General features: G+C 30.9%; 1 protein-coding gene across 1 annotated transcript; it reads left to right on the forward strand.

Moving 5' to 3' along the window:
* Nucleotides 1-14,275: 14,275 nt before the first annotated feature.
* On the forward strand, nt 14,276-54,957 carry ci (cubitus interruptus). The gene is made up of 6 exons (XM_065514659.1): nt 14,276-15,332; nt 47,857-48,245; nt 48,476-49,176; nt 49,239-49,766; nt 49,833-49,997; nt 50,066-54,957. The coding sequence occupies exons 1-6, from the start codon at nt 15,295-15,297 to the stop codon at nt 52,727-52,729; spliced, it is 4,485 nt and encodes a 1,494-aa protein (XP_065370731.1). The 5' UTR covers nt 14,276-15,294; the 3' UTR covers nt 52,730-54,957.
* The last annotated feature ends 17,132 nt before the right edge of the window (nt 54,958-72,089 follow it).

The following is a 72,089-nucleotide window of genomic DNA, read 5'->3' on the forward strand; positions in this document are numbered from 1 at the left end:
AAAAGTCAATATTTTTATTTAATATTTTTGAGAAGTTTCATTCAAATTCTTTAATAAATACCTTAACATTCGCTATGTTTTAATGAAAAATGCGCCCAGTGGTGAAAGGTTTAACGTTTCACGATTTCAATAAAATCTTCACCATATGTTTCCTATTTTTTAGAATTAGGCGACAGTATAAATAATAGTATATTGTGCAAATAATTAACCACAATTATGTTTTCCCCAAATCCTTGAAGTTCTAATTACAGTTATGACACAATTATGGGAGCTATTTACTAATTATTTTTGGCTTTTATTTTCTCATATAACCTTAATCACATTCTTAGGAGCATTATAGAACAGGTTTTTAAAAATTTTGGTCTATTTTTCTCGATACTCAATACCAAAATGCAATTGCACAAAATTTTCAGAGTTGTATTCGCCATAATAATCATATTATATGTTAGAATAGAGATCTATCTATTCAAAGGTAGATGGCGAAATATTGCTTGTACATATTCAAGTCCTTATGTTTTTGACATCTAAGAATATCTAGCTATATCCGTCAAATTTTCTGAAAATATTTTCTGTTGTTTGTTATAGGAAATGGTCAAAGTGAAAACGGTCTAAACGACTAACAAACAAATATTTCTTAGCAATGCTTAAATTATGTGGCCAAGAAAGGTGAAATAGTTAAGGTTACGTTAGTTTAAATTCATTTATCACAGACATTTACTAGTAAAATATTGGCTATAGAGGCAAAAAATCACAGAAAACAAGTGTACTTCCGACTTGGGCAATCGAATATAATTAAAGAAATATTAACACTTGAGAAATTTAATTTTAAAATGTTAAAAACTCCACATTTAATGGTGACAATAATCGATATTTCTTACTACATTTCATTCGAACAAGAGAAAAAAAACAAATAATTTGGACACCCTAACGATGTGTCTTGCATCTTCACTAAACGAACCACCAAACCAACTGAACTAAGTTCTATAACAAATAAACGACTTGATTAAAACACGATCGTTGGTGGAAAAGAGAAAGAAGTTTAGAAAAAGACAGAATTTCAACCACATCGAACACAAACGAGTATAAGTAATATAATAACAAGTTAGAGAACAATATTCGGCAGTCCCGAATCTTAAATACCCTCCACCTAAATATATTGAGAATTACAGAAATTTAAGTTAGTTGTACAGAAATTTCGATAGTCATAAAATATTGTAAAGGCATTTCTATGTACACCAATACCCCGGTTTGCGTCATTTCGAAATTGTGTCTTTTTAATATGTCTGTGATTTCGAAGTTTCATCGATTTTGTTTCAGTTTCCGACTCATGGCTTATTGTTATTATGGACCGATGTTGGTACGACGATTTTATCAAAGTGATTTTTCGAAGTGGACTAAATATGGTCAAATGTGGACCGATGCAAACAAAATTTCGTTTCGTAATTTCTTCTTTCAAAGAACTTATGTCTGCTGAATTTTGTATGATCTTCCCCCGAGGTCCTATCGTTCCAATATCTGTCAGACAAACGGATATAGCAAGATCTTCTTAGAATTGTATAAGAACCCTCACTATATACATATATACTTTTTGGTTCTACGATCAATATTTCGATATGTTACAAACGAAATGACAAACACAATATACCTCCCATATTTTTGGTAGTGGCTATAAAAAGGAAATAATAACAACAAAACAAAGTTGTTTGAGGGCTTAGTTTGATGTCTTAATAAACAAATGATACAACAATTTTGTTTATTAATAGAGATGTAAAACCAACAAATAAATAAAAACAAAAACCAAAACTTATTATGACTTAATGATGACAGTGCTTGGTCAGATTATTGCGTTTAGCAAGAATTTTACGGAATCATAATTTTTCTATATGTGAATATGGCCTTAAAATATCACTGCGTATCTCTTTCAAGTGACATTTGCTTTACGTATTATATTTTTTTACGTTTTAACCTTTTCAAAACGTTGGTTTATTTCCTTTTAAATAAACCGGATACTTTTGATTGCAAATAAAATTAAAAATTGTAACAACTCTTTATTTATTTAAAATGTACAACAACAGAATTAAATAGTCACTCAGTGTTTTTTATACACGTTTATAAAGAAATACAGACATACTTTATAATGCACACGAATTCACTTGAAAATACAGCACACTTTAAGGCACCCAGTTGATGTTTATTCGAAAAGCATCTCTGATAAACTCACTAACGACTGCAACCTCTTCCACTATTTATAACACTGCCATCTGCACTCTAGATTGTTCTTTAACTGTCAAAGCTCGTATATTCGAAGCCTAGAGCTTTCGAATACACACGCCATCTCTGGTGAACTTTCTACAATGTTATTTTTATTTATTTATTTAATTTAGTCTATGGATATTATCCTTACAGACTGAGTATTAAATCATAAAATTTTTTCTTAATTTAAAGATTTTTAGTTATTTAAATGGATAATAATATTTCGTTTAATAACATCAACATTTAATGTGAAATCTATAAAGTTGAACATTTCGTTAAAATTACAACATAATTTCCTAAACGGATCTGCCATTTCGTAATTTGTTCGGAAAGTTTTATCATAAAGTGGTTTATTAAATCGTAATGAGCGTTGAGGAACATTTAATGATATCTTACTTAAAAGAAAATCGGATAAAACATTTCCAATCAAAACTCGAATATTCGAATTCGAATATACGAGTCGCAGCAAACATTCAGCGTTGCCATACTTACGATCAATGATCAACTTCAAGCTTTTATTTAATGTTAATAATGCCCACAGATATGTTACAGTTTGAGAGGCACTGCTTTCAAATAGCATTATGCAACTTTAAATCAGCCGTTAAAATCGTTATATTTGAATAACGATTCGTAATAATATTTACTTATTCGCCTATTTTACAGTAATATATTTGAATATATTTTAGTCGTCATATGAAGTCAAATTTCTGATATTTTTTTTTAAATATAAATATACTAGCTGACCAGGTGCGCTTCGCCACCCCAATTAGAAGAAGGAAATAGTAATATTAAGCCACCCTTTGTGAATCTAATTGTAAATGTCTAATTTCATATTTCTGGATCCATTATTATAGAAAATGCTAAAGAAAGTTACCACTAAAGTCACCTTTTGTGAATTTGAATTCATTCAGAATCATAATTTTTAATTTTTAATTATTATAAAATATTCAAAAAGTACCATTGCAATAAAGAAATAGTACCACTGATTATCACTTTTGACCCGACAAGTTTGAATTTAAAATATTTATAGCATTTCCTATATTATCAACTAATTTTGTTTCTAGAACACTTAATATTTAATAAATTATCACAAAGCCGAAAAAAACCGAAACCGATCGGTTTTAAATTTTTTAAAACCGAAACCGCGGTTTTGAAATTTTTCGGTTGGAAACTCTAGGTCCATTATTATAGAAAAATCAAAAAAGTTCCCAAGAGAATAAAGAAAAAGTACCAAAAAGTACACCCCTAGAATTCTCAATCACTTAGGACCATATACAAGGTTGACAAAACAAGGGAAACTTTTCCAAATATTTCATTAGTGGCCTAAAAACTGAAATAATTTTTTAAAAAATTTTAACATTTTTGTAGTATTTTATTTGTATTCTTTTATTAACTTGATTTAACAAAAAACAAAGGACATAATTAATTAAATTCTAAAAATGAGAAAACAAAATTAAAAGATTTCTTTATTACGGCATTGACAAAACGATGGAAACTTTGGTATTATTTTAACAAATATGGTCTAAACTTTGCAATAACTCATTATTTTGTTGGGTATCCCTTATTTTTTATAACTGCTGCAGATCGACGATGCATTGAACCAATTAAAGAGTCAATGGTCTCCTTTGAAATATTTTGCCATTCCCTTATAACCGCCTCCGATAAATATTCCTTCCTGGTGTAATTTCGGTTCCTTATTTAACTATCTACAATTTCCCATAGATTTTCTATGGGATTGAGATCTGGCGATTGGGCAGGCCACTTCAAAACACGTACCTCGTTGGATTGTAAACACTCGGTTACAACTCTAGAGGTGTCTTTCGGGTCGTTGTCGTGTTGGAATCTCCAAACTAGGCGTATGGATACATAACATCGTTTAATATGGTTCTGTATCCTATAGCTGTCATGGTATCTTTTATAATATGAATTGGGCCCATACCTTGCCCTGAAAAAACATCCCCATACCATAATATTGCCACCGCCAAACTTTACAGTCTTATTAGTGTACTTTGGATCTAATCTTTTTCCCTTTGGTCGTCTTACAAATGTTCTGCCATCACTGCCTCTTAAATTGTATTTGGATTCGTCGGAAAAGTGGACAGTATTCCATTTCTGTATCGACCAGTTTAAATGATCCCTGGCAAATTGTAGACGAGCAGAACGGTTCTTTTTAGAAATGAGTGGTTTTTTCACAGGACGATAGCAACCAAGACCAGCCTCATTTGCCCTGCGACTAACTGTTCGGGTACTTATTTCTAATTTTAGGCTATTAACAACCTCTCGAGGAGTTATTTTTGTGAATTTCTTGAACTCTCTCGCTATTAAATTATCTTGTCTAGGAGTAGTCTTACGAGGTCTTCCACCTAAATGTTGAGTTTTTACAGAACCGGTCTCGCGAAATTTCTTTATAATTTTTTAAACTGCTGATTTATTTATTGAATATTTGTCACAGATACTTTTTTGTTTTAAACCAGCTTTAAAATCGTTAATTATTTTATTTTTTAAGTCTTCACAAATCTTATCTTTAGCCATTTTCGTTAACTTTGAAAAAAAACAGTTATGCGAAAAACTTAGAAAAAGAAATTATGAAAAATTACCAGAATTTAAAAATGAAACTGTAAACAGGATGCTTTTTACATCGTTCTTTTAAATATTATTTTCGTTTTACACTTCTTTCTTGCAGAAGTTTAAAAGTTTCCATTGTTTTGTCAGTAGCGAAATAGTGAATATTTTTAATTTTGTTCCCTTTTTCAGAATATAATTAACTAGCTGACCCGGTGCGCTTCGCCACCCCAATTAGAAGAAAGAAATAGTACTATCAAGTCTCACTTTGTGAATCTAATTGTAAATGTCTAATTTCATATTTCTGGGTCCATTATTATAGAAAATGCAAAATGTGTTCCTAATTTTTAAGTTTATTATTATCTAAATATATATAAGAGTAACGTTACTAGGGTATTCAATTAATCGGGTTTCTGGTTTAATCGGTTAATCGAGCAAATAATTAATCGGGGTATAGATTTAATCAGTTAATAATCGGTTAATTTTAAATTATTCGATTAACCGAATAATTTGTATTTCAATTTTAAAGTGAAAATAAAACCACGAATTTTCTGTACTTATGTAAGTATTTCATTAATAAAATGAACAAAAACATAAAAAATAAACGAAACATAATTCAACCAAAAAGTAATAAAACTCTCTCGCTGATTGTAGATGTTGGAAAAACGTAAGTAAGGCATGATAAAGATTTTTATAGTTTTTTTTAAGCATATAAAATCATCCATTATACCAATGAGGTCCTTTTTGGATTTTTTTAGATTTTAAATACTTTTAATAATTTCTATAAGTTCTGATAAAAACTCATTTCAGTAGTGTTTCCAGTTTCGTTTCTTATCATGTTCTCATTCGACAAATACATGTCGATGGCTTAATATAGAAAGGTCGTATCTCGGTTTTTTCTAAATCGGGGTTTTTACAAATTCTATTAGACGAAACGTAAAGTAACTATATTAAGCCATCGATGTAAATTAAATATGTCAGTTGTTATACTCACTGAACATTTTTCTTGGATGTTCTAAAAAATATGTAATGTTGTATTTGAATTAAAATGGAAAAATAAATACAAAAAAAAAATATGTTAAAGTGCAAAAAAAAAGAAATTTCGGTTAATCGGTTAATCGACACAAATTAATCGGTTTATTTGTTATTCGAAAATCGGTAATTTTGAATTATTCAAACAGTTAACCGACCAAAATTAATCGGTTAACCGTTAATCGGTTTTTTTTTGAATACCCTAAACGTTACTGACTGACTGACTGATTCATCATCGCACAGCCCAAACGGCTGAAGCTAGAATCACGAAATTTTAACTGTGGGTTGCTCCCTCCCCAAAACGATCCGATAAGAAGGGATTTTGGGAAATTCGAACGTTTAGGGGGTAAAAAAGGGTAAAAACAGGTAAATTCGGTAACCTTATATCTTCAAAAGTAATAAAGATACAAAAAAACTTAAAATTGCATGTTACTCCATTCAAAAAATAAGCTGACAGGTAATTCGTACTTTTTTCGAAATTCGAACCTTTTAGGGGAGAAAACGGGTAAATACTGTATTTTGGTACTTTTTTGGCACCCTATGTATCATTTAAACCAATAAACATAAAAACAAATTTTAAATTGTATTCTTTACTTATCAAAAAATAAAAAATATAAATTTGGTACCTTTTGGAAATTCGAACCCTTAAGGGATACAAATTGTGTTTATTTTTGGTACTTTTTCATAAAATATGTTTTTCTATAATTTGACGTAAACATACGCATATTTTATTATGAGCTCCCACCACGTTACAGAAATTTATTTGAATAAAATTTTACCACCACAATGGGGATAAAAAAGGTACCAAAAAGGGGATAAAATCGGGAAAATATATTTTATTTGAAATTATTAAGCCAAATTTTTTTAACGTTGGTTCCTGGATTCATACAAAAATTAACTAACAGGTTGTTATTTGGAACTCGAGTACAAAGGTGTATATTGGGCCAAATCCGGGTAAACAGTTTGGTACTTTTTTTAAAACATATTTATTCTTGGGCACATTAACACAGATTTTAATATTTTGAGACATGCCTGTAGCATAAACAATTTTGGCAAAATGGAATATATTTAAATTTCAAACTTGAGGGGTGTTCAAGGAAGAAAAGGGAAATTGGTACTTTTCTCCTAATGGTACTTTTTTAACAATTTAAAATATTTCAGTTATCGACATTAAAGTTAGCTGATATGTATCTGAGTGAAGTTATTATTAAGAATAGGGGAAAATATTTAGGTACCAAAATGTGACAACTGAACTATAGGTACTTTTTTATTCATCTAATGATACTTTTTCAATTTTATATGACAATGGACTTAGAAACATGAAATTAAGCATATATGGTCCTAAGTGAGTGAGAATTCTAAGGGGGGACTTTTTGGTACTTTTTCTTTATTCGAATGGTACTTTTTGAAATTTCTTCACCAATGAACATAGAAACATGAAGTAAAGCTTACATGGGCCCGAGTGAGTGGGAATCCACAAGTTGCTACTTTTTGGTACTTTTTCTATATTCTAATGGTACTTTTTGAATTTTCTGTAATAATGGACATAAAAATATGACATTAAGCGTATATGGTCCTATGTAAGTGAAAATTCAAGCGGATACTTCATGGTACTTTTTCTTTATTATAATGGTACTTTTTTAATTTTAAGCATACAAGGTCCTAAGTGAGTGAGAATTAATGTGTTAATGTGCCCAAGAATAAATATGTTTTAAAAAAAGTACCAAACTGTTTACCCGGATTTGGCCCAATACACCTTTGTACTCGAGTTCCAAATAACAACCTGTTAGTTAATTTTTGTATGAATCCAGGAACCAATGTTAAAAAAATTATCAAAATTGTTATAATAAATTTCCGGTAATGTTCGAAGCAGAACCAAGAATCCCAAAACTGCCGAAAGATTTTATGAAGTTAGTTCCAAATTCATTATTATGGGCTCTAAAAAAAATCATAAAGGTTGGTCTATTTTTCAACAATTTTTACGAATTCGTAAATTTTAAAATTCGAACTGAAATACAACTGCACAGTGGGGCTTTACTTTCAAAATATTAAACAGTTTCATAGAAAATTCTTGAAAAATCATATAAATTATGGAATATCACAATATACACCGATGGAAAACCCCCTTTAAATTATATAGTTTTTGGAAAAATTCAAATATTTTCAAAAAACTATTATATATACATCAAAATGAATGTATGTACATATGTTTGTTTATTTGTTCTGAGTTACGCTAGTTTAAAGTCAGGGTGCTCCCCAACTAAAGCAAAATACTTTTGGCTATGATTTTTTTTAAAAAGGACAAAGGACACATCTGTATGAAAAATCTGATAAAGTCGAAAAAAAATGTTATCACACAATTTAATTGAATTTTATTTGCATACTAGCTAAAACCCGGTGTGCTTCGCTACCCTTATAGTAATGATTTACAATATATTTAGTCTATCTAAAATTTATATCATATTTTCTAACCTTAATGTGAATTGTAATAAAATAGAAACGTTTAGAATCAAAAATATTTGTATTTAATGTTTAGTATATAAAATTTTGTATTAATTATTTAGTGTTCCAATGCCTTAGGATATACAATATTTTTCGATTCTCCCTCTGGTTCATAGACCTATATGTCTTTGGGTTTTCCTACTCGCGAACATGCAACTGAAAACTGTTCATGTGACAAACATGGATTTTCTAGACTTAGTCCGCAAACTTGCAAAGACTGACCTTGAGCTTTATCAATTGACATTGCAAATGCTAAGCAAATAGGAAACTGCAATCGATTAAAATCAATGGCATTTCCGAAGTTATAATCAGAATACGTGAATGTAATGTCTACAGTGAATCATGGTGGTGGTTCGGTCATGGTGTGGGGATGTATGACAGCCAATGGTGTAGGAAATTTGGTTTTCATAGAAAACACTATCAATCAAACAGTTTACCTCAACATTTTAAATGATAAATTGGCATAGAGAGTCGAAAATTTGGGCTTGGATCGAACTCGGGTCTGTCAGCAAGACAACGATCCCAAGCATACTGCCAAAATAGTAAAGGAATGACTGCTTTACCATACTCTAAAACAGTTGGAACATCCTCCCCAGTCACCATATCGAGCATTTGTGGGAGCATCTGGACCGTAAAATAAGAAATAGGGAAATTACCAGCAAGGATTCTCTCAAATCGGTAATAATGGATTAATGTCAAAAAATTTCCCCCAAGTTACTAAAAATCTAGTGGAATCGATGCCTCGAAGACTGCAAACTGTAATAAAATCAAATGGCAATCAAACTAAATCCTAATTTTTATTAAAATAACATTATTTTAAAACAGAGGTAATGTACAATTACTTTTGACGCTAGAAATATGAAGATTTTTTGTTGTATATTTTTTGTTGTTGTTAGAATTTTGTAATGGCATCACGTGAGAACGGCTGGATTTTTGTTTTATTCGATTCGAAATTTTCTGGAGATGGTTTGTATAAAAAAACCATAAAGCTCCCTAAAGTATGCAGCACAAATTTAGATATTTTATTTGCAAATAAGAACAGGCAGGTGTATGTGGGTTGGAGAGACTTGAGGAACTAACATTAGTAAATGCCACCGGGCGAAGCGGTCAACTAGTTTATAATAAAATGAGAAAGAAAGAACTGTATTAAATAAGAAATATAAAATGTTTAATAAAATTATAAAATATATTAGGAAAATAAAGTTGTAAATATAATATTTTAAGGTGTACAGTTTCTTTTGACGCTCACAGTATATATTTCTGTATTTATCGTGCCTGATGTCACAAATAATTGTCTTGTTTTGCCACATCTGCAAATTTTTAGGGAATTTTCAAATCTTGAACCGGAAATTGTGAAAAGTGTGACAGTACATAAGTTTCATCACCCATCGAACAACAGGTGTATTTTTTATAAAATTGTACCTCAATTTTTTTGCACTTTATTTGCTTCTACGTTCTTAACGCTTTGCTTTCTGAACTTTATACGACTTAAACCTAGCATTAGCTTTGGCTCTGCGAACAAAAGAATCAGAGCATTTAATTTTATGAGCTGCTTTTTTAATAGAATTGTTCAGTGCTCATCGAAAGAGTTGATCGACTTCTTTTGCTTTACCAATATGAGTTACACCTTTTTTTGTACGTAATTATCGTTGTAATGAGATATAAATGACAAAATTTGATTAAAAAATTTTAAAGTTATTACAAATTCGACAGACCATTAACGGGTTTCAGGCCACTTGAACATAAAATTTAGGAAAAAAATTAAGATATTTCGAGAAAAATTAAAATAAAAGCTCATTTTTACTTAAAATATGTCCATATTTACTTGTATATGAGTTTTTGTCTACGTAGGATACCGTTAACCTATTCGCAGGTATGTCCAAAAAAAATAATTTTTTTTAACGGCTGTTTCAAAACTCCATTTTCAAATTTTTAAAAATTTTGTTAAACACATTTCAGATTTTTTCGATCATCACATTGGGGTTTATTGAGATCAAAATAGGGAATAAAAATATGAAAAAATTATGTCAATACCTCTTACAGTTTTTCCGTACCGTCTCCGTTATTTATGGACCGATTTTGCTGATTTTAAATAGCAAACTTCTCGAAAGCATGTCTGACAGAACTATTGAAGATTTGGATCCCGAAGATATCTGGGGTCTTCAGAAAATTGATTTCAACAGACAGACAGACAGACAGACAGACAGACAGACAGACAGACAGACAGACAGACAGACAGACAGACGGACATGGCTTAATCGACTCCGCTATCTATAAGGATCCAGAATATATATACTTTATAGGATCGGAAATGAAAAATGTAGAAATTACAAACGGAATGACAAACTTATATATACCCTTCTCACGAAGGTGAAGGGTATAAAAATAATCAGCTGTTTCATCGCAGTCACCTTTCTAAGTGTGCCCTGCCTTCACCTTTGTGAGAAGGTTTGTCATTCCGTTTGTAATTTCTACAATTTTTCTTTTCCGACCCTATAAAGTATATATATTCTGGATCCTTATAGATAGCGGAGTCGATTAAGCCATGTCCGTATGTCTGTCTGTTGAAATCAATTTTCTGAAGACCCCAGATATCTTCGGGATCCAAATCTCCAATAATTCTGCCAGACATGCTTTCGAGAAGTTTCCTATTTAAAATCAGCAAAATCGGACCACAAATGGCTGAGATATGAGGAAAAAACCAGGACAACCTCGATTTTTGACCTATCGGCCCACAAATGGCTGAGATATGAGGAAAAAACCAGGACAACTTCGATTTTTGACCTATATCTGGATTACTAAGTCATTAATATAGGCAATATGGATATATAATGATAGATATTTCAAAGACCTTTGGAACGATGTATATAAGACCATAAATAGAAAGTTGGACCTACAATGGGTCAAAATATTTTTTAAATTGAAAAAACAAAAAAAAAAATTTCAAATTTAAAAAAAAAAATTGAAAAAAAAAATTTTTAATAAAAAAAATTGGAAATTTTTTTTTTTACTAAAAATGACAAAAAAACAACTGCAAAAAAAATAATAAATTTTGTTTATCTAAAAATATTGTTACGTTTTAACCTTTTTAAAACGCTGGTTTAATTCCTTTAAATAAACCGGATACTTTTAATTGCAAATAAAAGCCGTTTAGTAGTTTGAAAATTGTAACAACTCTTTATTTATTCAAAACTAGCTGAACCCGGTCCGCGTTGCTGGCCTTTAGAAAACATCTGTTTTATATTGCATATCGATCTCGATTTTAATATACAGTGTCGGACAAAGTCGGTGAATCAACCTTCAATGTTAATACATGTATGTAGTGGCATTTCGGCTGGTTCCAATGAATTCAAAAATTCATTATGGAAATTTCTTATTCATGCACCTAATATGCAAGAGTAAACCAAATTGTTTATTACAGACCGAAAATTAAAATCTGACATTACACTGTTACCCAAAAGGCTTTTCTGAAGACACCGTGAAAATATCATCAATATCGGTCTACACGGAACGTACATACACACATCCATTTTTATGAAATATAGGATAACGAATATCAAAAATCTGTCTTTACAGTGATAAAATTTGATAATGCCACGCTCCTCCTCCCACAGACTGAAAATGAAAAATCTGACTATACAATGTTACCCGCTGGGCAATTCTGAAGATTCCCTGAAAATTTCATCAAAATCGGTCGAGCCGTTTTATATATATAGATGGCATTAGCGGTATAATGTAAAAATTTTATAATGCCACGCCCCTCCGCCCACAGACCGAAAATCAAAAATCTGACCGTACAGTGTTACCCGCTAGACTATTCTGAAGATTCCCTTCATCAAAATCGGTGGAGCCGTTTTTGAGTTCATTCGGAACATACATACAGTGGTGGCCACCAATTTAAGACAAATACTTGAATTTTTTTCATCAACTGAATTTTAAGTGCGATAGAGCCAAAATAAAAGGACCTCTGGTATGAAATTTATTATTAATGTTTCTAGTTTCTGAAAAATGTTTGGAAAAATCGGTAAAACATATATGGACAAAGATATGTGGAAATACGTTGACCCACCTCAGCGAACATCCGCTGTTAATAACATGATATGACCGAAACTAATGGAACTAAAACTACGAAATTTGGTCCGAATATTTTATAATAAAAAAAATATAATGATATAAATGTGAGCAAATATGTTTATTTAAAAAAAAAATTGTTGGTCAAGTTGTAGAAAAATTGTATGTGTTCGTGGTGAATATGTATGAATTGACACAATCGAATAAAACACACTTGTGTGTTAAAACAGTCCTCATGCATACATATTTGTGGAAATATTTGAAAAAATAATTGACAATTACGTGGAATTTAGCAAACAATTTTTGTCTTAAATTCCTGGCCACCACTGTACATACCCACATACAACAACAGAATTAAATAGTCACTCAATGTTTTTTATACACGTTTATAAATTCGCATAAATACAGACACACTTTATCATGTACACGAATTCACTTGAAAAACACAGCACACTTTGATGTTTATTCGAATAGCGTCTCTGATAAACTAACTGCTATTATAGCACTGCTATTTGAAAGCATTATGCTACTTTTAAATCAGCCGTTAAAATCGTTATATTTGAATTCAAGTACAATTTCGTAACAATATTTAAAATTTGTATTTTGAAGTATATACATATTGTGAAGGGTATATACGATATATAAAAATATAGCTCTTTTACTTGTTTTGTTTTACAATTAGTTTCAGACTAAAAAATGTATGATGTTTTGAATTTTTAACTTTAAGAATACCGTTATTTCGCCAAAGCGAAGTGATCGAGAAAAACTAAAAGTATTTCCGTACTATATATGGACTCCAACAAAACAGAATTGCTACATGAGAATCCCTACATAATCTACATAATATTTTGACGTTCGAGAAAAAACCCCTAGTAATGACTATAAATTAAAATTTTGGTTTTTAAAACGGCATTAAAAATTGGAAAATATACATTTTTCTTTGGGAAAAAAAAATAATTTTTTAGACAAATTTTGAAATTTTTGGTTTTTAAAACTGCATTAAAAATTGGAAAATGCATATACGCTCTTTTTACACATATAGAAAACGAAGTTCCAAATAAAACAAGTGATTAAAATCTGTCCACAACTTTTAAGTTTATTCACAAAATATAAGATACATATGTAACTCATTGTAATTAGCTACATCGTACAGTGTTCTTTAGTACTGCAATAGTCGGCAATGCAGTGCCGTTTTTACAAAACGGCAAGATTCTGTAAATTTTCTGTTTGTTGTCGATTTTGAATCCATAAATTTGACTAGCGTAAAAGATAAGATATATATATGTTATATATCAGCGTATAGGAAATTGTGTCTTCTTTTCAAAAATGTATACAATTTTTAAGAATTAGAAAATTTATAGAAGACTTTTTGTAAAAATATGGGAAAAAATGTTAAAATGTTATTAGGGGATATTTGCTTTATCTTTTGTTTATATAATCATAAGTTGTGGACAGATTTTAATTATTTAGAACTGGTTTTGTTTGGAACTTTATTTTCTATACGATTTAGATTTTTCGTGCCGTTTTAAAAAACAAAAATTTTGAAATTTTGCTAAAAAATAACTTTTTGTTTGCCAAAAAAAAATTATATTTCTAAAATTACTGCAAAGATTAAACACTTGTTAAGCAGTTCTTAAATGTAATTTTATTTTTTCATATTATTCAAGAAACTTTAAAATTTCATATTCCATCCCTGAATGAGGAGGGATATATGGGATTCGGCTTTGTCGGTTTTAGCACTTGGATTTATTTTACTACAGCTTATATTTTTGTTCATTCGTTAAAGGGAATATGCACACTGTGCGGTGGTTGTTCCATTAAATTTAATTGAGAGATTGAACGGTTTGAAGAAACGGTTGGTTGAAAGGTTCGATGGTGTGTGTCTGTGCAAATGCTCAATGTTTGATCAACAAACTAAACGGTTTGACGTTGCTATTGATCAGACACTAGATGACTGAGCGACAGTCGTACTGACCGACTAGCTAGCTTACTGTTTAGTGAGTGTGTGGGTTCTGTGTGTGCATTGTATGGCAATGTGTGTACACATGTATCTACAAACATTCCTACTACATCCATCCATCCATATTTATGTTGTTTGTTCTCTGCTGCTCTAGCTACTTTAAGCAAACCATTGCAAGTTGTTTGCTCTTATGCATCCTTGATTAAATCTTTAGTACGGAAATAACTTACTTACTAAACACACGCGTTCATTGCTCGTTACACACTCTCAGCTGAAAGAAAAAAAAAAAAGATTTAAGAAAAAAACAAATTTATAGAAAATGCCGTGGCGTGTAGCAGCAGACATAGAGATCAAAAAAGTTACAAGTTGAAAACAAAATCTTTTATGAATCAATTATTTTTGAGTGTCGACAGTCATGTTTGTTTAAATTTAAGATAGAATCACAATTAAATTAAATACAAAGATACATACAAATAATTATAAAATTATCAAATACAATAAAATACCTAGAGATAACTAAATAAAATGTAATATGTATACACAAGTTTCAATACTGCGGTACCGTGTAACCAAATCATGTTTAATTTTTATAATTCCAAAACACAAAGCCGCCGGTTAGTCAACGTCAAGCATTTACAAAATACATAACGATCAACAGTTAAAGAGTGTCATATAATTTAACATACATATTTCTTATACAAAGGATCAACAAAAATAAGCAATTATTAAACAAATAATACAGAAATAAATAAAAAAAAAATTGAAAATTACAATTAAACAAAATTTAAATTAAACTTAAACAAAGTTCAACAAAACAAAAGAAAACATCTAAAATATTTTCATGTATAATTGTTTGTGATATTAACAATTTCGCTTCTGCAATTGAGGAATATAATTTTAAGCAAATACCAGACATGGATGCCTACGCTTTACCACCATACTTTCCGTTAGCGTAAGTAATAATACTTATAATTACATATATAAATCTGAAAATTTGTATCTTTAATTTGGTCAAAAAACAACTAGCGAAAAGCCCTAAACAAAAACAACTTCGTCAGAGGCTTTCAATTGTTGTGGACTGACAAATCTAACGATCACTTTATAATTGTTCTGGCCAAGGTCTGGGCTCTGTGTTTAAGCGACGGGGGTTTTTGCGAAATAAGCTTTTCATCAGAGTTATACGAAACAGCCAGGATGAGGGAAAAATGGGCAATTCCATATCATAGTACGTGACATTTGTACGTCTATAGAGTGGAATAGATTTTGCAAAAATAAGAGTATCTGAAAAATAATTTGGTCTTTATGTTCCATTCAGAGGGTACTATATTTTAAAATAATAAAAAGTTCTTTCGTAACATTTTTGTCCAAAATATCGAGCGATATACGTGACATAAAACGGAAGTCATTTTGAGGTACATGTAGAAATATGCGAAAATATTCGAATCATGAGAGGCGTTATGTTTTCTTTTAATTGCTTAAACTAAACGAAATATTTGCAATCCATAATAAATAAAATTTAATATCGTACGTGACATACCGTACGTGAAAGATTTTTCTCTTATAATAAAACAATATATATTCAGTAAATATATGTACATATGTATACAAAAACTAAAAAAATTAATAGAAAATATACATTCGGTTTCAATAAACAATTTGACAATAGAAAAAAATCAATCAGAGTCAAATTCATTTCATACTACAAGCTAATTGGGAGACTAGTTTTCGCCGCAATTTTAGCCTAAAACATTAAAAAATTAAATGTAATCAGTTTAAACTATTATTTTTGTTTTTAAAATGTTGTAATATGATCTAAATACTTTCACATAGTAACATTTTATTATTTTCTTCTATTCAAATCATCTTGAAAAAAAGTTTCAAGGATTTTTGTTATTTCAGTCGTGGTAGCGATTCTCGTGGAATTGCCCATATGTTGATGATCTCAGAAGATCTTTGTAATTTTTGCTTCTCAAAAATAATAATACACTAATTTGTTATCATATATTTGCCGTTTCACTGCAAAAAATGTCAAACAAAAATAAAATCATTAAAATATTTGTCTCTTTATCACATTAAAATTATTACATTAATAAATCGGTGGATGAAACCTATTCAAGATTTATTCCAAGATCTTGAACATTGAATCTATTATTATATGTACAAAAAATTATAGAGTGTTGAAATTTGCCCAATATATTTCGCATTCTCCCCTTGCGTTCATTATGGATACATTGAAATACAGCGCATAAAACTTAATTTGGACCACTCTAATGTTCAGGCAATACTTACCAGTATTTGCCCTTCTATAAGTTAGTTGCTGGTTGTGCCTTATTGTTTTTATTGTTGTTGAATAACAAAATAATAAATATTTGTGTAATTTTCCCCACCTTCGTTAATATTCAAACTTCGTAGTTACAAACAAAAATTACAAACGTTTTGATTGTTTTCTTGGAACAGCAATAATATAAATAGCTATAGCTTGGTTTAAATTAACATGAACAATTAAAAAATGCACTTTTTTTATTTAATTTTGAAATTATGGAATATAAGTTAGCAAATTTAAATTCAAATATATATAAATCTAGCAAAAATGTTTGTATTATATTGAACATGTCTTTGTCAATTACCATTTCACAAAAAAGTTATAGAATTCAATGAATTGATTATTGTTTTTCAATATTATTTTTTCTCGGTAAAATTTCTTAAAACATTTCCTTTTTATTTTATTCAGACTTCAACATTTAGTTTATAAAAAAATTAACTATTAAAGCTGAAATTTAACATAAGCTGGTTATAAATGAGACAACTTTTTTTTCAAAATTTAATATATTTTTGTTTTTGACAAAATTGTGTCGAAAGCCCCATAAAATCTTTAAGATTAAAATTAGTTGTTTGTGTATTTATAACGAAAATTTGGTTATTTTTTTCCCTGATGTGAAGATTTATATTTATTTTTCATTTTGGTTAATTTTTTCAAAACAAGTTCATATATTTGTTGAAAAATGTATATCAAAATTATGCTCACCAAATTAACTAATAGAAGCCCATAAATCAAAGTTTATATAGTTATTGGAATTAGTTTTTACTTAATGTATATTTTATATTATTAGTGCTCACCTGTTTTATACCTTTAAAGTTGGGACTCAAATAAAAAATATTTTAACAATTTATTTTAACACTGACTGTCCGTCCGCCTTATTCCTATGCTTAACTTTTAAGATAGTTTATAGGGAATGTGTCTCTAAAAATATCTCATCCCACCTCGTCTATTTTATTACATTTTTGGATTCAAAGACCACAATTAATGAATAACAAATAATAATTTAAAGAATAATCGAATAAAACGAATGTACATATTTGCTTTAATTTATAAACAAAACAATTTATAATTTTTAATCTTTACATTATTATGAAAATTAGTTCTTTGTGGTAAAATATATGTATTGTGAAAAACGCCACCAAATAGTTTTGTCCAACTGGATTTGAATTTGGAGCCACAGTGACAGACTAATGGCGGTGTACTTAGGTGAAAATCGTGTCATATGTTAAAACTTTATTTACATGCGGTAATTATATTTCAATTTCAAACAATTTCGATTTAGTTTTCAAATCGTTTAGTAATAATTATTTTATAAAAATTATAAAATGTTTTCTTTTATTTCGGCCGACTTTTCACAATATATTTTACGATAAAGAACTAATTTCCATAATGTAAAGGTTACAAATTATTAATATTTACATTTAGATATTCGATTGTTCTTTATAAGATTACTAGTTGACCGCCCCGGCTTCGCCCGGTAGCATTTACTAGGGTATTCAATCGATTAACCGTTAATCGGTTAACCGATCAATTTTGGACGGTTAACTGTTCGAATAATTTAAAATTGCCGATTTTCAAATAACAAATAAACCGATTAATTTGTGTCTATTAACCAATTAACCGAAATTCCTTTTTTTTGCACTATAACATATTTTTTTGTATTTATTTTTCCATTTCAATTCAAATACAAATTAAAATTATACATATACTTTTTCGAACATCCAAGAAAAATGTTTAGTGAGAATAACAACTGACATATTTAATTTATATGTATTTGAAACTTTATTTGCATTTACATGTAAAGAACTTAACGAAACTAAATGAAACTATCAAAATTATTCAATATCTAAAACAATCCAAAAAGGACACCAATGGTATACGAAACATTTTATATGCTTAGAAAAAACTAAAAAAAAACGGAGATATTGGATATTCTTTATCATGCTTTCGATTTCTCCAACATCTACAATCAGCGAGAGAGTTTTTTCCAAGTCAAGTTTTATTAAATCTAAAGAAAAAAATCATTTTAAATATTATTTCAGAAAATCTCACTATAATCCTAAAAAAAAACTCAAATGTTTATACAAAAGGATCTCAAATACCATATTTGCTATTATTTTTTGCTTGAATTGTTGTTTTTATGTTTTTGTACACAGAATTCGTGGTTGTATTTTCAATTTAAATTTAAAATAGACATTATTCGGTTAATCGAATAATTCTAAATTAACCGATTATTAACCGAATAAATCTAAACCCCGATTAATTATTTGCTCGGTTAACCGATTAAACCAGTAACCCGATTACTTTTATTAGCATTTACTAATGTTCTTATTTATTTGCAAATAAAATATCTAAATTTGTACTGCATACTTTGACTAGACTCAAACAAACAAATTTCGGAGTTTTTCCCGGAATTTTTTAATTTTTTTTCTTTACAAACCATCTCTGAAAATTTCGAATCGAATAAAAAAAAAATTCTTCGAATAACTTTTGTAAGAAATTGTTCGATTATTCGAATGGATGTAATTGCAGAATGACTACTATACACCGTCTGCATTACTTGGAAGTAGTCAAATAATAACTTATTGTATGGAGAAAAATAAAGTGTCGTTATTCCCAACTGAAATAAAAGTTTATTTTGCTTGAGGAGAACATTTCTCAACATGTTTGTCCTGCGCGTCAGTATTTGTTGAGCTGGATCAGAGGATAAAAGAGGATAAATTTCTTTCATATTTCTCGCAAAGTAAACATGTGAAATATAGGTATCATTTGAAAGTCCTTTGCGAGGCGCTTTTAACAATGTGCCTGAATTTTAAGTTTTTTAAATTTTGATATGGAATTATTTAAAATAATTAGTTTAAATTAATAGTCCATAAACCTTATATAAATTCGACGAAACGGGATTTTTCAGGTTTTCGAAATTGAAGCTTGCATTTTTCGAAACCGATCTATACATCCAAGACAATATCCAAATAATCGTAATTTCATAAGCTTTCATAACAAATTATAATTATAATTGGGTTATAAAACAAACATTTTAATTTAACTAAAACTAGAGTCTTGAATAAAAGGTTGAAAAATATTTAAATATTTTTATGTAAGAATTTTAAAAACTTACAATTTTTGCAATCAATTATAAAAGTTCGAATATATAAAACGACAATTTCAGAAAATAATTGGGAAACCCCTTAAAAATTAACGCCATGACAAAGATTTTGATAAATGGAATAAATGTTGGGAACAACCGTAACTTTTTTTTAAGTCATACATATGTGCTTAGAACTCTATAATTGTCGATTAGTTATTTTAGTGATGTTAGAGTAATGACTTATTTAATATCCCTTTTGTAAGCGTTTGTGGTATGAACTTGTCTCCAATCACATCACCGTGACAATGTTCAAGTTGTAGTGAGTTTTTTAAATAACAGATCTATAAAAATGTCATATGAATAGATAGATTAACATCCATTTTCTCAATCTCTGGTTATTTTTATCGTGACGATTAACTGACAGTTCTCATACAAAAAAATGTTAATCAGAGGTTTATCGTTACGAAAAACGATAACCAATATTGAGAAAATGAGGGTAAATATAGCAGCTAACGCATTGTGGTAGAGAGACCTGTAAATTAAATACATATTGCAATAATTAAGCTTTTTGTAGTTCAGATGATAAACCGTCTTCACTTTTCGTATGAAAAACTTCCGCCCATTTACTGAATGTTAGTGAGTTTGCACTAAATTTATAAGCTCGTTCCTTTTGGCTGCAAAATTTACACGCAGAACAAAAAAAAAAACGTAAATGTTTTTTTAATGTGAGGTTTTGTTGGCTGGTTGTTTGGTAGTCAAAAAACATATTTATGTACATATGTATTTAAGTAAATAAATACATGTAGAAATGTTTACAATTAAGTACAAACTACATACATACATTCCAAAAATAACACATTGTACATTAGACTGGACCAAAACGACAAAATCACGGACTCGACAAGGCAAAAATTATTCCAATTCCCAACATAAATATTAACTTCTAACAAATCCCAAATCCCCTTTACCGAATCTTAAATACTCTCCACCTGCATATACATATTTGGTCAATTCACAAGGTCTCTTATCAGTCATATTGCCATAATGTCCTAATATATCACGGCTCGGCAGCTCGGCTTAATCGACTCTTAGACATTCGACGCAGGTCTCTGCTGGTTGGTTACGATAACACAATAAAGATAGCATACAGAGTAGTATTATTTTAGGACATTTGTTGCTTGAAAAGCAATAAAAACCATTGTGAACTATTAGGACATTATGACAATAAGACAGGATAAGATACCTTGTGAATTCACCAATTATTTAGGTTTATATATATGTGAGCTATAACCAATTATAGGCCGATCATCATATAATTAGGTATAGCGATTTTGGTATATATGGGGATTATTTATGACGAATTTCAACTTAATAGCGATATTTATAAGATATTTATGCTAATTTAAGTGATTTTCGGAAGTGAACTTTATAGACCATAGAACCATATTTCGGGGAGAAATTTGTATAAGGGCTAGGAGAAATCATGAACCGATTCTTATAATTTTCACCAGAGTTAGTCCTTTTATTATATAAATAACGTGTGGAAAGTAGTGTTATTATCTGCAATATATTTACACAAATAACCAAAAATATGTGAAAATTGTCAATATTTTTAGGTTGTCTCACATTTTGGTTTATAGCTCTGGTTCTACTGAACGGATTTTGCTGATTTTCAATACCAAACTGCTTAGGACAACAATAAACATATTTTCTGCAAGTCTACCAATTTTGTTTGTGTATTTTGGACGCGAGCGTGTTTTACACAGGCACACAGACGGACAGACAGACGGACATGGCTCAATCGACTTAGAATTTCATAAGGATCAAGAAAATATATACTTTGTTGGGCCTCGGATGAATATTTCTCAATGTTACACACGGAATGACAAACTTATATATATCCTCATTCAACACTTGTGGTGGTGGAGGGTATAATGAAATGAAATGGATACATACAATTTCTAAAGGATTTTGAATATTTGGTTCGACTTTCATATCTATTAGCTCTAGAAGTTAGTAATGTACATACATATATATTTTTCAGAATGTGGAAAATTGAAAAAATCGTCGTGAATAAGTCTGGTATTAGGCCTTTTCGGAAATGCATTACTGCGCTGCATTTGAAAGGCCCATTTATAAATAAAGAAGTGGCCACTTAAAATCGGTACGCACTGTAGTAATCATAACAAAGCCCCTGTTATCAAAATGGAAAAAGATTTACATACGTTCTTAACAACAAATATACCGTTATTCTACAATGAATTGCAAGTCATTATGTTTAGTTTTAAAAAGTGTAGACACAATGGAAAAAGAAGCTAGAGAAAAAATTGTGCACAAATATCTAGAAAATCCTAAATTGTCGGGTTATAAGCAGGGACCGAAACGGTTATAAGGGATATCAAAAAAGTTATTTTATGACTTTAAAAATCCATCTAAAACAGTTATTTTTCAAAGTAAAAATAAAAGTTTGCATGAAACCCTCAAAAAAGGAGCCGTCATAAAAGAAAAACTCATTTGAGGACTTTTATTTTTTCCGTCAGAAAAAAAAATCCTTTTTATGTATGTAAATTGACACCTAAAGCTTGCTGCTGGTCAGATTATTATAATTTGTAAAGCCCCTTGCATTGCAATTGAATAATTTTTCATTTTTTGATTTTTTGATTTAAAATTTTCTGGATAACCGTTATTTACGGTCCCTGGTTATAAGATAGCCAAAATCTGATTTGCAAATCAAAAATATTACGTCTGTGGCCTATAAATATAAATACGTAAAATTGGACAAAAATATTAATTTGGCAGTCAATCCGCAGCTGCGGTTTGAAGAGTCAAGCTTTTCAGACATGTTTTTAAGGAATTTTCAGAGTTATATATAAAAAGAGAGTTTGGAAAAGCGATTGCTGTCATTTATAAGATATCACACATCTGTTACAAAGTTTTAGCCAAGTTGTCATTACTCAAATACAACTATGAAGTGGTATAATGAGAATAATATTGATGTTATACCCAAACACATCAATTAAACAAATTGCCCAAATCTTCGTCCAATCGAGGTATACTGGGCAATTGTTAAACGTAAATTGAAAAAGAGTGCAGGTACAGTAAATAATCAGATTTTGATGAGAACAAAGTGGAATAAATATGCTGGAATAACGGTAGAAGTGGGAAGAAAAGTTGTGCAGCTATTAATGGGAGGCATAAGAAGAAAATTTATTCGCAATAAAAACACATAAACCTACAGTTATATTTTTTTAAAAGCTTAATAAATTACCTTTAATTTGATGTATAAAATGTTAACATACATTGTTTCATTTAAATGTTATGCTCGCTCAAATTTTTTTAATCACCCTAAATTTTAAGCTATTTTTTGATAAAATAATATATTTACTACATTTGTTTTGTATTGCTCTTTTAAATACATTGCATTTAATATAGTTTTTATGTTTTCGAAATAAAAAGGAAGATATTATTTTCAAACGCGCCTTTTTTATTGATATCAATTTGAAACATTACGACTAGTCTCGATTGAAAATGACGAAGGGTTAATGCATACTATAAGCTTTTATCCAGTTATTTTTTACTTTTCCATCTAAATTGTAAATTATAATTTGGATAGTTTTAGCTCAATACAATATTGATACATATATGTACTTCTTTCAATGGGTAAACTTTTAAGATTTTTCGAGGTATGTATTTGATAAAAGAGAGTAATATTCTTAAATTGATCGCTGCAATTTTTGGTAAATACTCTTTTATTAATAAATTATATTTTCTGGGACCAGTCTATTGTGCATACAAATTTATATGCAGACAGACATGCGTAAAATTAAGGAGAATATGCAATGTGTCAAGTTATTAGTTGACACAATCGTCCGTCGCGCAAACACACCAACTATAGACACACTAATTGTCTGGCCCGTCTGTCTGTCTCTCTGTCTCTCTGTCAATCTGTCTTTACCTTTTTTTTCTTATTTATTTATTTAAGTTTCTATTTTTCTTCGGTATTATTGTTTCAATATCATCTTCCATTTAATGCCTCATATTTACAAATGTATGTAGGCAGAATGTGCAGAAATGTCTGCTACTTAATTTGAATCGCTTCAGTAGTGGATTAACAGAATATTGTATATCTATAGGTTTAGAGATCACATACATACAAACATATAACCAAGTACAACAAGGCCATTTTTTACACCATATCATCATTGGAGAGAATCTCAAGTAACTCGTAATAATTCAAGTGCCCCACAGTTTGGAAATTTAAAGTTAGAGATGTCATATTAAATTAAACAGATACGAATTATACTGACTTGTCTGGTGTAAACAACCGTTGTAGGTGTTGGAAATACCTATTATGTATCGATCCATTTATGGATCGAAGTTGCGTCTTTCAAAATTTCTGTGATTTCGAAGTTGCGTCGATTTTGTTCCAGTTTGCGTTGCATGTCTTCCAAGTTGCGTCGTTAGTGCTTCGATTTGCGTCGTTAAAATGAAAATGTTTGTATTGAAAAATCAATTTTTTCAGCAAAAATTATGAATCTAGGAACCAATTAAATTAAATTCATTACAAATGTATGGAAAGTCGTGCTTCGTTTTGCGTCGTTTCGGTTTGCGTATAGTTTCTCCAGGCTCAATTAGCGACGCAAATCGGGGTGTAGTTTCATTTTAAATTGTTTATCATTTATAAAACAAAAACGATGTGTGCAATGAGGCTCAGGTGTACATACATATGTGTTTATACATTATGGTACACATTCATGCATAAACACTGTTCATAAATATACTTATTTATATTTTTTCTTTACAAAATTTCATAGAATTGTCAGCAGTATGTCTTTTTTCATAAATATAAATTACAACAATATAAAATTAAGAAGAAGAAACCAAAAATAACAACAACAAAATAACTCTAAACACATTGTTGTAGAAGCAGGTACCTTTTCTCAATCCAACACAGTCATCATCCATCCCTATTTCGATCATATAGATGTTTTCAAGTTACATTTTTTTTACAGCCAGCCAGACATACATACATGTGTATGTAGATACGTTAAAAGCATTTTATTTAAAACAACACACAAATAAAAAAAAAAAAATAAAAAAATATATATAAAAAAATAAACTAAAGAAGACGAGAGAAACAACAACACTTTAACATAAAAATCTATAAAATTTCAACTGCCTATACGGGCCTAACGAGCGGGGAATTCATATTAAAAAGTAACAGATTCATAAAACCGAAATACGGTTTTACTCTCTCCATTATACATAAATACTTATGTAGCAATGCCCTATGGGCTAGATACCAGGGTTCATCACGCTTAATAACTGGGTACGTGGAAAGAAATCTATTGACTTATATTTTTATTATAATACGAGTATAAATTGGAGTAAATCAGTCAACAACTAGATGCATATTGTTAAAATATACCGTTTAAAAGGTATGTTTTTCATTTTAGAGTGCAATCTTACAAAGTTTTGTTCTTAGAGGAAGTAATGAAATCAATATACATATAATGGCCTAAATTGTATGTCAAACTTCGTGGGGGAGAAACGAGCACATATGGGCAATTATATATCATCGTACGTGACATTTGTACATTTGTGGAATAGATTTTGCAAAAATAAGAGTATCTGAAAAATAATTTGGTCTTTATGTTCCATTCAGAGGGTACTATATTTGAAAATAATAAAAAGTTCTTTCGAAACATTGTTGTCCAAAATATCGAGCGAAATAAGGGTATATTGTACATGACATAAAACGGAACTCATTTTGAGGTACAGGTAGAAATATTCGAAAATATTCGAATCGTGAGAGGCGCTATGTTTTCTTTTAATTTCTTACGTTAAACGAAATATTTTTCCTTTACAAAAACTAAAAAAGTGAATAGAAAATATACATTCGGTTTCAATAAACAATTTGACAATAGCAAAAAAATAAATCAGAGTCATATTCATTTCATACTACAAGCTAATTGGGAGCCTAGTTTTCGCCGCAATTTTAGCCTCAGTTTAGTCAGTTTAATCCTATCATTTTTGCCAATAAAATGTTGTAATAAGCCCTAAATACTTACAAATAGTAATATTTTAGTGTTCAAATCATCTTGAAAAAAGTTTCAAGCGTTTTTGGGTATTCGGTCACGGTAGTCATTCTCGTGGATATAAGACGATTATTAAAAGGTATCCAAGTTATTAACTTTTAAAAAGCACTAAAACAGTACTAAAAGCGCTGAGTTAACAACGCTGGCACTGTAAGGAACTGATAAATTATGCTCTTGTGACAGGGTTCCCAGATTTTCTTTAGTGTAATTCTTATACCCAAAACACAGTTTTCCTTATCCCCAAAATTCCCATGTCAAAATAGTTTTTGTTTATTGTTTCCACTAATGATTAATTTTTAAAGTTTGACAAACTGTTTAATAAAGTGTGTTACATATTCTTTAGTGGGTTCTTCTTGAATATACACCACAAGTATAAATAAAACGAATGACACTTGAACTTGACTTGAATAGTCTATGGACAAATTTAACTATTTGTGATATACATACAGGTATTTAGGACAAAACTTGATTTTTTTTCATCAAGTGAAAAAGGACCTAAGGGTATGAAATTTATTATTAATATTTCTGTTCTGTTTCGCTGTTAATAACATGATATGACCGAAACTAATGGAACTAAATATACGAAATTTTATAATAATAAAAATATAATGATATAAATGTTAGAAAGAAAATATGTTTATTTAAAAAAAAATATTGTTTGGTCAGTTGTAGAAAAATCTTATGTGTTCGTGGTAAATATGTATGAATTGACAAAGTTGAATAAAACACACTTGTATGTTAAAACTAGAGTTTCGTATTCGGTTTTAACCGAAATCGCGGTTTTTCAAGGCCTAAAACCGAAACCGACAATTATTCTTCTGTTTTTACTTTTAGTCTATTTTCAATAGAAAAATTAAAAATTTAGAAATGAAAAACAAACTTTTTCATCCAAAGATTCATCCAAGTATTTCCTGACAATTAAAATTCATATAACTGTTTATTTTTTTAATTTAAAAAAAGAATGCAAAGTGTTTTTAACAAAGACTTAGTTATTTTCAAATATCTAATAAAAGTATGGAGTACTGGCTGACCCGGTGCCCCAATTAGAAGAAAGAAATAGTACTATTAAGTCTGCCTTTGTGAATTAATAATAATTCAGGATAATTCTAGTTTCAAGTTTATTGGTTCATTGTAATGCGGATTCTAGCTCATTCGAAACGTATTATTAGAATTAGTACCATAAAGACCCAGATTTTGTATTCCCACTCAGCATCATGAATGCCTAATTTCATATTTCTGGGCCTATTATTATTGAAAATGCAAAAGAAATGTACCACTAAAGTCACCTTTTGCGAATTCTAACTCATTCAGAATCGTGTGTGTCTAATTTTTAGGTTTATTATTATAAAATATTCGAAAAGTACTATTACAATAAAGAAATAGTACTATAGCCAACTATTATGTACATAAGAAAAATAATTTAATATAATAAAAAGTACAATTAAAAGATAAAGTACCAATTTTCCATAATTGAACCCCCATCAAGTTAGAAATTAAAGTAATTTCCTGATTACAGGTACACTATTATAGAAAATCCAAAAAGTACCATTTTGAAAAACGAAAATGTATTCCTTAGTTTGGTTTAGTTTTCCTTTTTAAAACCGAAACCGCGGTTCTGAAATTCTTCGGTTTTTTGGAAACTCTAGTATAAATCCCCAAAACCAAATTTTCAACCCCAACTTAAAAAAAAAATCCTCAATTTGGGGGAAAAAATCGTCTAATCTGACAACACTGTCTTGTGATAATGAAGTTTAAAATTTATCTGTACAATGAATATGGCACATACAAACAAACGCACACACTGACACCAACCAAACACATTTTGTATCTTAGTCAGGCGGCCCGGCCTGTTGTTGTATTTCGTAGAATGCCTTAATAAAAATAAAATCCAAAACTCAACACAACACAACAACATTATTGTCATAACAAAAACACAAAACAGAAGAACTAAACAGAACCAAACCGAACAAAACAAAACAGAAAAACGACCAATGGAGTTGTTTCTTAAAAAATTAATAACACAATTCACGATTTCAATTTCTCATGACAAAATAAAAAAATTAATAAGTCTTTTATATGTATGTGTGTACATAGTATAATAATGTGTTTGTATATAGGTATTTTTATTTAAAAATTTTCTGCTTTTAAATGTCTCTATTACCCCCGTCTCCACGCGTAATTTGTATCTCTTAACATAAGAAATACACACAGCCTCAAAAATAAGTAAACACCAGTGAGTTTTTTGATTTTTGTAAGATCATGGAAATCATTATAGTCCCACTTAAATCTTTTTTTTCAGAACCGATTATATTATTCAACAAACCGAAACTTTTAAATTTGAATTGATGGATAGATTTTAGGATTTTCAATATTTAAAAAAAAATTAAATAATTTGCGATGTTTACTTACTTTTGAGGCTGTGTGTGTATTCGATAGAATAACGGAACTTTATTTCCAAATTTATTCATCTTTATATACAAGGGGTAGAGATCATAAAATTCATTTTTGTAATTTCTTATGTTTATAACTATTTTTTATTTATTTATTTATTGATTTTAAAAGAAATTAAAAGAAAACATAACGCTTCTGACGATTCGAATATTTTCGCATATTTCTACATGTACCTCAAAATAAGTTCCGGTTTATGTCATGTACGATATACCCTTATTTCGCTCAATATTTGGGACAACAATATTTCGAAAGAACTTTTTATTATTTTAAAATATAGTACCCTCTGAATGGAACATAAAGACCAAATTATTTTTCAGATACTCTTATTTTTGCAAAATCTATTCCACTCTATAGGCGTACAAATGTCACGTACGATGATATGTCCATATGTGCTACCTATTAAATGTTTCTGAGGTCTTAATGAAATTTTGTTTGTTATCAAAAGCATATTCAAAAAGCTTTTGTAGAGAATTATTTGAAATTTTCAATAGTGGTATGTACTTTTGAATATAAAATTGTATCAATAAAAGTACGATAGTTAGAACGATTATTATAAAAATAAATATATATTTAAAGCGATTTTTTGGTTTGAAGATCATCTAGTTCGGGCCGGTGAAATGCGACGCAAATCGTAGCACGATATTCCATACATTTGTATTGATTTTAATTTAATTCGTTCCGATATTTATAATTTTAGCTGAAAAAATTGATTTTTCAATAAAAAAAAAATACCTTAATAACGACGTCAATCGGAGCACTAACGACGCAACTTCGGAGCCATGCGACAAAAACTGAGACAAAAACGACGCAACTTCGAAATCACAGATATTTTAAGCAGACGCAACTTTGAAACGACGTAAACCGGGGTATTGGTGTAATATATTTTTTTGTCAACACTGGAATAATAATTTTTTATATGTTTTCATACACAATTTTTGTTTATGTTTTTCATCAGCTGTTTGTACATAGAATTTGTTGGTAATGATTAATCGCTTACACTAGCAAATAAAATAAATTTAATTTAATCGATGATATGCAAGTCAAAAACCCGCCCTTGGTTAAACTTTAGTATTTAACCAATTTAACAATTTGGTGCCAAGATTTTTTAAAATACAAAATGTTTGTAAAACAAACAGCTGATAGGAGTTAAGGTGAGTTTCGAATGTGGTGAGTAATTGTGTGCAAGAAATTTAGAATCGTTAAAGCGCTTGTTCGAGGGGATATTTGCAATCAACCGATCATAATGAAATAAAACATCAGATCGAATATTTTAGAAGAATCTAAGCTCATAACTGGAGTGAAAAGGAACAAATACATATGTAAATTGTTTTGGTGAATTCATCCTATATGTGAATTCAACATAAATGTAGTATTTTTTCAACTTAAAAATATAGTATGTACCTACATATTTATATCCAAATGTGCACAAATGGCTTAATAACGAACTGTACGCATGATCGTTTAAATCTTCACACAATATGATTTCACGCGAATTCTCAAAACAACTTCATTAAGCATTATTCATATTCAAGATCTTACACATCCACACATACTACCTAGATGTCTACACAAACACAGCCGTTATATCCCAGCATTTCTGGGCGACTGTCCCGTACTAGTGATGTTACCTATAATTTAGGGTGACCAGTAGTTATTTTAAAATGTGCGTGCCTAAGCTGGGTTCAATTGGTTCTACATAGATTACAAATAGATAACTGGTCCGAAGTAGTCAACACATTGGATTCACATACCGATTACAAATAAACCCTCCTCCGATTACTCACCAATAGATTACATCTGGGGGTAAAATAACAACTTTCTAAAGTGCAGTATAAAATAAACGTTTAAAGTGACTTTATTCTTGATTACTTAGAGACACTAAAGTGACAATTAACTTCATACTGGATCACCTGGGATGACACAAAATATTTAAACCGAAGTCAACTATGGGATAAATTGACTACATGTAAAACTGCTGGGATGTTGTTTCTTTTAATGCAGCCATTGATATAATGCAACAATGACACCGACAAATTACCTGAATCATAATACCTGCAGATTCTTCAATATTTTCAATTGAAATTTGTTTAGGATTGCACGCATTCATCTTAAATCTTAGTTGTTAAGAATACTTAATTGCTATTCTTTTTACTTAAATGTAATAAAAGAAAATGTTTGGTTTCAACAAAATTCGTGCCAATAAATAGAATATAAAATGTTTCATATCTTTTGTGTGAGTTTTTGTTTTTTAATGTTAATAAAGGGATTTAAAATCATCATTAAATTTTTTGCTACCCTACTTTATATACTAGTAGCTAAAACCCGGTGTGCTTCGCTACTCCTATCGTATTAAAAAAAAGTTCAGTGTTAAAATTTGTTCGTATAAATTAGTTCTTAATCTAATATCTTATGATAACTATATAATAGTTATATTTAGTCTATATACAACATGTAAGAAACATGTACTATATATTTATTAGTTTATTTATTGTAATACGGGAATCCTCATTCGATCCTAAAAACAGTTATTCGTACTTAATATTGTTTAAGTTAGAGTTTCAAAAAAACCGAAGAATTTCAAAACCGCGGTTTCGGTTTTAAATAATTGAAAACCGATCGGTTTCGGTCAGTTTTAATTTATTAAATATAAAGTGTTATAGAAACAAAATTAGTTGATAATATAGGAAAAGCTAACAAATTTAAAATTCAAACTTGACAGATGTTCAAGAGGATAAAGGAAAATTGGTACATTTTCTTTTAATGGTACTTTTTAATATATTAAATTAGTTAGCTTATATACATTAAACTTGGTTAATATGCTTCTCAGTAAAGAAATAATGTAGAATAGGGGGCTAAATAGTATTATGATTCAAAAAAGTTGAACTAAACCAAACTAAGGTGTTCTTCAAAATGGTACTTTTTGATTTTTCTTTAATATTGAACCTATAATCAGGAAATTACTTCGATTTGATTGTGGAAAGTTGGTATTTTATCTTCTAATTGTCCTTTTTATTATATTAAATTATTTTACTTATGTACATAATAGTTGGCAATAGTACTATTTCCTTATTGCAATAGTACTTTTGGAACATTTTACAATAATAAACCTAAAAATTAGACACAGATGCTTCTGAAGAGTTAGAATTCGCAAAAGGTGACTTTAGTGGTACATTTCTTTTGCATTTTCAATTATAATGGGCCCAGAAATATGAAATTAGGCATTCATGATGCTGAGTGGGAATACAAAATGTGGGTCTTTATGGTACTAATTCTAATAATACGTTTCGAATGAGCTAGAATCCACATTACAATGAACCAATAAACTTGAAACTAGAGACATGTTATCCTGAATTATTATTAATTCACAAAGGGAGACTTAATAGTACTATTTCTTTCATACTTTTATTTAATATTTGAAAATAACTACGTCTTTGTTAAAAACACTTTGCATTTTTTTTTAATTAAATAAATAAACAGTCATTTGAATTTTAATTGTCAGGAAATACTAGGATGAATCTTTGGATGAAAAAGTTTGTTTTTCATTTCTAAATTTTTAATTTTTCTTTTGAAAATAGATTAAAAGTAAAAACCGAAGAATTGAAAAACCGCGGTTTCCATTAAAACTCTAGTTTAAGTTAATTGATATTGGTTTTAATTACATATCTGAAATCAGTGACTGTAATGGTTCTGTCGGTGGAAGCAATTCAGGCAAAACTATTTCATAGTTACAGAAATCCTCGATGAGGTTCGAATTTGCTAGCGTTCCATGCGTACTCACGTTAATCAAACGTTAAGTCATTAGCTCTCAATCTTGTGGCACGACGACGCAGACCTTTTAGACGCCCTTCCCGTTCTGACGTCGTAGATCGTGATATTGTGGCTGTTGAAGCGAACTTGAAGTATATTATCGGGTTCGCAATTGTAGTAATAACATTACTACATAAAATCAGTTTTAGAATTCGGGTGGTTGACGAGTATTTAAATTCAATGTAAGTTCAAATATTTATAAATCTCTAAAAATATTGACATAGTTATTTCCAAACAAATTCTATATTTTAAAATGGGACGAAAAGGTACATATGTCGGACAAACCTGCAATCTCATATGACTCCGAGTAGCCCACCGGGAGGGACAACCATCTTAAAAGATTCACAATTTTAATATTAAAACTTTATTTTTAACTAAATTAAATAGTATGTATGTACAAAGTTTACCTAAATTTGTTTTTTAACCAACACTTTTTAAACGATGTTTAAAGTCTTAAGGAATATCAGCTATCAGCAATAACAACAACAGCAATTCGTACCATTTTAAGCTGTCAAGTAAAATATAAAAGTAAACTGCCCATTATCATGAGAAGTATGTAGATATAACCTCAACTGAGACAACTTACAAAGAAGAAGAAAAACGTAAAACAAAAACTCTTTTTTTTTGGTTTTTTGCCAACCAGTAAGCCAAACCATACCTACTACCTACCACTCAGGCTAACTGCCATTTGTCGATAGCCATTCAATGGGACTGAATGTTAACTTCCAAACATTGTTTCGTATGAAAGTACCCAGTTGGCCATGCCTTCAAGACAACGACAAGACCATGTTAAAACCTAGAGGACATGTTGGCGACAGGCCATACATATCATCGACAACAATTTAAACATGATAAATTTTGACCTCAAATTAGTTTCACTGATGACAAAGTGAATATATTGTCGCTGATATTGTCGTGGATGTGGCTTGAAACGCGACAAAATGCATGCACTTATCGTTCATATTGTACTTAATATTGTTCTATACAAGACATTGTCGTTATTTAGTCATCGATAAAATTTGAAATGCAACAAACTATGAGGCTTTGTTATTATCAAAAATATCCTAAAATTTCGTCTTTGACTGCCTGGCCAACTGGGATATCCCAGTTGGCCAGGTAACTAACTGATGTATATACATCAATATGAACATGTACCACAAGAAAATATTATAGAGTTATGCCTTAATGATGCTGATGCTCAAAAACAATTGGTGGGCTTTAAAAGCTGCAACACAATCTCGATTTGCAATTGGCTGATCACCATTCGATCGATCGATCTCCCACAGACCTGAAAAACAAAAAGCAAAATAAATCGAAATTGTATAATGCAAAAGTATAAATGAAATAATACAAAAAGTCTTAAAATCTAATGCGATCAGAACTGAAAAATCTTACACGATTTCAACACAGCAGATAACTATGTTATCAAAATCTCGACAGAACAATAAAAAGCTGTTTAATAGATATTTTATGGTTTTTTCGTTTCTTTTTTGTTTCTCTTAATAAAAAAAAAAACATATTTATTATGTACTACATATGTATGAATATACAAAGTATATAGCCAGTTGGCCAAGTCTTCAAGACATCCTCGCAGATGTATCTGTATCTGTATGAATGTAGATGTAACTATGTAAGATACTTAATTTAATGTGTATAGTTTTGTGTGGAAGTATAGGTGTTCTTTGATATTTTACCGTATAAATTCATTGATTGAGATCTCAACAATAATCACATTGAATTTTTGAACGTAAACGACTTAATCATCTTCTAAATTATCATGCATGTCCAGTCATTCAATCAACCAACAACAACATCACCAGCAACAGCAACAACAGCAGCAATAACAAAAAACAAAAAATCAGAAAACAGGCCTACAGTAAGATACTCAAGCATAGCAGCAGCATACATACATATACATTAGAGTGACAATCAGTTGTATGGAAAAAAAATTTTGTTAAAATTTTGAAGAGTGCCGGGTGGAATATTGTGACACTAGGCCTAAATGTTAAGTGCTGAAAATTTGAACCAAATCGGGCAACGAATTCTGGACGCGCATCGAGGTCAAAGTTCAGATATATGCAAAATTTTACTGTTAATATGGAATAAATAGGTGAAACTCGTTAACTTTCTGCATTGTTTTCTAGAAATATGTAGATTTATTTATATTAATGAATATTTCACTAAAAAAAAATTTTGGAAATTAACCCTGTATCTCCTTTGGTTCAAAATGACCCAAAAACTGTATTATCGCCAAAATTCGGGAAAAATGCAAATTTTTCAGTTTTCTTAAAAATTTTGATACTAAACAAATACTTTTGCAATTGAATGCAAAAGAATCGAAATGTGTACGTAATTATCGTTGTAATGAGATATAAATGACAAAATTTGATTAAAAAATGTTAAAGTTATTACAAATTCGCCACACCATTAACGTGTTTCAGGCCACTTGAACAAACAATTTAGGAACAAAATTAAGATATTTCGAGAAAAATTAAAATAAAAGATCATTTTTACTTAAAATATGTCCATATTTACTTGTATATGAGTTTTTGTCTTCGTAGGATACCGTTAACCTGTTCGCAGGTATAGCCAAAAAAAATATTTTTTTTTAAAGGCTGTTTCAAAACTCCATTTTCAAATTTTTAAAAATTTTGTTAAACAAATTTCAGATTTTTTCTATCATCACATTGGGGTTTATTGAGATCAAAATAGGGAATAAAAATATGAAAAAATTATGTCAATACCTCTTACAGTTTTCCGTACCTGCGATTTAAATTTTGCGTTTTTCAAGAAAAACTAATTTTTTGTCCATATTTAGGCGAATGAGTCCAATTTCCTTACTGTTATAAATTTTAAGTAAAACCTATTCATAATATTATAGTCCTTGTAATTCTAAATATGTTCTGAAAGTTTTACTAAAATCGGAAAACGATAACCTTTGAATCGTGAGGGTCAAAGGTAAAATTTTTCAATATTTGGAATTTCTAATGAAAAGATAGCGAAGTGTTATATATTTTTGGGCCGATTTTCATGAAACTTGAGGAAAATATATACTGGGGTCTAGCATTTACAACAACAGTGCAAAAATGGATTTTAACCATTAAGAGGACTTGGTGTCAAAATGGTTGTGTTTTTCGTGATTTTAAAAGTTGAGGGTAATTTGGACCCCAAGTGCTGCTAAGGGTTAATTTCCATTTTTGTGCTGTTATTTTAAATCCTGGACTTTATGTTATATTTTCCTTAAGTTGCATTAAAAGCGGCCCAAAAATATATAACATTTCGCTATCTTTTCATTAGAAATTCCAAATATTGAAAAATTTGACCTTTGACCTTCACGATTTAAAGGTTAACGTTTTCCGATTTTAGTAAAACTTTCAGACCATATTTAAAATTACCAGGATTATAATACGGTGAATAAGTTTTACTTAAAATTTATAACAGTAAGGAAATTGGGCTCATTCGCTTAAATATGGACAAAAAATTTGTTTTTCTTGAAAATCGCAAAATTTAAATCGCAGGTACGGAAAAACTGTAAGAGGTATTGACATAATTTTTTCATATTTTTATTCCCTATTTTGATCTCAATAAACCCCAATGTGATGATCGAAAAATTCCGAAATTTGTTTAACAAAATTTTTAAAAAATTTAAAATGGAGTTTTGAAACTGCCGTTAAAAAAAAATATTTTTTTTGGCCATACCTACGAATAGGTTAACGGTATCCTACGAAGACAAAAACTCATATACAAGTAAATATGGACATATTTTATGTAAAAATGATCTTTTATTTTAATTTTTCTCGAAATATCTTAATTTTGTTCCTAAATTGTTTGTTCAAGTGGCCTGAAACACGTTAATGGTGTGGCGAATTTGTAATAACTTTAACATTTTTTAATCAAATTTTGTCATTTATATCTCATTACAACGATAATTACGTACATATTTCGATTCTTTTGCATTCAATTGCAAAAGTATTTGTTTAGTATCAAAATTTTTAAGAAAACTGAAAAATTTGCATTTTTCCCGAATTTTGGCGATAATACAGTTTTTGGGTCATTTTGAACCAAAGGAGATACAGGGTTAATTTCCAAAATTTTTTTTTAGTGAAATATTCATTAATATAAATAAATCTACATATTTCTAGAAAACAATGCAGAAAGTTAACGAGTTTCACCTATTTATTCCATATTAACAGTAAAATTTTGCATATATCTGAACTTTGACCTCGATGCGCGTCCAGAAATCGTTGCCCGATTTGGTTCAAATTTTCAGCACTTAACATTTAGGCCTAGTGTCACAATATTCCACCCGGCACTCTTTGAAATCTAAAAAAAAAAAATCGGCTGTCACTCTAATATACATATAAATATATGTACATATAACCCAGTAGACAATTTATAGTAAAAATTAAATGACACTTGCTTTCGTATGTATGTGCCAGATAAATGTTTTAAAAAAATTAAAAAAAAAATCGACTAATAAAATATGTATATTATTTTTCTGAAAATAAGCGAATTCACTTAATTGTGAATTCACGAATTTCACTTAATTTGTACATATCATGGGGAAAATGTTTTCAATATTCAATCAATCGAAAGAAGGACGCTATCTACTCAATTATATGTATATCAAACAAAAAAGTAAAATTTTGTGAAAATGAGCGAATTCACTTAATTGTCAATAAATTCGAAAAGAATCACTCGATTTTTATCTCATTTTGTTGGTATTATATGCGGCTTTGCGAAAAAGTAATAAATCTGAACAAGTTCTGCCGGTTTCGATATTGTTGCTTCAATTTGATTTTATAACTCGGAAACTACTGAGCCGATTAAAACGCAATATATAACCGGATTAAAGGCTGTGTAAATTTGAACTTTTTTCAGTTTGCTTCAATAATATTGGACTAACTGATTTTGAGTTATCATAAATTATGTGGAGAAACATTTAAAAAAATTCACAATTTTAGAAAAAAAAAATCTATATATCGCTAGCTATAAAATTGGTTTTATGCAGAGTGTAAACATGGACTTAGGATAAAATCTTACATATTTTAAGTTAGTAACAATTTAAAATTTTTGACAATTTTAAAACATGTGACGGTCGGTACAATAAATTTTCAATTTTACAATATCGCTTACGATATTATTAAATTATGTAGTTTAACAAAATATATTTTTATGTATAATTATTTATATTAAAAAAGTTTGATTAATTTTTGTTTCAATAGAGGTTTTTACAAGTGCCTTTCATTATGAGTAAGTACAAACATTTATAGAATTTGTGTGTTGGGTAATACGCCAAATGTATAAATTCTTAGTCACAAAAACACACACAATGTACTACAATCCAGTCAAAATGATTCCAACAATTAACAGCGTCATGATAAATTTTTCTTCTTTTTTGTATTACTTATTTAGTTTTAATTTTATCCAAAAACCAGTTTTTGGTTTTGTATGTTGCAGCAGTTGTTTCATTGTACTCCAGGTATACAAATGTAGCAACTTTATCTACTCAGCTTCGGGTCGCTTCCAAAAGAGACACTGGCCACGCTGAAACTACCTAAAGAAAATCAAATGGTTAAAAAATTACATAAAGAGCAAGAAACGAGAACAGTTTTGCCAGATATTGTAAATTTACGGCGTTTTCATTACTGTAAAAAAATGTTGCTTTTTAACTGTCCTCTATTCATTTAATTTGGTAGAAAAACTAATATTATTTATAGTATCTATAATACAATTCCATTTTTACCATTTTTTTACTGGCCAATAAGTCTTAATTAGAGTATCCATAACCGAAACCGAAAACCGCTCAAACCGCTTTTTTCATCTTTGTAAACTCCATCAGTTTCGGTTTTTTGAGAAACCGGTTTTTGTAAGACGGTTAACCGGTTTTAATGAAATATATTTTCTGAAGCTCATTTAAACATATTTTTAAAAAACTTTGATACCATTTTTAAAAATATTGTTTCATTTTATAGAAAATTGTAGCATTTGACAATTTTTCGTAAAAGATATAAAATTGCATAAAGATCGAACAATTTAAATATAAACCGGTTAACCGATTTTTTTTAAGATAAAAAAAGGAACCGGTTAAAAAATCAAAACCGTTTTTTTCATAAACAAACTTTTTCGGTTAAACCGGAAACCGGTTTTATTAATTTGCCGGTTTTTTGGACATCGAAATTATGAATTTCATAAATCGGCTTTAGACATTTTACGACAGACTTGTAGAACAAAAAACGGAATGTAGAAGGTTTTTTTGAAAATTTAAAAAAAAAAACAAGTAAGAGAGCTATATTCGGCTGTGCCGAATCTTATATTATATTACGTAAAAACTGTTGAATTACTTGTTGTTGTTTTTGTATAAATTTATACTTAATTCAATGAACTTTCAAACCTTAAAAATAGCACCAAGCACCAAATCGATTAAAATAAACAAAAATTAACCAGAACAAAATATAATTTAGTAACAATTATTATGGTTTGTAACGTTATTAACACGTTATTATTAAAAGTAAAATATTGCTGTCTTTTTTTTTGTATTTTTTGGCAAAAATGAGACCGACCAAATTGTAGTAATATTTAGTACCAAATTATACACATTGGGAATTTAATTTATCTGGCAACATTTGTATCATGCAATTTCCTCGATGAACATATGCATGTTATTAAGACTTGAAATCGTTTGTGTACAAGAAATAGTAGAGACAATCTCTTATTCAGCCAGTAACAATATAATGAAGATATTTACAGATTTTTTTATTGTTGTCAAAAAAAAAGTAAAACCACACATACAGACATCGTCAGACAGAGTTGTGAAGAAGAGAGAAGGAGGTTGAACAACAGGTATGCTGTATGCCGGACTAAGACACAAAATTCCTATATTATCACCACCACCACCATCATCATCATCATCACTATTAACTGTGAAAATTATGTTGTACTATGGAGCAAAGCTGAACATTTTGGTACATTTTTATACCATCCACCACCAAAAGTGGCGGATGAGGGTAAATATAAGTTTGTCATTCCGTGTGTAACATTGAGAAATATTAACAAAGTATGTTATTGATCGTTATGAAATTTTAAGTCGTTTAAGCTATGACCGTCTGTCAGTCAGTCTGTCTGTCTGTGTAAAACACTTTCACGTCCAAATTTTCACATATTTTCTTGTTATTTTGAATCGATCCATGATTTCTTCTAGCCCCCATACAAACTTCTTCCCGGAATATGGTTTTATGGTACATGGTTTAAATGCCTATAGTTGTAGCAATAGAATATTCAGTACACATTTGTTTTTAGCAAAAAGGAATCGCAATACCGTATTTGTTTGTAGATCGGTCCTAATTTGACCATAGAACCCATATAAAGTTTACGCATAAATCTTTTATTAGTTCTCTATCTTGTTTTCTTAAGCAACCTAGTTATCGGTTGCTGATATTGTATGATAAGTCCATAAAATTTTTTGACAAAATTTTAAATATTTATAATTTTTTAAATATTCTAGCCAGAACGCAAGCAATCAAGTAATGATATTGATAAAATAGATCAATAGTGATACCCCAGATAGATCATACAGCATATGTATGTCCATTCAGAAATCTATTATCTTGACAAATGAAGAGCAATTATTCACAGGGATGGTGGAAAAATGTTTCCTACCGTTGAAAGGAAGTGCAAATCTGCTTGTATGTACTATTGATTGCTGGCAACCTGACATGTTTCTATTTTATGGCATCTATGGTCAGCATTTTGAAGATTTCGTTATTAATATTGCGCGCATCCGAGACATTTAAAATATACATTTCTTCAGCTATGATCATCATCTCAAATAAACGTCTTAACTACTTGGGGTTACATGATCAAGTTTTGCCTTTCAAGTTTAAATACACTCACACTTTTAAGAATTGAAACGAACTTGCATTCATGAATTGCAATTTCTCATTCAATTTTTACTAAAATGGTTTTCAAGTTGCATGCAACCTGCGTCACAGCTTTCACTTTTTATAAATTTTGACAAACAGTATATGTAAAAGACTATAAAGAAAAACTTGATCGTGTGGCTGCACTGTTAGTCTGAAGAGCTTTTCCTTACACAGTCTGAATAATTTAGGTGCGGAAATTTACGGCAATTAAGCGCACTAGTTCCGTGAATAATGAAATCACTTAACATGCCAAAGTAGAACAACTTCGTTTGCCTTATTTTCATAAGCTATCACAGAGTGTTTAACATCGGTCCACTTACATCTTCTTAGGACATCGGCATGTGATAGCAATAGGTTTCTTCCACATACTTTGTTCGACGAACCAATCACTGGACATCTTCTGAACCGGTCCCCTTAATTTCATTGAATTTTGTTTAATATGAGTTTTCAAAAGAGCATTTCTTAGCATTTCACAGATTTATCAGACAACCATCATGCATTTCCAATTGTTTTTGCTTGTGAATACAATATTGTCGTTTTATAATCATGGATTGTTCATTTAAATATTTTATGTATCGTATTTAATACCACCATCAAAAATATGGGGGTATATTGATTTTGTCATGTCATTTGCAAAACACATCAAAACATTAGTATATATGTACATATATTCTGGGTCCTCTCATACGATCCTACAACCATCTAGTTGTGAACTAATAATACTGCACAAATTAGTTCTAAGTACTCTGAAATTATACTGTAAAGTATGGCGAAAATTGGACTACATTTGTCCCTAGCCCCCACACAAGGTCCCCCTCAGAAACAATTTGTGTTGGTTATGATGGTAAGAATCTGTGTCAATTGGTGTCAGTATAATATTGCTGGTGGGTATATAAGATTCGGCACGACCGATTATAGCACTCTTATTTGTTGGTTTTGTTTCATTTATTGCTTGCGTTGTAGTTTTATTTTTTCAGTCCCTATTAATACACTGTGTGTAAGAAATAAACGCTTGTCGTCGCGACTTTACTTTGCCGGACATAAATTTATAGACCAGAGATGTAAAATAAAATTTTGAAAGTGAACTAAATGTCCAAAGTAGACATAACTTGTTGGACTAGATTGGAATCTTCATAAGAGTGATCAAAGTTGAATAATTATATTTAAAAGCTATTTATGCTATCCAAACAATTGATCAGTGTAGTTTTTACAAATAACATTCACTTTTACCTACAGCCTCATCTGAATACAAATTTCAGTAAATATATCAATTAGATTATCAGTTGTATTTGCATTGTGTTTAAAAACAGACATTAAAGGTATAATTTTATAAAACACTTCACCTTAAAATTACCGTTCCATACAAATTATTTAAAAATCAATACGTGGTTTACAGCAGAATTTGTGACAAAAATAGCTTATTTTAACTATAAACTACTGAATTGAATTTTCCATCCCTGTGTACTCTCACGCACACTCATACCAGCTGCGCTAGCATGCAGTTAACGGCAACGTTTATTTAGCGCATTTCGCACTGGATTTAGTAATTTTTACCAAATCGAAATAATGTTACGATCGTGCAATCGTGAAAATATACGAGTTAGGTTTAAATAAAACTAGCGAAATATATTTCTTCACTGTTCTTGTTTTTAATGTGGTCTCTTAAGACTAATTGTTTCATTTTATTTATATAGTTAAAAATGAGAATTCGAAAATTAAATGGAATTGATAAATCAATGAATTTTGCTTACTCAGATCAATAACATTGATTTTGCTGATGCCTTACTGAGGCATAATTTTAGTAATAAATTAGTATTTGAATAATTACTAATTTATGTAATTTACGTAACGAAAATTTCAAAAAATACATCGAAATGCATCTACAATTAGCTAGATTGTTTACACATGCAAGTAAAATTTCATTTTGTAAATGTTAGCAAAGTAGAATGATGTCGCCAAAAAACCACAATTATAAGAAAATTACAGCGAATTAAATAAATAAACCTTTTAAATATCTATATTTGTTATATTTAAGTCCATTTGCGGCTTGAAACCAAAACCCTATTAGTCTTAAGCTACATATACACGGTTGTCATATTCTTACAATATTGTCAGAAAATGTTCAATAAATGGTTAACACTCATATGTTTCAACATAAGTTCTCATGGTTGCGTTAACCATTTTCTGAGCATGTTCCTGACAATCTGACTACAGTGTGTACGTAGCTTTATTAATTACAATAATGGGTTACCATAATTTGCAAATACAAATATTTCTGGGGAAAATATTAGTGTTAACAATTTGAGTTATTAAAACTTATGAAATTTACGAAAACGATACGCATTTATGGTCATTTTTACAATTTTTTTTTTTTTACAAATCTACATAAAATAAGTTAAAAATAGAATTATAATTTTGCCAACATCTAGTAAATTTGTCTAAAACTATTTATTGACAGCTCTGTTTGTCTTCACTTGCAAGGCGAATTCATACAAGGTGTTGGCAGTTCTACAAAAACAACAATCGGTGGATTCTAGTTCATTCGAACCGTATTATTTGAATTAAAAAAGTGCCTACATTTTGTATTCCCACTCAGCATCATGAATGCCTAATTTCATATTTCTGGGTCCATTATTATTGAAAATGTAAAAGAAATGTACCACAAAGTCACATTTTGCGAATTCTAACTCATTCAGAATCATGTGTCTAATTTTTAGGTTAATTATTATAAAATATTCTTTATTGTATAAAGTACTATTACAATAAAGAAATAGTACTATAATCAACTATTATGTACATAAGTAAAATAATTTAATATAATAAAAAGTATAATTAGAAGATAAAGTATTGAATTGAACCCCCGTCAAGTTTGAAATCAAAGTAATTTCCAGATTATAGGTTCAATATTATACAATATTCTAAAAGTACTCCTTAGTTTGGTTTAGTTCTCCTATCCATGATTATTTCTTTACTGAGAAGCATATTAGCCAACTTTAATGTATATAAGCTAACTAATTTAATATATTATAAAAGTACCATTAAAAGTAAATGTACCAATTTTCCTTTATCTTCTTGAATTTTAAATTTGTTATCTTTTCCTATATATTAACTGATTTTGTTTCTATAACACTTGATATTTAATAAATTATCTCAAAACCGACCGAAAGCGATCGGTTTTCAATTTTTTAAAACCGAGACCGCGTTTTTAAAATTCTTCCGTTTTTTGGAAACTCTAATAAATATGCAGTTCATTATTCTCAAAATTTCGTCATTATCTCGATTTAGTCTCAATGTTGATATAATGGCTAGTTAAAACGTTTTGTATATTTGTATCTTATTTCTTTCGGCACGTCCCATTTTTCATTAATTACATATAACAAAAAAAAAAAAAGATCATAAAAGAAATCATTTCAATTCAGCAATTGTTTGCGCTTTTGGTGGCGGATTTTGTTGGAATCACTGGTTTGGAGTAGTAAATTAAAACCTTAAAACTCCGATTACTCATTAATAAGAACAACAACAGCACAATAAACAACCATCCATGCCAGCAGCAGCAGCAACAACAATATTATAAAATGACTTTATTAAACTATACAGTCACTGCTGGAAGGGCCGTTGCAATCCTTATTTTTAAAATTGCCAGATAGAGAATTAAAACTGATGAAAAAGTACAAACAAAAAAACAGAAACAGAAAAACACGAGAGTATAAGAAAGAAAATAACAGATACAATGCATTAATTTGCGTTTGCCACTAAAATTCTTGTTATTTTAGCCTTTCTGCGAAATAAAGAATGTTGTCTTGTGAGCATACATACAGTGAATATCATAATGAAGCAGTCACATTTTGCAAAGTTTTGTTATTGCCTTTAACACAATTTGATTATTATCATATTTGACTTACATATATAAAAATGGTTATTTTAAGACTATAAACCTAGACTTTATACAATATTTTTGGTTGTCCAATGACCCAAGCTTTTTGTTAAATATAATATAATAGTGGTATTTGAACGGAGTTGTCTGTCACACTGTCTGTCTGTCTCTACACATTTTGTGGAACAACTTTCGCAAATCAGAATATATATGTATGTATTAACAAATTTAATACCCTTACAAGTTGTATAATTCCTTTAAGATATTAGAATTTTAATTTGTATTAAGTCAACCTGTCAACAAAAAATGTTTCTGTCGTGGGTTAAACTGACTTTTAGCTACTAGAATCGATATAATCGAATCAGACGGCATGTATTGCTTGTGTTTTGTGCCAAGTATTGGGCCATTTTTCCATATGTAAACATATGTTCTATTTTCGTGTGTATAACAGTGTTGTATTTTGAAATACAACACTGTGTGAGTGCATAATCATAACAAAATAAGTTTCATTGCATTAAATATATTTATTGTGATTTAAAAATGTTTTAAATAAATATATTGTTAAAAACAACAAACATATAAAGAGGTTATGTCACATGCAATTACATATGTACGTTTGAACGTGGAAATTATTAATCGTATGTATAACGTGAATTTTGACATACACGTGGAATTCCATATGTATCGAATGCATGTCCCAATACACATGCAATACATACCGTATGACCCCCCTATTAGTTGTAAAATTGTATTTAGGGACATGTTTCCAGGAAATATACGAAACAACTGTTCATTGCCGAGAAATTTTTATAGTAACAAAAACAAAACACAATTAAAATGTACACTCAAAGTACACGCTTGTACGCACATACAATTATCTGAAAATAAACGAATTCACTTAATTGTGAATAAACTCTAAAATAAACAATCGATTTTTATGACCGATATCTCATTTTGTTCCTATTACATGTGGCTTTGCGATAAAGCAAATAAACGAAACGCCGTTTTCGATTTTTCATGATTTTTTTAAAACAAAAAAATTGGATATTTTTACATAAAAAAAATATTTTTTGCTTCAATTTGTTATTATAACTCCGAAACTACTGAGCCGATTAAAAAGCAATATATATGTAAAAATTTGTACATATCATGGGGAAAATGTTTTCAGCATTCAATCAATCGAAAGAAGAACATTAACCACTCATTTTTATGTATATCAAACAAAAAGTTAAATTTTGTGAAAATGAGCGAACTCACTTAATTGTGAATAAATTCGAAAACAATCACTCGATTTTTATCTTCGATATCTCATTTTGTTGCTATTATACGTGTAAAAGTAAATCTGAAAAATTTCTGCCGTTTTCGATTTTTCATAAGTTTTTTTTTAAAAAAAAAAATGGTATTTTCACGTAAAAAATATATTTTTTGCTTCAATTTGTTATTATAACTCCGAAACTACTGAGCCAATTAAAACGTAATATATAAACAGAGTAAAGGTTATGTAAATTTTAACTTTTCTAAGTTTACTTCAATAATATCGGACTAACCCTAAAATAGAATTTTCATTACCATTGATACACACACAAAAATTAATTAGACTTTCAATTACGAAATTGTTAATTAAAATTAAATATTTTAGTTGAAAAAATCCAATTAAAATTATATTAAAAATAGTAATTAAATTCCTTTATAAATTAAGAGCGACATTTTTAATTTATTCAATTAAATTTATAAATGAAATTTTGCATAAAATCAAACGCATTTCAAGAATTATCTAAATTTTACCTAATGCATTTGCCTTGACAATTAATCTTCACTAAAAATAAAAATATTTCAACCAATTTTTTTTATATTTAATACAAAATTATTTAAATAACAAACATTATTTATACATTATAAATTGTAAACATTATACATTACATTAGTTGCAGTTTAACCGTCAGCTGCATTAGTTGAAGAGTTGCTCGACATTTGTAGCATTTTACAAATCCTAAAACAAATAATTAATATAATTAAATATATATATGATTAAAAACAAAATCAAAACCAATACAAATTTGAACTAAAAACATTTTACAATATGTAATTTTTTCGGTGAACGTCGGCTAAGGTTTTTGTAAGATTTGAGAATTGTCTATCAATTAAAAACAAATATGTAGTATTATGTTTAATGTATAATTGTTGAGTTACATATGTACAATGTGTTTATTTCTTTGTCCATATGTTTTAATACATAATTGACTTGCGTCTGCGTTGTACATATGTATATGCGTATATGCGTAAACACCCTTACCACAAAAATTGTGTTGTTGGTACCACGCGCGCCTTTTGGCAGCCACATCCGTTTATTTCTTTGATTATACATATACATACATATATTTGATTGCTGTATTTCCAGTAAACTTTAGTAATGACTTTTGTTTTTACAATTTAATTATAGTTTTTTTTTAGATGGAACAATTTTTAAAATTACTAAGAAACTTTATTGTTTGTTCAGATGGTTGGATTCCTTAATTTAGTTTTACTGAATATTTTTTAATTACCTCTGCCAGAAAATGTTCATAATTAAAAGAAGTAAGAATTTCTGAGCGTATTATACCCTACACCAACCAGTTCCAAATATATCCAACATATGTATGTTCAATTCACAACCTATGAGTTGCACGAAATTCACTTAAATTTATTCATACCCGATGTATTCATAGGATAACTTTATATGTATATATAATATGGACCGATAACTCTATCAGCCATAATTCCACGCCAAACCGAACATCTGAGAGAGTGTAATTGTCACTGATGCTCTGCTCTGCTCTAGTCAACTTTCTTTTGGTCATAATGTGTATGATCCTAATTGCCTCCGAACTCTTGTGCAAATAAAGAAATGTATATTCCACATATCAGGAATATATCAGAATATTTACTTAATATGGAAAAAATCAGAAAACGGTTGAAAAACGCAATTTCAGTATAATTTCAATAAAAATTTTAAACTTTTTCTATAGGTTATCTAAAAACCAATATAGGAATATAATTAAAATAAAAAAACGTGCTTTTTTGTACATATTTTCCAAAAACGTCATTAAAAAAGTACAAATTTTTCATTAAAGCTGGATTAACCATGTTTATGCTTTGTTTGAACTAGTGTTGAAAAACGAAAAACTTAAATAGTTATTATTTATTTGCTCCTCAATTGTAATACATTTTTATACCCTTCACCTTCGTGAGAAGGGTATATATGTATAAGTTTGTCATTCCATTTGTAATTTCGACAATATAATTTTCCGACCCTATAAAGTATATACATTCAGGATCCTTATAGATAGCGGAGTCGATTAAGCCATGTCCGTCTGTCTGTTGAAATCAATTTCCTGAAGATCCCAGATATTTTCGGGATCCAAATCTTAAATAATTCTGTCAGACATGCTTTCGAGAAGATTCCTATTTAAAATCTGTAAAATGGGTCCACAAATGGCTGAGATATGAGGAAAAAACCAGGACAACCTCGATTTTTGACCTATATCTGGTCATTAATATAGACAATATGGATATCTAATGATAGATATTTTAAAGACCTTTGCAACGACGTATATAAGACCATAGTAAGTTGGACCTACAATGGGTCAAAAACGGAAAACATATTTTTTAACCCGAATTTTTTTTTCACCATAAAAAAATTTAAAAAACAAAAAGAAATTTTAAAATTTAAAAAACATTTTTAAAATAACAATTCGAAAAAAAATTTCCAAAAAATGAAAAAAAAAAAAAAATTACCTAAAAATATTTAAAATTTGTATTTTGAAGTATAATTTGGTGAAGGGTATAAGAGATTCGGCCGAATATAGCTCTCTTACTTGTTTTTTTTTTATTAATTTCTTTAATTTATTTACAAAATGTTTCTTTTTTCTAATTTCAGATATTCAGATTTACAATATTTGGCATCCCGAAGAGCAGCTGCTGTTGCTGCTGCCACAGTATTGTCACCACCACCACCCCAGCCATCAACTCTAAATGGAGCGAATAGTGGAAATGGTATAGATAGTGTGTCAGCAATAGGTTCAAACGGAACGCATAGCTCAGAAAATGATAATACATCGAATGGTCCAATGATGACGCCACACAATGCACATCTTGGACATGCCGTACATCACCATGCCGGTCATACTGGTCTACATGCACCACCACCTCCACCACCACATGCTGCTGCCGCTCAAGCCCATGAATTTCATCCGGCCTATCGAATTCCTGGTTATATAGAACATTTATATTCGTTGCAGCGTGTTAGCCCCACCTCTTCTTTTTACGGTTAGTATTCTAAATTCATTGTAAACTGGCCCAGCAAAAAAAGTACATATTTAAATATACATATGATATAAAATCACTTCAAATTCTGGCGAAAAAGATATGAATTTAACGTTTCATTGGAAAAATATCGTTTCAAGTACTGCAAAATTTTGGCTTCTTAAGTGTGATTTAATTTGAATTAATGTTAATAATTAAAATATATAATTCTTTCTTTATTTTTTGATTTGTAGATCCATACTCTAATTGTGCAACCGCATTTCATTTAACTGGTTTGGGATTGAATTCGGGAGATTATTTGGGGGCACGTGGTGTTGGTTCCTTAGGTGAACTACATCCGGCAGCAGCTGCTGCAGCAGCGGCCAATTCTCTGGCTAGCACCGACTTCCATTTTAGTATTGACAATGCCAGACTCAGTTCATCACGCACCGGTAGTTTAAGGGCCAGTATTAGCCGTAAAAGGGCTCTTTCATCCTCACCTTATTCAGATTCATTCGATATTAACTCAATGATACGGTTCTCACCCAATTCCTTGGCCACTATAATGAATGGTTCGCGAGCTAGCAGTGCTGCTAGCGGTTCGTATGGTCATCTGTCAGCTGGCGCCATGAGCCCCATGCACAGTGCCATGTCACCGCATATTCAGCAATTACAAGCCCATTTACTTAGAGCCAGTGCGGGACTGTTGCATCCACTTCCTACACACCAAGCAGCAGCTGCAAACATGCTGTCAATGGGTCATGTACATACTCTACAGTCAGCTGTGGCTGCTGCAGCAGCTTATAATGCGGCAACCGCAGCCAATGGAGCACCTAGCAACGTCACAACCAACAATTCCCCCTTTCATCCTCCCATAAATGGTCACACAAACGTACATGCCGCTAATGTGAATAGCAATCAAAATAATATGATTAATAGCACCACTAAACAGATGGTAAGCGATTCTAGCTATGCTTTGTTGAAATTCGCATTTGTTATTTTTTATTTATTTTTTAGCATTATGAAGAAATATGTACGGAACGTTCTAAGGGAGAGCAGCCCTCATCCACCTCACACAACGACATTACTCAACAGGAGGCCGATAGTGCTTCAGCCAATTCAGCAACTGCGAGAAGACAACGTCTTAATAAAATCACTACTTCCAGTAACGTTGCCACCCCAACTACTACCTCATCGACGACGCCACACCACCACCATAGCAGCAATAATCACGTACAATGTGGTCCACCCACTACAACTACACCACACAGTGATTATGATTGCGCCACTGTGGATACGACTGATATAAAAGATGAACCAGGCGATTTCATAGAGACCAATTGTCATTGGCAAGATTGTGGCATTGAATTTATGACGCAGGATGAATTAGTAAAGCACATAAATAATGATCATATACAAAGCAACAAAAAGGCATTTGTTTGTCGTTGGGAGGAGTGCTCACGAGGCGAGAAACCCTTCAAGGCCCAGTACATGCTTGTGGTACACATGCGTCGCCATACAGGAGAAAAACCGCATAAATGCACAGTGAGTATATAAATCAAAGCCTCTCAAAACTATTGCCTATATACTTAAATGTCTTATATATTACAGTTTGAAGGATGTTGTAAAGCCTATTCTAGATTGGAAAACTTAAAAACTCATTTGCGATCACATACTGGAGAAAAGCCATACACGTGTGAATATCCTGGATGTAGCAAGGCATTTAGTAATGCCAGTGATAGAGCAAAACATCAAAATCGAACTCACAGCAATGAGGTATTTTAAATTAAGTGAAAATATATATTTTACACCTCAATAATCAATATGATTTATTTTACTTTTAGAAACCCTATGTTTGCAAGGCACCTGGATGTATTAAACGTTATACTGATCCCAGTTCTCTAAGAAAGCATGTAAAGACCGTACATGGCGCTGAATTCTATGCCAACAAGAAGCACAAGGGCTCTATACATGACAACGATAGTTCCGCTGGTGGTGGCGGTGGAAATAATGTGGGCAATATAGAGTCTCCTGATGACTTTCGTTCGAGTAAAGCCAACAGTTTATCATGTCCGAGTATCAAATCTGAATCAGATGTCAATTCACCGCCACAATTGTCAGTGCACAGTCCGACCATATCGCAAACGGGTGGCAATCAGGCAGCACATAATCAAATGCAGTTCAAACCTGGTAGTGGTATACGAATGGGAGCAGGAAGTAAAATGGGTGATGTTATGGGAGCTTTTAATAATCACGATGATTATGGCAACATGGCAGCGAACGATGACGAAGCTTGGCTTTATGATGATGACGTAGATGCCGCCGATTTGCCCATAGTTCTTAGGGCCATGGTCAGTATTAGTAATAGTCCCAATAACAGCATGGTCACAAGTGGTGGTGGATCATCAACCGTATCTGCCGGTACTATGCGTCAGCGTTTTCGCTCGCGTTTACAATCCAAAGGCATTATTCTTAACGCACCTGCTTTATCGAATATACCCGAAATCAATCGCAGTATTGGTATTGGTGAGCTCAATCAGCGCATTACAAACTTGAAAATGGAACCAGGCACAGCTGATGCAGCCTCTGTAAAACATAATGATATGAAGAACCCGTGTTCAACGAATTTGAACGACTTGCAAACACGTTTATATTCCAACACGAATACTATGCTTAGTAATTATAGCAATGGTGGTAGTTCACTAATGCAAGCGAATTTACGCCGTGATAGTCAGAATTCAAATGCCAGCACTTATTACTGTAGCATGCAAAGTAGACGTAGCAGTCAATGTTCTCAGTTGTCTTCAATTTCCACGATGCGACCATGCTCGTACAATGCTGGATCATTGTACGATCCTATATCACCGGGGTGTTCAAGGCGGTCAAGCCAAATGTCTAATGTAACCACAGGTGGAGTTAGTTCCGCTGTTGCAGCGCTAGGTAACAATGGAACCAATCGAGTTGGTGCAAATTCCATTTGTAATGGTAACAATTCGTGCTTAAGTGGTGCCTTAAATTCATCTAATAACTCCAGCCTGCCGCCACCTCCATCTTCACACTTAATTTCCACACACTTACAGCGTTTACAGACATCTTCGTCATCGTCTTGCATAAAGCATCCACATGAAAGTGGGCGCTTTTCCATACCAAACGCCTTTGCAGTGTCGCAAATCGATAGCCATATAACACAGCCAAATAAGGAACAAAACAGTGGTAAAGTAACGGGACGTCGTCTTTCAGAGCCGGTGAAAAAATCGTGCGAACGTCTTCTTCCATCGCCCACAACACTAACAAGTACTTTCCAAAATGTTGGTTTAACTACTGCGAAAAAGCCCACCAAATCCCCAGTAATCGGCACTACCACCACCCCAAGTGCGATAGAATCTGGCTCAAAGGAAACCACAGAAACTTCTTTGGATCACCATCCCAATGAAAAAGTCAATCTCGATGAGGTCGAGGAGGATGAACTTATTGAAAATAAACTCGTGCTACCTGATGAAATGTTGCAATATTTAAATCAAGTAGCAGACAAGACACCTTGTAACAACATCAGTAATAACACGGGCAAAGAATCTAAGCAAGCCATATGCCAACCTCCCATGTCATCGCCTAATCTATATCCAAACAGCCCCGAGAGTCCATCTACAATTACGCAGGTTATGTCTCCTCAATCTGGCCATACCATGTCAGCCTTGGGTAGTCCCTACTCTCACCGAAATTGCGATCAACGTTCCCAAGCAGATACTCAACGTCGTCAATATCCGGTTTACTATGATTATTACCATGAACGAGCTGAAAACGCAAATGATCACAATACAAAGAGCAATAATTATTTCTGTTCTCAACAGCCATCAGCCAAACCTAGTCAGGTATTGACTGGATCAACATATACTCAAAATGTTACTGCACCCGCTGACAGTTCAATGACAAGTTTACCCGATATTAGCAACGGAGCAGTCAAAGCAAACTATTTCGGTAATGCAGCTCCTCCTCCCCAGGCCGGCAGTGCTGTACACAATGAAATACAATGTCAAGATATAACCCAATCGCAAATGTCACCAGCGTTAGTAAAACCACCGACAGCATCGTGTAACAACAACATGAATATTAGTTACTCACAAAATCAACTCTCCTTTAGCCAGTACATGCCAGTTGCGGCAACGTTCTACAATGCAGCCAATAACAACAACGCCAACGCCAACAATAACAACTCAACCAGCAACATGTGTACTGATGCCTATCAACGTACCTTGGAGTACGTGCAGAACTGTCAGAGTTGGTTGCAAACCAAGAAGAGCCCAAATCAAAATTCACCAAATGCTGAATTTGTCATGCCATCGTGTCCAGTGCAAAATACAAATCACCTACAACCAGGCCATCCTCATCAACATCATCAGCCAGATGTTACAAGCTCTACCCATCCTTCTCCAAATATGGTTATTAATGACATGACCACTTCGCTAAGCTCTCTACTGGAAGAAAATCGATATTTACAAATGATACAATAGTTCGCTTGTTCCATTCATTCGTACATACATACTTACAACATTCATATTCATGATCGCACATCAGTGCATCAGCGCATTTGCGAATTAATCAATATTCTGAAGACATTCGCTTTCAAAGTTCATATCAAGAAGAATTTATACAAAGTGGAAGTTGCTGCGAATTGAGGCAAATTCTATCGAATCCATTAATTCGTTATATACACTCCATATCAAAGAAATCTCAAACACTGTTATGTCAAATTTCACATATCAAAATTGAATGAATTCACGTTAGTTGCTATCACCTTGTTAAATTTACCATGCTCAATACGCTCGAATTTGCCTTAGTTTGTCACCGCATCCTCCTGATATAAATTCGCCTTTGTTCTTAAGTAATAGTGCTGGATTTCTTCTGAATTATGGCCATTTAATTAAGTTATTTCATAGTGTTTTGTTCTTAACTATCTTTTGTAAGTACAACGTTTTACAAAACATCATCCATACATCAAAAGAGAGTTTGAAAATACATACATATATTTTTAAGATTTATATTAGTACAAAGTTATTTTTCTCTTCATATAATTTCAATCATACCCATTTTATTTTCTAAGCAAATTTATTTACAATATTAAAAAAAAAGAAAAAAAACAAGTAAGAAAGTATCCATATAATACCCCACGCTGAGTACATGTCAAAAATCAGTTTTCGCATAAAATTTAAATAATTTGTTATTCGTGAGTGATTTTCGGAAGTGTGCCTACTATGGGAGTTATGACTAATCATGGACCGACTAAAGTCTTTTCAGGAGCTATGACAAATTATGGACCGAAAAAAACGCATGTGCCAAATCATATCGAAATATCTTCAAAATTGCGACCTGAGATGCTAGACTAATATTTTTTAGGCGTTACAAACATCAGCACAAATGCAATGAACCCTCTCCAATATGCTGGTGTAGGTTATAACAAGCAAAACACAACTAGTTGATTTTATTGTCCTGTAAAGTAAGGAAAATGTTAGTTAGGACCTTTCTATATTAAGGTATCGATATAATATGCACTTCAACACCAAAATGAATAGTATTGCAATTGTCACACTTTGGCAACACTCAAAATGGTTTAGCTCTTTTACATTGTATATGTCTTTGACATCACTCACAAATTCACTAGTGTTTGTTGTTACGAATAATACAACAAACGCAAGACCAACAAAAACAACAGACAGACTTTGACAGCTCCAGCCAACATAAATGTACTTGTTGTAGACTCGCTTTCACCTTATAATGAATAGAGAATAATAGAGAAAGTGCAAGAAAGGAAGCAGATAAAGTATGAAAAACCGGTGTTGCCATATATTAGTTGTTTATTTTTAGTATTGTTTGGAAAATTAATCCATGCTCGTATTCATCATGTACTTCATCTATCAGTTGCATTTAATGTTGAGAGAGTACAAAGGTTATTGATTCGTTAATACATTTTATTAAGGCATACATACATTATTTATACTCATAGTTAAAGACTTAATTAATATAAAATTGCACATATGTAATTTCAAATAAAAATTATAGAACATTTTATAAACTTAGACAGTTTTGTGATGGAATTTAAAATATACAAACAAACATATTTCTTAAATTTATAGAGATTATTTAGGAAAAAATAACTGATATAAATTAAATTACTCGTACACTTTTAAAAAAAAAAACATTTTGAAGTATATTGCTGACTGTATAATATACCTACTATATACTTACAAGTGCGATTAATCTGCCTTCGTTTCTGTTAACAGTTTTATTTATTAGGTATAAGTAATTTTATTATTACATACTTACGGACGGACATACATATTTTATTAAAATAAAAATTCAACCCACCCAAACTTCGTTCAACAAGGTTCTCAGAGGTACAAATATCTATTTTTATAGCATATAGAACTATATTATATATTATTATATATTATATATATATTTAAAAACTATTGTTAAGATATAAATACATACATATATTTAAAATATTATTTGATGATAGTGCTTCCACAAGTAAATAATATGTAATGTTAAGTTTTTTCATTATACTACAGATAAACTATATAGTATATACAACAACCTCCTACTTATATTTAGTACATACTCGAATACAATTATTATTTTTTTTTATATTTTTTTAGTGCTTCCATTTATAAATTCTTTATTATTTTTGTAACATTGTATTTAATAAATGTCTTCCAATATAATAAAAATACAAACAAAATTTAAATTTAAGATGGCACAATTTTTTAAAGGTAATTTAAATTTTACACCAAGAAAACTAATTATTTAAGTACAGGTACAGAAAATGTGTTTAACCCAGATATGGCGATTGCTTGAGCTTGATCATTTTAAAAGTACTATATTCGGCTGTGCGAATCTTATATACCCTTCACCAAATTATACTTCAAAATACAAATTTTAAATATTTTTAGGTAAACAGAATTTATTTTATTTTCCAATGTTGTTTTTTTTCATTTTTGATAAAAACTTTTTGTTATTTAAAACATTTTTTTTCGATTTTTCAATTTTTTTTTTAATTTAAAATTTTTTTATTTTTTCAATTTTTTTTTTGGTGAAAAAGAAAATTGGGGTTAAATTTGTTTCCGATTTTGACCTATTGTAGGTCCAACTTACGTCGTTGCAAAGGTCTTTGAAATATCTATCATTAGATATCCATATTGTCTATATTAATGACTTAGTAATCCAGATATAGGTAAAAAATCGAGGTTGTCCTGGTTTTTTCCTCATATCTCAGCCATTTGTGTACCGATTTTGCTGATTTTAAATATGAAACTTCTCGAAAGCATGTCTGACAGAATTATTAAAGATTTGGATCCCGAAGATATCTGGGGTCTTCAGAAAATTGATTTCAACAGAAAGACGGACATGGCTTAATGGACTCCGATATCAAATATAAAGCAAAATCTGATAATATTTTACTTTCTAGAAATGTCTTCTTTATTGATGAAAGAATTTAAAGTTTTTTTGCAGCTTTATTTAATAGTTATTTAGAAAAAATATTACCATAAATGTGACCACAAGACAAATACGGGTAAGCATCCATTTACGCGGTACTTTATTTACACGAATTCGGTATAACGCTAATTAGCAACCATTTTTTCCAATACGCGACTTTTTTTACACGATTTTTATATAACGCTGCAACAAACAACAAGAAATGGAAAACACAGATGAGAATAACAAATTTTTTTTTTAAAAACTAAATGCATTTTTTTATTATTTTGAAATTGCTTTGTTAATTTTTATAATTTTGTGTTATATTTTGAAATTGGATGATTTTGTTTTTTTAATTGAAATTTTTGTCTTAATTTTCGATAAGAACTTTTTTTTATTTCAGTTTTTTACTTTACTTTTGTTTTAAGTTTTTAAAAGTACAAATCACGTCCGTTCGCATTTAATGTAATGGTGTATATGCTTATACACCATTGTTTTATTGAGGGGACGATATAAGACCCATTTCACACTAGGCAGACAAAACAGCATGCAAAATTTTCTTCTCCTTAACCCGACATTACCTCTGGCATCTACAAACACAAGAGACATGCGCAACTAAATTGCCTAGTGTTAAAGGGGTCTAATGGTGTTTTCTTTTCTGGCATAAATGATGTATTTATTCTGCCTTTCACCCTTCTTTGCGTTCTTTTCTGAAAAAAATTTAGTTTTATCGTGTTCTTTTCTAATAATGTTACCCTAAAACCCTGAATATATGCTACATGTTTCACCCTAAATTTAATCAAAGGGTTAGAAATGCACCACTTTTTATGTAAGCAAAAAGTATAGTTTTATAATATTTCGAAGCTACATAAAAGAAAATTGCATAAATGGAAATGATTTTTGTTCTATTGTGATCGTTAAAAATGCAACACATTATGAGGGTATGGGTAACATTAAATAAATGGTACAAAATATATAGGCAACGTTTTGTGTCAGAAAAGAAAACACCATAAGTTTATCATTCCGTTTGTAATTTCCACAATATAATATTCCGACCCTATAACGTATATACAGTGGTTGACAAAACAATGGAAACTTTTCCAAATATTTCATTAGTGGCCTAAAATCTGAAACATTTTTTTAAAAAATTTTAACATTTTTGTAGTATTTTATTTGTATACTTTTATTAACTTACTTTTATTAACTTATCTTTACAGTCTTATTTGTGTACTTTGGATCTAATATTTTTCCCTTTGGTCGTCTTACAAATATTCTCCCATCACTGTCTCTTAAATTGTATTTGGATTCGTCGGAAAAGTGGACAGTATTCCATTTCTGTATCGACCAGTTTAAATGATCTCTGACAAATTGTAGACGAGCAGAACGGTTCTTTTTAGAAATGAGTGGTTTTTTCACAGGACAATAGCAACCAAGACCAGCCTCATTTGCCCTGCGACTAACTGTTCGGGTACTTATTTCTAATTTTAGGCTATTAACAACCTCTCGAGGAGTTATTTTTGGGAATTTCTTGAACTCTCTCGCTATTAAATTATCTTGTCTAGGAGTAGTCTTACGAGGTCTTCCACCTAAATGTTGAGTTTTTACAGAACCGGTCTCACGATATTTCTTTATAATTTTTTAAATTGCTGATTTATTTATTGAATATTTGTCACAGATACTTTTTTGTTTTAAACCAGCTTTAAAATCGTTAAATATTACCAGCTTACAAATCTTAACTTTAGCCATTTTCGTTAAAAAAAACAGTTATGCGAAAAACTTAGAAAAAGAAATTGTGAAAAATTACCAGAATTTAAAAATAAAACTGTAAACAGGATGCTTTTTACATCGTTCTTTTAAATATTATTTTCGTTTTACACTTCTTTATTGCAGAAGTTTAAAAGTTTCCATTGTTTTGTCAGCGAAATAGTGAATATTTTTAATTTTGTTCCCTTTTTCAGAATATAATTAATTATGTTTTTTGTTTTTCAGTTAATTTATATAAATAAAACTATACAAGTAAAAAACTAAAAAAAAAATGTATTTTAAAAAAATATTTAAAATTTTTGCTACATATGGAATATTTGAAAAAGTGTCCATTGTTTTGTCAACCACTGTATATTCTGGATACTTATAAATAGCGGAGTTGATTATGCCATGTCTGTCTGTTGAAATAATCTTTCCGAAGCCCACAATAACTTACGATTCATACATCAATATATTTTATTTAATGAAATTAATTTTATTTTTAAAATTGTTTTTAAATTTTTTTTTTCCAAATTCTTTTTAATTTTTTCCAAATTTAAAAAAAATGTAACGCATTTCACTTCTGGTTTTGGTTGACCATTTCCGGTTTGTGTAACCGCTAAGTGGTGCGTATCTATACTAAGTGGTTGGTGTCATTGGTAAGTAGTATATGGGTGTCTCGACTATTAAGGGTATTCCTGGGTGTCTGCATTTTAAGCGGTGTTTAGTAGTGGTATTCACGTAATTTGAACAATTTGTTTGGTTTTCTTACTGATTATTATTAAAAAGTCAAGCGTTTTAAGGTTGGCTCTCCTAAGGCCAAACGTGCTGCTACTGCTAATACCGATGTTGATGCTCTTCCTGCCGTGGTTCCTGCTGCTGTAGATATGAAGGTGTCGGATGCGGCATCCGGTACTACCTGAAGAGGGCTCGCGCGAAAGGAGCCCTACCACAGCCTGTGGTAGGAACTGATGGCAGACAGCTGGAGCACTCTTTTAAGTATGAGCTGCTGATTTTTGGTCTGGTGGCGCAGAATGAGTGGCTGAAGGGGCGTCTTGAGGTGTATGAAGGTGGTAAATTGTGTGGTGTGCAGCCGGTGGCCTTTAGGGCTTCCACGCCACCTCCGGCTCCAGTGATGAATAGGCGTGGCGGTGTGGCTGCTGTTGCAGCTCCTGTCGCCGTCGTTCCAAAGCCTGTGGAGACGCGGTCGGTAGGATTCCTAATTTCCCGGACTATTTTCTTTCCAGGGAGGAAATTAAAAAATCGTTTCATTCCCGCGAATTCCCGGGAATTTTTTAACACTAAATTAAACTAAAAACCATAAAATTTTTTCGAATAAATTGACTTATAATTGTACCAGGGTTTTAAAAGAAGTATAAAATAACTATATTTGGTTGTACAATGTTGATACAGCCTTTATAAGGGTTTCTTATTTAATTTATTTTTTTTATTAACGTTATTTATTTATCGAATCTGCCTTACTTAGGCCTGACAATAAGTAATATTCATATGGGCCACATCTTAGCGGGGTGGTAGATCGGCTCTACGAAGCCTTGATCTTGTTTGGGTCTGTGTGAGATGTCTTGCAAGCGGGTTCGGGTGGTTCCGCAATTTCATGATGTATTAACATGTACATACATGTAGGTCTCTATGTCCAGATTGGTTTTAAAACACATTTATACAGGATGACTTTATAGTCATGGCTTAATTTTGATTGGTGATTGAGTAACCAGTGAAGGCTAGAGGCTGTTAACTTCATGTGAAGTCTCTTGGCTTCTATATGACGACGCCAAGTAAGTCGTCTATACAAGTGAATACCAAGGTCTGTGGAATATTTATTTTATTTAGTGTGATAGGTGGACAGTCACAACTTCTGAGATTAAATGTGATGTGTTTACTTTTGAGTTCATTTACTCATATTCTCCAGTTATTCAACCATATCTCCACGAGTCTCAGATAATTGGCCAATTTCGTAGAAGCTACCTGCGGATCTGCATGTGAGCTAAGTATTGCCGTATCATCAACGAATGTTGATATGGTAAGTCTATAACACACAGGCAAGTCAGAAGTATATATCAAATAAAGTGTTGGTCCGAGAACACTTCCCTGTGGAACACCAGCTTTAATTTCATAATTTCCTGTTACATAATATTTCACTCTAAAAACTCGGTTGGTGGCAGTAGACCAGAGGTTCGCAAAAATAAATCCTTACTCTCACCTACACATTCAAAAAGATATTTCCGTAGATATTGAATTTCGATCTACATTTCTGGATATGGCAAAGTCTATAAGGCCAGGAATCTTCCTAGGACCAGTATATTGGTTGGCCAGGGGATATGCCATCCGGGCAATTCTTACTGTCAACTAGGGCTTTGTAGAGCTGTCTTCCTCTAGGGTTAATTAGCCGTGAACCCCAGTATGTGTGTTTCGCATTGTAATCACCACATGCCAGGAAACGATCTCCTAGAGTTTCAAAGAATTCTTCAAATTTGTCCTTAGTCATCGAAAATCATGGGGGGCAATATATTGAACTCACTGTAATATTTCCAAATAAACATTACAGTCGTATGGAAGTTGCTTGCATATATTCTTTTGAAAATTCATCTAGGGCATAATGTTTTAAACGGCTTTTAATCAAGATACCAGTACCACCATGAGCTTTTCCGTCGGAATGATTTGTGTTATGGAATGAAAATCCTGGAATATTAAAGTTGTATCTATTTGTAAGGTGTGTCTCAGAAATTAACATCACATCGACGTCTTTATTTATCATAAAATTACAAACCTCAGATTTATGTTGGTTCAAATCGTTTGCATGTCCAAACTCTTGAAAGTTACCACACTGGACAGGTCGGTTTCGCTTGAGAGGTTCCTCTATAGTTTTTCTACGATTCAGTAAATAACGAAGATAGTATATTGGGTGAGTTTCATTCCCTTTTAGTTTTTATATCATCTGGATCTAACTCTACTCTAAACATTGGTTGAGGAGTTTTGTCTCTGTTAAATATATTTATTACTACTTTCGTTTTATAGCCCAATTCTTCCAGGGCCTCCTTGATTTCGTTAGGTTCTACACTGGACTCTATACCCTTTATGACCACTATAAGGCCCTTACTAGTTTTCAGCTGATATGTGTAGAAATTTTTCTTGCCGTCGTTTAAGTATTGAGAGAATTTTCTATAATCCTCTTCAGTGTATATGACTATTTTTGTTTCATGCACACCACCTTTTCTTATTGGGACGATGTGGAAATTATTTTTTCCAACAAGATCAGTTAATATTTTTACCAAATTATTGGAACTAGGTTGCCGAAGGAAAATTGGTGGTGGCTTTAATGGTTTCTGATTAGAATTACCATTTTTAACAGACTGATTATTGTCATCTTCACTCAAAAGCGCGTAACGATTATTATTCAAGGGACTTGTAGTAAGTTTCTGCTTTTTAACAGCTGTCTCCTTTTTTTGTGGACTTAAAATTATTTTATTAATACTTATGTATCTAAGCATACCTGGTAATACTGCTGGTTTTGTTGTGGTTACATTTTTTAAATCCTTTGGAATGGCTCCCTTCGATGCACCATTATTACTACTTACGGTTTTATTAGTGTTAATTACACTTGCGCTCTCACTAGAATTTGTTTTCTGTGGTTTATTTAAAGCTTGTATACATGTTTAAATCTGCTGTTGTTGTTGTGTTTAACACAGGCGTATTGTTCTTTATATTGGAATCTTTAGTATTCTCTTTTGTGCTATATTCTATACAATAATTTTTCGGTGATATTGATTGCATATTATTTGCATCATATAATTGAAGAGCGGGGGAACAAGAGCGAGCTCTCTCAATAGGTTTGGCGGTTAAATAATGTTTGTTGTAATTGCGATCAGTTATATCACATTGACTGCCAAGGCACTTTCAGCAAATAAGATGCTGGGGGCCACAGCATTTTTTTGGCGTAATCTCTTCGAAAACGTCAATATTGGAATTTAGGCTACTGTCAGTAATATTTACTGCTTAGAAACTGATTTTTTTTATAAATAAGAGGGTCTTACGAAATGGCGAAAAGGAATTTTTTATGGGATACTGCGTTAGCAAAAATACTCAGTAAAAGTTCAGAAAGTGATGAAGAATGTGAAGATTACAGTTTTGATGAGGAACTTCCAGACAACATCGAAAAAAGTCTTAAAATCCAGCACTATTGTGCGACATGGCTAGAGAGAATAAAAGTAGTGTCGGACATATGTATGTGTCCGACGTGGCGTAAACCGCATAGTTCAGTGTCACACATATGTGTCCGACGTGGCAGTCAATGTGATATTTTTTTGATCACTCTGAGAAATATGTATGCATTTCTGCCGTTTAAGCTGAGCCTAGCAGTCTCATCATGAGAACTCATATGCTCTTTCACTCAAATCAAAAGAAAAGGAACACAAACACACTTTCTTATTAATTTAAATCTATTTTTGATAATTTAACAATTTTTTTTCCACTATTTGTTTGTATTTTTAACCCTGTTTTAGGTGCACAATTGCATTTTTTTTATTATTATTTTTCTTTTATTATTATTTTTCTTCTTATGAATTTATAAAACATGCGTAGTTAGATATATTTTTAATATCTAATTGTAGATAAACAAATTTGAACCACTATTGTTGTTATTAATTTCTCTAAATATGAATAGTATTCATTGAGAATTTAGATATTTTGAGTTTTTATATAAAAAAAACATCACCCACTGATCATCTGTGATCAGTGGGTGATCACAGATCGAGCTCCTTTGCTTGATTAAACGCTTATTTTCCAAGTTATTAGCGAATTAAGATATTTTGGCCCATAATCATAGACAAACACTAAAGTCGGTTCTTTTTAAAAACAACTTTAAAATAAAAACCAGCTTTTTATTAATTTGCAACCATAGTCAAAATTAAAGTATGTTTTAAATTGAACCGACTTTAACTGGGTGCCACCGCAAATGTAGAAAATGTTTTCATACAATATACAACAAAAAACAGACAAGTGGCAACGCTGAACAGCTGACATACAAAATTAAAAAAAAAAAAACAAAAAAACGTAAACAATAAAAGTAACCGGGACATCTAAAGAAAGAAAGTTGTTTGTTGTGGAAAAATGGAAAAGATAAGATTAATATCATAATTACGATATTTTGGTACTAATTTTATTGATAACTGCTAAATAATTGCAAAATCTCTACCAATATCTTGTAACTTAAACATTTTTTACTTTGTGACGAACTTTTTTACTCGGCGAAGAACAGCTGATGCTGTTGTTAAACGAGTTAAAATCAACTTCAGCTAGTTTTATATTTAGAGTCGACTTCAGCGTCAGAAGTATACTTTAACTTGTCTATGATAGACCTAAAGTCCACTCTTAAGTAAAGTCGAGTTTAATTCTCTTAAAATGTACTTTATTTTTGACTATGATTATGGGCCTTTGAGTTTTTATAAAAAAAATTGATTTTTGGTCATAAACATGAGTGATCACAGATCGAGCTCCTTTTCTTGATTAAACGCTTATTGGCCAAGATATTAGCGAATTTAGATATTTTAATTTTTTATATAAAAAATTGATTTTTGGTCATAAACATTAGTGATCACAGATCTAACTCCTTTTCTTGATTAAATGCTTATTGGTCATGTTATTAGCGAATTTAGATATTTTGAGTTTTTATATAAAAAATCGATTTTTGTTCAGAAATGTGAGTGATCACAGATCGAGCTCTTTTCTTGATTAAACGCTTATTGGCCAAGTTATTAGAGAATTTAGATATTTTGAGTGTTTATATAAGTCAATTTTTATTTCTGTAAAAAATTTTGCGGACTATTGCGAACATTAAAAAAAAAATAGCCATATTGGTCCAGACGGTGCAGCCGTTTTCCGATAAATCGTAAAAAGTGGGCGTGGTAAATTTTTTATTCCGTAAGAACCTAAGTAGGACTATGACCAACATTTAAAAAAAATTTGTCGAAATCTGTCCGGCCGTTCTCAACTGATGCAATTACCAACGAACGACATTTGATTTTTATTTATATAGAAGAAGATTATTTATTGAGTGATTTATAAATTGTAAATCTTGTTAGTAAGAATAAAACTGAAATAATTTAATTATGAATTAGTGATCTTTTCAATATGAAACTTTTAAGGTCTTTGGTTAAGTAAGGATGTGTTAGGGGTTTTTCTAAGCAAACATGTCTCTTGTTCATTGAAAAGCCATGGATGGATGGGTATTGAGGGTATTATAGCAGGTATTATGTCTTAAGGTAACGAATCAGGGCTTAAACGCTTGTTATTTTTTTGTAATGAAGATAAAAGGTGCTGCATAGGAACAAGATCCCTACCCTCCACTACCGAACTGGCTAGTAATCTAGAACATGCGTAATGCATTCTAGTGTGATCGAATAAATTTTGTTGGGAAAATAACAATTTCTCCACATTAAATACCCAATAATTAGTAACATTATACAACTGTATAAGTATGTTTAAGTTCACAAGAGTATTTATTTTTGCTTTGTCATCAACTTTGTTGTCAAATAGTGATAAAATGACTGCCTCTTCACTTAAATACCATCACTTCCTTTCTAGCCTTTCAACCCTTACAAAACACACAAATTCTCATTTGGTGCTTTTACAGAATCTGTAAATTCGAGCCGTGGCTTTACTAAAATGATCGCAAAAAATAAGCAAATGTCATGCAGGGCATTTTTTATCATTTGCAACTATGTTGTACTGAGACTGAAGCAAACATATTTTTAAGGAGTAAATCGCTCTGGCCATCCATAGTGCTTGATGTATGACAACAGGGGTTTGATTTTAATATTCTTCTCTGGATTGTCATTCAAAAACACTACAAATAGTTCGATTAATGCACGATAATCGTCTCTGACAAAAGTATTATTTATAATACTTTATGAGAGATAAAAGCGTTGCGTCAGAAATGAGATATTTAACAAAACCGATTCATGTCTTATTTATGTTTATTATGTCTTATTATTATGTTTTTCCAATTGTCGCTGATCTTTCCAAGGAGTGGTATTTCTGGAGATACAATAAATTTGCTTCATATACAGTTTTAAGAACGAATTCGTAAACATGATGACGACAAGGGAAAAGCACCAAATATATCTCTAGACTTTGTTCCAAGAGAGCACAAGCTCCATTAAAGCGGCCAGTGTTCGTTGATGTTCTATCACAACCAGAGACCGAAAATAACGGGTTCACTTTCATTTCAATCGTAAAATCGTAAGTTGTTCCTTGTTGTTATATGAAATTGTAATTGGCAGCCGCTCCTTTTCTCGGCATCTCACATCTAAGCCTAGTAATAGTTTACCATAACTATGGACGGTTACAACGTTAGCCACGTTGTTCTTGAACTCAGATTTAATAGTTTTTGCCCTTGATTTTCTCATATGTGTACCAATTTGCTGAATTGAAGATTTATCAGGCCTGTCACAGAATTCCATTTCGATCGAAAGTGGAATTAATTCCGCATTTCGCATTTTTGTGAATTAATAAGTTACACGGAATCTGAAGAACCTAAAACAAAATCGATCGGAATAAAAACTACTGACTTGAAACCATTCCGAACAAAATGTGTGACAGGCCTGTATATATGGAAACTTCACCGCAGCTCAGACCTAGTACTTCTACGACTGCCTGAATATTATACATATAATCTCTGAATTTTGTATTTCGTCCTCGCCAGAAACTTGTGTGTGTTCCACATCAGATGTTGATGTAGTGATCAATTGTCCATAGAAATGGCATATCGGTTGGGTTCATTGGAATTCTCGAAATGAGAACTTCCTCGCCTTTGAACTTTCCTCTTATTATTCTTGCGTGAATCACATTGCTCATGTTTTTTGTGATCGCTAAACGCGTTCCGTTGCATGATGACAACAGAACCAACCTTTAATTGTAAATTGTGCGGTGGCAAGTCAGGCCACCGTTACCAATGATGTTCGGAAATACTTTGTTGATGAGCTCCTCTTTCGTTTAGACGAAATTGCAAAAATTCGGCGGGAACGAGATCAATCCATTTTTACCAATAGTCAGCAGTTGATTGGAGAACAGTTCGGCAGATGGATCTTTTTGCAATGCAACTCGCATGTTTGTCGTCAGCTGAATTTTTTTCACATAACGCCACAATGTCGATGATTTCAGGCAAGCATTGATCTCATCGGCAGCGGTCGATCGAGGTAATACTGGTAGTGTTTGCCGGAAATGGCCTGAGAGTAAAATCAATGCAGCGCCAAAATTTCTTGCGTCATTACGCAGATCTTTCATAGTGTGATTCCGAGTTTCTAACCCACGTTTATGTGACATTGTACATTCGTCCCCGATAATGATTTTGCTTGCCAGAATCAATGATATGAGGAATGTCTTGCTAGTGCCACCAGGCGCATCAATGAAAAACATGCTAACATTTCCATCATCTATTGCGTTCATCACCGTATCATACACTTCTCTTTGTTGGGGATTCAATAAAGGTACATTCGTTTGAACCAACTGCATTAATGCATTTGTGTCGTATTCACGTTCACGCTGCAATTCTCGTTCGAAAGCTTCGTTTGGTCGACGATCTGGTGATGGCATTCCTAACCTGGCTAACAAACTGCCGCACATGAGGTAACACATGTCTTCCATCAAAACCAATACCTGGTTCTGCATCTCTTCATTCATCTCAAGATGGGTATGCTCTGAATGGATACGAACTCGAAGCAAAATGTCTTCTGACATTCTTGTACTTGTCCCACAATTCACGTGGATTCGATGGATAAAATATGACAATAATGATCGCAAATAATGTGCGTATTTGACATGTAGATGCAGAAACAATTGATTCAGTGATAATCGTGAACCAATGCATATCGTTTTCCAGCAAATTGAGCTCCTGACATGCAGCACGAAATGTTGGCAATACTACACCATTGACAATTCGAAGTGAATCAAATGATGTCGGCCCACTAACATTCACCAGCATCATTCTTCGTATGAACTGTATAAATACGGCCAAAAGCTTAAGTAGAACGCAAATCCGGATGACCAGGAACTACAGCGCCTTGCATTCGACGTTGAAATTTCTTTGATGAAGCATTTCAAGTGTAATAACGCGGCATCTCTGAATAAAGTAACGGAACACTTTGACAAATCGAGCAAAAACTGGTCATTGTTGTCGCTGGTGGGTTTTGAGCGCGTTGAGCAGCATTTTCTGCAGTGAAATAAACTCGTTGGCCGTTCTCCAGATGCACTGCCAAATGTGTAACAGTCGGATAGCGTTCGTGAATGGGAAATGAGAATATACGCCAAATAGCATCATTGCAGCTTACGTATCAACCAACTTGATAGCGTGATGTGATATAATTAATTTATTTCATAAATATATATTTAATATCATATTGGATTTATTAGTATTATTCTTCACTTATCAAATTTACACATTATTATTTTTCTATTAAACAGACATAATATACAATTAATATACATACATACTACGCTTTATTTAAAAAACAAATATTCAGGTTTTTTGATATCAAACCTTTTTCATATCGTTAATTACAATAGTGAAATTATTTTGTTAAAATTCCAATGCCTTCTGTCACATATCTGCTGCTAAAAATACTGATAAAAAATTCAAAAATTTGAAAATTTTAATTTTTAATATATTACCTCCTTTTCACTTCTCATTTTAATAAGAGACATTTTTTGGAGAAACTTGAAGAACTAAAATTAGTAAATAGTTAGCGGGTGAAGCCGGGCTGGTCAGCTAGTTGTGAATAAATTCGAAAATAATCCATCGATTTTTGAGATAAAGCAATAATCTAAACCATTTCTGCCGTTTTCGATTTTTCATGATTTTTTTAAAACAAAAAAAAATTTATATTTTCTCATAAACAATATATATTTTTGCTTGAATTTGTTATTGTAACTCCGAAACTACTGAGCCAATTGAAACGCAATATATGTATATGTGAAAATTTGTACATAGAATGAGGAAAATGTTTTTAATATTCAATCAATCGAAAGAAGAACATTAACACTCAATTTTATGTATATTATTTGATATTAAATTAAAGTTGAATTTAATAATTGTGAATAAATTCGAAAATAATCAATCGATTTGTATGATCGATATCTCATTTTATTGCTATTATATGCGGCTTTGCGACAAAGTAATAAACCTGAACAAGTTCTGTCGTTTTCGATTTTTTATGAGTTTCTTAAAACACAAAAATTTGCTATTTTCAAATAAAAAATATATTTTTTACTTCAATTTGGTATTATAACTCCAAAACTACTGAGCCGATGCAATATATTAACATATTAAAGGCTATGTAAATTTGAACTTTTCTAAGTCAATAATATCGGTTTAACCGTTTTTGAGTTATCATAAATTATGTGGAGAAACATCTAAAAAAAATTCACAATTTTAGAAAAAAAATTTTTTAAAAAAATCTATCCATAGAATTAAAAAATTTTACCATTTTTGTACTTAGGTAACCATGATGCATCAAATCTAAGGAGTGAGATCGAAAAATTCTTAACACACGTTTTTCATTACATTTTTTAACCCAAGTATTATTTGAATTTTTTTTTGATCAAGTTACCTTTGAAAAACATGTCAGTTATTATGTGTAATGTCAATTATATTAATTTTTTTGTTAATCTGATTAAAATGAGTGACCAGAAAAAAGTGCGTACTGAAATTATTAAATATTTTCAACAAAACCCAACTTGGTCTTACAAAAAGTTGGCCAAGCATACAAAGGTCTGCCGTCAAACTGTTTCCAATGTTATTAAACAGTACCGGGAGAACTTGTCAGTTGATAGAAAACCTGGTTCAGGTAGAAGGAATGGTCCACATGATGTTTCTAAAGCCAAAAAAATAGAACGCATTTTCAAAAGAGCTCCCAACACATCCGGTAGGAAAGCAGCCCGGTTAGCTCAGTGCTCGGACTATTTGGTACGAAAAGTTAAAGCTAATGCAGGTTTAAAAACATACAAGGCTCAAAAAGTTCCTGACAGGAACGCTACTAAAAATTTAGAGGCCAAAAACAGAGCACGGAAATTGAAGTCAAGTTTTATAAAAAAATATTCTTGCTGCATAATGGATGACGAAACGTATGTTCTGGCAGATTTTTCGCAACTTCCAGGTCAAAAATTTTATGTTGCTGATGCTCGAGGGAATGTTGAAGAAAAGTTTAGGACCCAAAAGCAGACAAAATTTCCCAGAAAGTTCTTGGTATGGCAAGCAATATGCAGTTGCGGCAAAAGAAGCCACTCATTTGTTACAACGGGCTCTATAAATACCGAAATTTACATCAAGGAATGTTTACAAAAAAGGCTGCTTCCATTCATAAGACTTCATAATGTGTCCACTTATTTTTGGCCTGACTTGGCATCCTGTCACTATGGCAAACAAGCCCTTGAGTGGTACAAGAACAATAATGTGGTATTTGTACCAAGAGAGGCAAATCCTCCAAACTGCCCGGAGCTAAGGCCAGTGGAGAGATATTGGGCTCTTGTTAAAAGAGAATTGAAGAGTACAAAAAAGGTGTCCAAAAGTGTGGTAGATTTTAAACGGAGATGGACTACATGTTCGAGCAAAGTGACAGAAAGCACTATAAAAACGTTAATGGAAGGGTTTCCGAAAAAGGTTCAAAATTTCATCACTAGTGATTAAAACTATAAAAATAATTTTTTTTGTAAATTGTAATAATAATTTCAATCAAATAAAAAAAAAATTAAAGCTGTAAGTTTAGTGGTTTCTTTTTTATAAACATATATGTATGTTAAGAATTTTTCGATCTCACTCCTTATATAGTGGTTAGTGAAGCCATGTTTTGCTGTTGACCTGCGTAATGCTTATTTTCACTAATAATAATGCTTAGAATCGTATAGTAAAATCAGATTTGAAATATATTCAGCTGTTTTTACTCTGTAAAAAATTTCGCTCAAAATTGTGGTTTCAGCTGCAGATACTTATGCAGCAAAAGGAATTAGAATTTTTGAAAAAAAAAAACATTTTAATCACTGATGCAAAAACCTTATAAAAAGGTATGATATCACAAAATCAAAATTTTTAAACGAAGCCTAATACATACATATATATGTATATATATTTTATATATAGATTCTTCATTAATATGATTCTAATAATTACAAGGCAATATTTTTTAATATATTTAAAATGTTTGGTGCCACCAACCATCTAGTTATAATCTGCCACACAGACGCTACATCACTCATACTATGTGTTATTTGAAATAATATCGTTTTTTTTCTTTTTGTGTTGTATTGTCGGGTTCAATCTGGTATGCATTGGGTATCTGAAAGAAAATAATAAACAAAAATTATGGCATTAATTATAAATTAATATACAATTCCCGCGAAATGTTGGATTTTTTTTAATAAGTTTTCTTCTTAACGGTTTAAGCGACGTATACAGTTGTCAGATTGTCAGAAACATGCTCAGAAAATGGTTAACACAGAACTTATGTTGAAACATATGGTTGTTAACCATTTATTGAACATTAGCTGACCCAGTGCGCTTCGCCACCCCAATTAGAAGCAGAAAATAGTACTATTAAGTCTTCTATTGTGAATCTAATTGTAAATGTCTAATTTCATATTTCTGGGTCGATTATTAAAGAAAATGCTAAAGAAAGTTACCACTAAAGTCACCTTCTGTGAATTCAAATTCATTCAGAATCAAGTGTTTATTATTATAAAACTAGTTGACCTGTCCGGCTTCGCCCGGTAGCACTTACTAATGTTAGTTCTTCAAGTTTCTCCAACCTACATAACCTGCCTGTTCTTATTTATTTGCAAATAAAATATCTAAATTTGTACTGCATACTTTAGGGAGCTTTTTTATTACAGTTCACTGGACTCAAAAATTTTTTTTTCCGAGTTTTACCCGAAATTTTTTTCTTTACGAACCATCTCCTGAAAATTTCGAATCGAATAAAAAAAAATCAGCCAAATCGCTCCAGCCGTTCTCACGTGATACCATTACATACATGGACCATTTCATGTTTATATATATAGATATTCAAAATGTACCATTGCAATAAAGAAATAGTACCACTGATTATCACTTTTGAATTCGCATTCACTAAACCATAACCGATCAAGTTTGAATTTTAAATTTGTATAGCATTTCCTATATTATCAACTAATTTTGTTTCTAAAACACTTAATATTTAATAAATTATCACAAAACCGAAACCGATCGGTTTTAAATTTTTTAAAACCGAAATGAAATTTTTCGGTTTTTTGGAAACTCTAGGTCCATTATTATAGAAAATTCAAAAAAGTACCCATGAGAATAAAGAAAAAGTACCATGAAGTATGCCCTTGAATTTTCACTCACTTAGGACCATATACGCCTAATTTCATACTTTTATGTCCATTATTACAGAAATTTCAAAAAGTACCATTACTTGTGGTTTCCCAATTACTCGGGTCCATATAAGCTTAATTTCATGTCTTTGTACTTTTTTTATTCGAATGGTACTTTTTGTAATTTCTTCACCAATGATATGCTTAATTTCATGTTTCTAAGTCCATTGTTATAGAAAATTCAAAAAATACCATTAGAAGAATAAAAAAGTACCTACAGTTGGATCGTTTTGGGGAGGGAGGAACCACAGTTAAAATTTCATGATTCTAGCTTCAGTTGGGCTGTGCGATGATGAATCAGTCAGTAACGTTACTCTTTTATATACATATATAGATTTTCTGACAACTTTGTAAGAATATAACAACCGTGTATTAGAGGCCTTAGTATTATTTCTGCATAGCCTTACTTTATTGCAAGTTATAGAAACAATCGTTATCTTTACATCGCTGCTGATACTAGTGTTACTATAGGCTATTGGGCTTTAAAAAATTGCAGTTCGGTAACAAATTTAATTATGTAAAAAGTGTAATTATTCAGTTATAATTAAATTATTTGTATTTTAAAAATTGAATAAAAGCTTTCAGTTGACCATTGATCGTAAGTATGGCAACGCTGTTTGCTGCGACCGTATATTCGAATTCGTATATTCAGTTAAAGAACATTGTAGAAAGTACACCACAGATGGCGTATGTATTAGAAAGCTCTAGACAGTTAAAGAGCAATCTAAAGTGCAGATGGCAGTGTTATAAATAGTGGCAGAGGTTGCAGTCGTTAGTTTATCAGAGACGTTATTTGAATAAACACCAACTGAGTGCCTTAAAGTTTGCTGTATTTTATTTATGCGAATTTATAAACGTGTATAAAAAAAAATTTGAGTGACTATTTAATTCTGTTGTTGTTGTACATTTTAAATAAATAAAGAGTTGTTACAATTTTTAAACTACTAAAAGGCTTTTATTTGCAATCAAAAGTATCCGGTTTATTTAAAGGAAATAAACAAACGTTTTGAAAAGGTTAAAATGTAACCATATTATTATCGACATATACAAATTGAAATTTAAAATTTCAAGGGATATTTATAATTAATTAAATCAAAACTAATATCTGTAAACACATTTTTTGGCCAATCGGATAACAAAAACCCGTTCTGGAAATCTATTGAAAGTTGTATAATCGGATAAATTATGAAATTTTAAATTTAAAAAAAAAATAATTTTTAAAGAAGATTTTAAGGGTTT

Source organism: Calliphora vicina, chromosome X (genome assembly GCF_958450345.1).
Source record: "Calliphora vicina chromosome X, idCalVici1.1, whole genome shotgun sequence".
Taxonomy (NCBI): domain Eukaryota; kingdom Metazoa; phylum Arthropoda; class Insecta; order Diptera; family Calliphoridae; genus Calliphora; species Calliphora vicina.

Bases quoted from the DNA above. Each gene is read 5' to 3' on its own strand.
- ci (XM_065514659.1), top strand. From the start codon at position 15,295: ATGGATGCCTACGCTTTACCACCATACTTTCCGTTAGC. The intron at 49,177-49,238 runs GTAAGCGATTCT...TTTATTTTTTAG, and splicing joins ATAGCACCACTAAACAGATG to CATTATGAAGAAATATGTAC. The intron at 49,767-49,832 runs GTGAGTATATAA...TATATATTACAG, and splicing joins AAAAACCGCATAAATGCACA to TTTGAAGGATGTTGTAAAGC.